Source organism: Ictalurus furcatus, chromosome 19 (assembly GCF_023375685.1).
Source record: "Ictalurus furcatus strain D&B chromosome 19, Billie_1.0, whole genome shotgun sequence".
Lineage (NCBI taxonomy): Eukaryota > Metazoa > Chordata > Actinopteri > Siluriformes > Ictaluridae > Ictalurus > Ictalurus furcatus.
The window spans coordinates 2,349,160-2,420,331 of NC_071273.1; the positions used below are offsets into that span (position 1 = coordinate 2,349,160).

The 71,172-nt window shown below is 45.4% G+C and overlaps 1 protein-coding gene, 4 non-coding genes and 6 pseudogenes across 5 annotated transcripts; 5 read left to right on the top strand and 6 right to left on the bottom strand.

Annotated features, from left to right (window-relative positions):
* Positions 1-17,115: 17,115 nt before the first annotated feature.
* Positions 17,116-17,229, bottom strand: LOC128623751 (U5 spliceosomal RNA). The gene has a single exon (XR_008388650.1). It is a non-coding gene; the product is annotated as a U5 spliceosomal RNA (small nuclear RNA).
* Positions 17,230-17,700: 471 nt separating this feature from the next.
* On the bottom strand, positions 17,701-17,872 carry LOC128623785 (uncharacterized; annotated as a pseudogene).
* Positions 17,873-28,509: 10,637 nt separating this feature from the next.
* Positions 28,510-28,624, bottom strand: LOC128623755 (U5 spliceosomal RNA). The gene has a single exon (XR_008388654.1). It is a non-coding gene; the product is annotated as a U5 spliceosomal RNA (small nuclear RNA).
* A 7,058-nt stretch (positions 28,625-35,682) lies between these two features.
* On the top strand, positions 35,683-38,333 carry LOC128623696 (uncharacterized). Its single transcript, XM_053650847.1, has 2 exons — positions 35,683-35,834; positions 36,209-38,333. The coding sequence occupies exons 1-2, from the start codon at positions 35,683-35,685 to the stop codon at positions 37,899-37,901; spliced, it is 1,845 nt and encodes a 614-aa protein (XP_053506822.1). The 3' UTR covers positions 37,902-38,333.
* Positions 38,334-39,062: 729 nt separating this feature from the next.
* LOC128623746 (U5 spliceosomal RNA) lies at positions 39,063-39,177 on the bottom strand. Its single transcript, XR_008388645.1, has one exon. It is a non-coding gene; the product is annotated as a U5 spliceosomal RNA (small nuclear RNA).
* A 507-nt stretch (positions 39,178-39,684) lies between these two features.
* Positions 39,685-39,860, bottom strand: LOC128623774 (uncharacterized; annotated as a pseudogene).
* A 2,593-nt stretch (positions 39,861-42,453) lies between these two features.
* LOC128623783 (uncharacterized) lies at positions 42,454-42,622 on the bottom strand (annotated as a pseudogene).
* A 4,568-nt stretch (positions 42,623-47,190) lies between these two features.
* On the top strand, positions 47,191-47,371 carry LOC128623787 (uncharacterized; annotated as a pseudogene).
* Positions 47,372-58,170: 10,799 nt separating this feature from the next.
* LOC128623782 (uncharacterized) lies at positions 58,171-58,373 on the top strand (annotated as a pseudogene).
* A 284-nt stretch (positions 58,374-58,657) lies between these two features.
* LOC128623760 (uncharacterized) lies at positions 58,658-58,718 on the top strand (annotated as a pseudogene).
* An 8,434-nt stretch (positions 58,719-67,152) lies between these two features.
* LOC128623748 (U5 spliceosomal RNA) lies at positions 67,153-67,267 on the top strand. Its single transcript, XR_008388647.1, has one exon. It is a non-coding gene; the product is annotated as a U5 spliceosomal RNA (small nuclear RNA).
* Positions 67,268-71,172: the final 3,905 nt, after the last annotated feature.

Below are 71,172 nucleotides of genomic sequence, written 5' to 3' on the forward strand. Positions count from 1 at the left end.
GCACTATAGTATGCAGCCTCACTGGACTGGCCAGCCCTGAAAAGAATATAGTCTCCATCACTTGAACAGTAGTCTTCACCAAAATGATAAGAAGCGATAACCTGGTGTGTTAACACATGTTTGAGGACCTTGTGCAGGGAGTTGTAAAAGGATTTGCTACACAGAGTTGAGCAACCAGACTCTACTCCAAAAAACTCCCACAGCAGAGTCCTCCTTAAGCCTGACATGCAAAAACAAAGACAAGTTTGGTGTTGTGTTCAAAAGTAAAACCCATTCCATTGCTAATGTTAAAGCATAAAACACATGCAGCTTTGCAACAGCAAAGCCCACATAAAAGTTGAACGTAGCAATATAACTCACCACAGAAATCTTTAGTAAAAGGTTAAAAAAAAAAAAAAAAAAAAGTGCATAAATGAAGAGAAACCTGGGCTATACATGAAGTTGGACCAGGCCTCCAAAACTAATAGCTTTGATAGCTAGTGCAAACAGGAAGAGTGTATGGCCAATTACCATGTGACATGGACCTGAAATGAGGAGATGGGAGGCTGGCTTGGGAAAACTTAAAAAAGGGCTTTTTATTTTTCATGGTCTGATGGTTTTTCTCTTAATTCTCTTACAGTGTAATTTCACATTGAGGGTGGGAAAAGTTCTCAAGAGTATTTCTATCACACTATACTGTGTCCTCCAGTTTGAGCTGACATTTTAATTATTTGATGCCTCTCCCCCACAGTTACATAGGCTGAGAAAGAGTACAGAGTAGATACATTTAACAGTATTTCGTCATAACAAGCTGCATGCTTTATTACTGCTTTTAATCTGTCTATGAATGACAACAAACTCACTTCTGAACACAGCTCTGTTCTTGTAACCTAATGCACAGATCCAATATCCAATACACACCTTCGATTTCCCCCCACCCCAACTGTTTACTTTCACTTAATACATAACTGACAGTGTTTGCATGAATACTCAGACAGACCTGCATGATGTGTGCGTATTTATTTGACCGTCCAAGCATAAGAAACTGCTAAAGAGAACTCAGTTCGGTACTCGCATGATGAGGCGGCTTTCTGTGCACGAGTTTCAAGTGTGTGCGAAGAGAAAGCCCCCTGGTCAGGCAGGGAGACATTCCTTAATTTCTTGCCATCTTAATTTTATGCTGTAATTTTTTTTTTTATCTTGTTTTCATGTTACACATGACATAGACTCGACTGTACTCAGAAAAATTTTACAGTCCAAAATGTCCGAGACCGTGTCCAGTTCAAGTACAAATTAACTCGAGTGTATGACAAGTGTGAGTTCGTTCATAACTGGACTTGAGTCTGAGTCCCGGATTGAGTACCCCAACTCTGGTATTTACTATGTTTATTGACTAAGCTTGATTGACTATGTTTGATTGACTAAGCTTAGTGCAGTATCTGCTCTTATCTGTTTACTACATTATACTTTGATTATATGATAATCTCGTTATTAAGTGCTTCTTCTTTCATTCTATTGATCAGTCATTCAATAATGTTAGTTGTTTACTATGCTTATTTGTTTTTGACTAAGATTTAGTTCTTTATCTGCTCTTATCTGTTTACTACATTGTACTTTTTTCATATGATGACAACTGTAAGAGGCTGTGCCATCAGACAGCAGAGGGCAGCTGTCCAGGAGAACTCAGTTGCCCAGAATTCTCCAGGCTGATTAACCTAAATTGCTTGCACCTGCCAGGCAGAATACTTAAGGCCAGCTTTTGGCGCAGCCCTTAGTCACACTTTTCAAAAGGCCAGTATGATATGTGAGGGTGATTGCACATGTGATTATTTGAAGTAACTATTTCCTGGTAGCTTGAACCTATCTGGTAAATTTCCTCAGATTTCTATCATGAACTCTGTGCTTTTTGTCAAGCAAATTAGAGCTTCCCAGAAGATGAGCAGTTTCTGAAATACACAGATCTGCCCATGTAGCACAAATGACCATTCCACAATACCTAGTTACTGATCAGAGAAGTTATTGACTTGTATCTACATGACTTTATGGATTGCACAACTGCTACATAATTGGCTGATCTAGATAATTGTATGAATATGCAGGTGTTTCTAATAAAGTGGACAGTAAGTGTATATAAAATGCGTGTCTAAATATAATTAGTGAAGTTTGCCCCTTGGATAGTTCTGCGTTGCTGATACCCCTTCAAGTTTTGAGGTTTTACTTGTCTCTATTTTGTAAAAGATTCATTTGTTCAAAAACACCATTTTAACCCATACAGGCCCCCCAGTTTTTCAAAATGAACAAACAGACCAAAACCGTTCCTTAAACACGCGTCTTACATCTATGGAAACACCGCTTGTACATTTATTTATAACCAAGCTTTTTATTCTGCAACGGAGTCCACACAGAGCAGTCCTGTGAAAAAAGTACATAGATAAGAGCAGATACTACACGTGTATCTTAAATACCTATGGAATATAAACACCTATAGAAGCCTGTTTCTGACAAGGAGGCAAAAAATAAAGAGGTAATTGCGACTTTATATGTTCGTTTTCACAGAATTACGAGTTAAAGGTTAGCATTTACATGCTTTGTTTGTAGCATTGCTAACGCTCTTGCAGTGTGGGAGCACCGAGTGTAAACGGTAGTTAATAAAATAATAGGTCTCATTCAGTCCATTAGACACCCTGATGTAAACACTTAGCTACATGGTGTCTTTGCAATTTGTGTACAAATGTGCATTTATAAGTTAACTAGTACAGAAACTGTGCTAAGCGCTAGCTAGCTACAACAGCTAAGCCAGCTGACTCCACTGAATGTTGGCTAGCACAAATTAGCCCTTCGCTAATCAGGATCCTGTTATTGGTGCCTATTCCTAAAGACACATGTAGTAGTATAAAATAGTTTTAGTTGTATTTCATTTATTGTGGCTTATTGTTACTACAGGGCCAGTTGTATTATCATAGCTAGTTGTCTACATTCAGAATGGTAGGGTATATGATGTATTTAATAGTTTATTTTATTTTTCTTGCAGAACAACATTCACAAACAAATATATACAGAGGATTTAGAAAATGTACCCATTGTTACAATCGTTATACTGCAAAAAGAAATAAACTGAAATAAAAGAAAAATACAAAAATGAAATTAATACGTTGTATTTAACAGAGTGCTGCTGGCAGGACACATTTTTGTAGGCGAACCCGAAAGTTAGCATCACCCTGGTTCCGGAAAAAAAAAGCCAATAGGATTTTTGCATTGGCTTTTGGTTTAATAAAGAAAATACGCTCTGTGACCAGCAAAAGTTGACTTATTTATTGTTCATCAAGATAATCTTCACAAATTAACACAATTTACATGACGTTTGAAGCCTAAATACAATCAGCAATAGTAAAAGGCTAAATGTAGGCTATAAACAAAACTGCATCATGGTCGCATGACTTCAGTCACCACCACTAAGCCTCTGACAACTCATTCAATCTTTATTTAAATACCACTAAATTGGAAAATAGTATAAATTTATCACTGATGCCTTGTGGTGTTTGTTTTTGACACGAGACTATACTCTGTGTGTATCGGTGGTGAGCGGTGACCTCTATAACCGGTGTTGTGAATAAAATCAACCTTTTTAGCCCAAGTCAAAAACTTCAGACACCGAGAGTTTAGTAGATGTCAAAAAGTAAATAAACTTTATTGAAAACAAAGAAAGTGTGACTGTCTGCAGAGAGTCCGAATTGTACATACACAAGCATGTCTTTATATACCTCCCTGACACAGTAAAATTATCCCTAGGTGTGGCATTCAACTTTTCTTTCTAGAACAGACCAATCACCATTGCCTTAACTAATTATTCACATCCATATGATACCTTATCTTTGTGGCGCATGCGTAGTCACCTCATCTTGGTACTTTTCCCTTGAACTCTTATCTCTTCTTTTGTCACTGATTTGCAAGCTTAGGGGGCTTAGTTCAGGAACCCAGTTCTGGAATGTGTCTAATTTATTGCCACAGAGTGAAGCTGCGTTTAGACAAACACAAGTTCTTAATTTACTACCATAGAGTGAATTTGCTTTAGACAAACACAAAGCACCTAATTTACACACTTGGAATACCGCCTGTTGGAAGTGTGTTATAGTTTTAGATTAGACACAGAATTCTTCTAACTCAATCCACACTCAGAATATAACTTGATCAAACATTGTTCTATGGATTTAGATTATGCTTCTAACTATTGATTATACACAGAGTATGCTTTTTAACCCATACAGATTATTCGAATATGCTTTAAGTAGTAATTCTAAATGTAGGTTACATATTGAGTACACTTCATTAACATATCCAAAAGTTAGTTATACATATTGATTACACTTCATAGATATTTACTATACCGGGTATGCTGTGACGCAACCCACCCCATTTTTCGCATGACATAACTAAACACAGTAGATAAATGGTATGGCACCAGTTTAGGACGCACTCAAAATCAGAAAGGCCAAATAAGAAACACCATGGCAGGCGTCGATTTAAAAGTATTTTCCTACGTTATTTGTACATAAAATTCATTCTCTGATCCTTCTTTGTGAACTCATCTATAACCTTTTTCAAAGAAGCTGTCCGATTTCTTCAGTTGGCGCAGCATCCACTTTTCAATGGACATCAGAGCAAGGCCACTCAAGCGCTGTTGTCCAGTAGCATTGTGTTGGAAAGTCTTGATCCTTTTCAAAGCAGAACATGTTCTCTCTACTGATGCAGTAGTAGATGGCACTGTTCGAAACAGCTCACGTAGTTTGTACAGTTTGGCCGTGCCACTACACAGGCCAGTGGAGCGCATGAACAATGTCAACTTGGAGACCTTTATCTTTGCAAGTTCAGGAGATGCATATAATCCTTTCAGCTCGCGGCGCAAAAGGACATCGTAGAAAAAACATGCATATGTTTCTTTCAAAGAGATGAATGCAGTGTCTGGAAAGGTCTTATCATACTCCACAAATTTAGAAAAGTCCAATTTTTCAAGGGAGGAAAGCCTCTTCTCCATATAAGTCAATGGTGTCTAAAATTTTGAAAAAGATCTTGATATTGTTCCTTTTTGTCAGCACCTTTGTTCCTCTTTGAAGAGTCAAGATGTTCCTCTATCAGTGCATAGACTCGATCAAACTCTCCTCGTTGTCTTTGCAAGTGCTCAGCTGTTTTCTTCATTTCCCTTACACAAAACCCAATGTCAGAAACCTTTGATTGGAGAATGTTGAAAAGCACGTCTGCATGAGAAAAAAACATGAGAAAGCCTCCAAAAGAATAATAAATTTGGGATCTTGAAAATCCCCAGCTGACCGAATGTATTTTTCGTCCCAGTCCAATGGGTCGTTGTTGCACTATGTTGTCAGAGAGCTCTATCAAGGATTCGTGTTTCTCTTGGCAGTGTTGAAAAGACGAGATGTATAGTTCCATCGTGTAGGTGCAGCTTTGGGAAATCGCCTCTTCATGATGTTATCCAAGGCCTGAGTGCACTTTGGAGACTAGGTCGTTCAAATTGGGGGGGGCACCTTGCAGTCTTTCAGAGTGCTGCAAGCTTGTGAAAGCGCTAAATTGAGAACATGACCACAGCAATGCACAAAACTTGCACAGGGGCGTTGTTCCTGAACTTTTGCCTGCAAGCCATTTAGTTCACCGGATGTGACTTCCACGCCATCGTATGTTTGGCAGACAAGCTCGGAACCGCATCCCATCCCTGCTATGGCAGCAAAAATATGTTCTGCTAAGGCAGTGGCTGAATGGTCAGTGCTCACATCAGAAACCCCACAAATCTTTCTTTTGCCACACCCTCCTTGGTAACGTACCTCCAAACTGTTGCCAGCTTTGCAAAGTTTGAAGCGTCTGTTGTCGCATCCACAAGTATTGCCACAAAGGTGGTATCTTTGATTTCAGTTTTTATTTTGTTTACCAAAACATTTCCCACTGCTTCTAATTTTTTTGCTACTTTTTCTGGTGAAAATTTCATGTGAAGAGCCTCATTGGAAATATATTTACTGAAAAAAAGTGTTGATGCATCCATTACTTTTTTCCCCCCACTGTATATTCTAAGTAATCTATTTAATTTTTTCAGTTATCACAGTGTAATAATTTAATTAATTCTTTCTATATTAAAAAGCATTGTTTTTCTTTGTCTCTTCCCTGGAAATATGCAAATGATAATCCACTGATAGTCTATTGCCTTTATTTTGCACCTGGCATATATATGCATATAAGTATTCTTAACCTCTTATTGAAATAGCTAAGTGCCCCATTATTGCATCGTTGTTTTAACATATTGACCAAAGAGACTACTGCTTAAAATAAGAACTTTAAGAATTTAGCTTTAAAGAAGTACTTCTTGCTGTGGCCAATTCACCAAAGACCTTACATTTTGCAAAAATGCATACGTGCTTTAGCCAGTTCGCAAAATGTGTGAACGGCTTTTTGCAAAGACGTAAATACTGGCTCTGTTCTTCTCACTGATAAGCGGGTGTCAGAAAAGGAAAGTTGTGCAGTGCCATATTGTGTACCTGGCTTCAGATGTTCCTTTGTGCCGACAGCCATCAGGAGACTCAGAGACTGGGCCGCAGGGCAGTATTCCAGCATGATAACGACCCCAAACACTCTAAAGAAGCTGAGGGTGAAGGTGATGGACTGGCCAAGCATGTCTCCAGACCTAAACCCTATTGAGCATCTGTGGGGCATCCTCAAACGGAAGGTGGAGGAGCACAAGGTCTCTAACGTCCACCAGCTCCATGATGTCGTCATGGAGGACTGGAAGAGGACTCCACTGGCAACCTGTGAAGCTCTGGTGAACTCCATGCCCAAGAGGGTTAAGGCAGTGCTGGAAAATAATGGTGGCCACACAAAATATTGACGCTTTGGGCCCAATTTGGACATTTTCACTTAGGGGTGTACTGAGTTTTGTTGCCAGGAGTTTAGACATTAATGGCTGTGTGTTGAGTTATTTTGAGGGGACAGCAAATTTACACTGTTACACAAGCTGTACACTCACTACTTTACATTGTAGCAAAGTGTCATTTCTTCAGTGTTGTCACATGAAAAGATATAATCAAATATTTACAAAAATGAGAGGGGGTACTCACTTTTGTGAGATAATGTATATTAGACCACCAAAGAGTTGATCGCTGTCTCAAACAATTGGACTTAGCCAAAAGGCCGAAAAGCGATCTTTTTCCCGAAGTTTTCCCCTCCTTAATCGTTTTCTCCTCTTTGTCCTGGTGAACCTGTCCTTCCACTCCTCCTGCTTGACTTTCTCCTTCTGGTTTTCCACCACTTTCTTGAGGCACCAGCCGCCCTTCAGGAACATCACTCTTCTGTATTCTGTCTGCACCGTCCTTCCGCTTTGCTTTCCCTTGACACCCACTCTGCCCAGGTCTTCTCCCTCAGCAGGCAACTCTTGTATAGATGTCCCTCAGAACCACAGAGGCTGCACTTCTTCGGGGCTCTGCACTCCGCTATCTTGTGCTCCTTTGATCCACAAAAGCGACACATGTCCCCTTTGCAAACTGTCTTCATATGCCCAATTTTTTCCGCATCTCCTACATGTCTCCAGCTGCCCAGGGTAGTACAGAAGCCCCCTATTCGGACCGATAGCAAATGTCGCCGGCAACCGTGGCTCCGCGGCTTGGAGGCGTACCATGTACTTCCTTCTTCCTGTCCAAATCCCGAAAGTGTTGCAGACCTTCTCTCCCTTCCCCACCACGCTACAGTACCTCTGGAGGAACAGTCTAATATCCATCTCGTCCACGAAGGGGTTGTACATGTGAACTGTCACTGCCATCATAGCATTCTGCAGACACAACCCTCTGAAAACAGGATGCTGTTGGTTCTTCCACAAAGCCTGCAGGAATCCTCTGTACTTCTCCCTTGTCTAAAAAGACATCCAGGCATCTCCCATTGTCAAAATCCTGCAGACAGTACACAAAGGAAGTCTGCCCCTTCAGCAGTCCACATAGAATCTCCTTCACGAAAATCTCCTCCAAAACCTTTTCCATCACACTTGCGTTGATCGCCAGCCTCATCCTCACAGTGTTGCTTGGAATTGGTCAATCCACCATTTTCACCTCCTCTCCAGGCATCTTGATCTTAGCCAAAAGGCCAAAAAGTGATGACCCGTTATGGCCTCTGGCCTAACGAGCACCAGCTGGCAAAGCCTCCACTCCTGGATGACATGCGTTTCCACGTGCTTGAGGACCTTGTGCAGAGAGGATTGAGCAACTAGGCTCCACCCCCAACCGACCTTGCATCCCAAAGCCAAACCCCTTCCCTTTGCGAACGAGGATGACATGTGTCCCTGTGATCCCCTAACCAGCCTTGCCATGAAGGCCACCTACAACGCCATGATCTTGAGGGGGCACACACCACTCCCCTTCCCCCCCTCCTGCTCCATGTACATCCTTTCACGGGCCACCTGCTCATTCCTCCCACCCCATATGAACGTAAATATGAGGCGTTCCAAACGCCTCCCTGTTACAAACAGGACGGGGAACACATAAGCCAAATGGTTGAGGCTTGCCAGCAGGTCAGAATTCACTGCTACCACTCTCCATGTAAGGGAGAGATCTCTCTTGCTCCAGCTCTCGGCCCTTATTTGCAGTTTCCTGAGGGCCATGTCCCAATTCTTTTGGGCACTGCCCTCTCTTCAGAAAACGACACCCAAAATCTTCAGTCCCTCTTGGCACAGAGAGAAGCCCCCTGTGATCTCTGTCCTTCCGCCCCATGCCCCTGCATACAAGACCGAAGACTTGCTGCGGTTGACTCGTGCTCCTGTGGCACCTGAGAATGCCTCCAGAACTTGGCTCACTGCGCAGAAGTCCTCATCCCAGCCAAGAAATAGTGTCGCGTCATCGGCATACATGGTGACCGTGGCCCTGCCTTTGCCTGCCCCTGGGATATGAATTCCCTGAAACACCGGGTCTCCCCTTAGCCACTCTACCAGAGGTTCCAAGTACAGCACATAGAGCATTGACGATAGTGGACACCCCTGCCTGACCCCTCCTTGTTGCACAATTGGCTCAGAGAGGTACCCGTTAATGGCGATGTGGCTAATTGCCCCTGTATATAGCTTCTTTATGATAGCGATAAAGTTTGGACCAAAGCCTAGTCGCTCCAAGAGCACAAACAGAAATGCGTGCGAGACAAGATAAAAGGCCTTCTCTTGGTCAAGACTCAATAGCACCACTGGCACCCGGCGTTGGTCAGCCAATGCCAAAACATCTCTGACCAACACCAGGCTCATGCCACACATTCACCCAGGAACCCTGCAGGTCTGATCAGGGTGGACCACTGTGTTAATCACCCTCCTGACCAGCACCTTGGCAAAGATCTTAAAGTCCGTGATTGGCCTCCAATTTGCCAGGTCGGTCCGGTCCCCCTTTTTATGTAACAGGGTGATTCAAGGAAAATGCTGTTCTTTCTGCCTCCTCCAGGGAAATTTGTCCCTCCAACTCGCTCACACTCTCCTCCGGCAGCTGGCCGGTAATAGCGTCTAAAACCCCCTGCTGCAAGGTCCTTACTCGACTCCCTTCTTTGGAAGAGGTCTCCATAGAAGGCCCAGGCCATGCCCAGCTTTCCCTCTATTGATGTCTGGACCTGGACCCCATCCTTCAGGCCCTCAATGTAGGACCCCCTCCTACGGTCTCTGATGCTACTAAAGAAGTAACGTGTTGGGCGCTCGTCTTGTTGGGCCACTTGCCTTCCTGTCTGGACCAAGTAGCTGCGGGCCTCAGCCTCGTAGTGAGCCCATAGTGCTTCGCTAGCGTCCCTGAGCCATTCCTGATCTCCGTCTTGCCAGGCACTTTGCAACTGCCTGGACCACTGCCTGGCCCTTTCCCTCCTCTGTTTTGCCTTCCTCTGTCCCCACCATCAACATAGTATGGCAACCCTCTTCTTTATCGCCTCCCACCATGCCATCTGCATGTCCAACAGCATCCTTAGACACCACCACCCTATGTACAGTTGGAAGACCTCTACAAAGGTTGGGTCTTGCAGGATGGCTCCATTCATCCTCCATGTACCTCTTCCTCTATTCCTCCCTTCTGTTTGGATGTGTCTGTAGGGAAATAGCCTGTGAGGGGCGAAGCACAGACACACACACAGGAGACGCTGGGTACAGTGACCAAGTGATTAATTTTATTTTCTCTTACGCGGGGGCTGCCAGAAGTGAGGAGGTGCGCAGGGGTATGAGTGTGTGAGGATTTGTGTGGGGCGGGCGTTGCGGCGCTCTCCAGGGCGTGTCGGGATTTTCCCAAAGCGCGAGGGCTTCCTCGTGCCGTCGTTAAGCGTCGTGTGCAAGCTCACCAGGCCGCATCCTCATCTGCACCCGAGCCTTCTGGAAAGCCAGAGAGCGAGAGAGAAAGAGAGAGTGATTAGAAAAGAATGCCGCCTTCTGGAAGTCGGAATCATTCAGAAGTGGTGACGCGCACATGTCATGCGAGCAACTCCTCCAAATCGCACGGGCGGAAGAGCGTCCTCTTATACCCCTCCCCATCTGCTGAGTGGTAGAATTCTCCCGACTGACTCCCCAATCGCCGGGGTTGTGTCGGTGGCTCCGCCCCATCGTGACGGGCCTTCCAGCTGTTGTCGGGCTTGACGCGAGGCTGTCTGTTTCGTGCGACTTTCTCACCATGCACGCCGGCTGTCGGACCATTGCGACGGCGTCCAACAATCAGGCAGTGACCGGAGGCCCAAAGGGTTTCCCGCAGGAATGACTGCACCATCGCCCCATCCCCTACAAACAAGAAGTCGAATCGAGAGGCATCGCCCCTGAATTCCTCCAGGTGTCCTCTGACGCTTCGTTCTCTGACTTTTGGGAGCACTGATCAAAAAATGCAGTACACTCGGAAAAAGCTGTGAAGGTAATATCCACAAAGCCAGCTGAGACAAAATCCTGGAAGCAGAAGATCTTGGACGCTGTGATTTCACTGAGACCTCGCAGAATCTGCAGTACCACCCACTCCCAACAGAAGCGTTTCTTTTTTTTTTTCTTTTTTTATTTTAGCTCAAACATACAATCTCTAGTTTCATTTCTCCTGAACATTTCTGCTGAATATTTCTGCTGTACATTTCTTTTTTTTGAGAAGAAAAACAAACTGACTAACGCACAGCAACAATCATTCAGTTTTTTTTCTTTTTATACTCGCAAAGGAAAACGAAATTAAAAAGTACAAACACTGAAAACAAACCCCGCTCCCCTTATGGGAGCTCATCATGGCTAACCAATAACTATCACTGGTTATGTAGATAGTGTAAAACCCAACAACAGGCACAACAATTTAAGTGGGAAGTGTCTGTAACTCCATAAAATATGCAATAAAGGGTTGCCATTTATAATAAAACTTGTCAGTACAACCCCTCATCGTATACCTTATTTTCTCAAGTTTTAAAAAAAAATCATGTCCTTTAGCCACTGGGAGATATATGGATATTTAGCAGACTTCCAATGCAACAGTAGGGAACCTCTTGAATATCGTTTAATAAATATTGTTTGTCTGAACCCTGGCTTTATGGGATGAGTAAAGGAGGCTAATCCAAAAAATAAACTTATCCCCAAATCCGAACTTCCTCAAGACTACAAACAAATACTCCCACTCAACCCTATCAAATGCTTTTTCAGCATCTAAAGAAATCCCAATCTCAGGAAGCTCAGCCGGATGCTTTGAATAAATTATATTAAAGAGTGTACGGGTATTGAAAAACAATTGACGTCCCTTTATAAAACCGTTCTGCTCTTCAGATATAATATAAGGGAGTACATTCTCTAAACAAGATGCCAGTATTTTCGCCAAAACCTTTATATCTGCATTAAGCAGAGACAGCGGTCTGTAAGTATCACAGGAGGTTGGATCCTTACCCTCCTTAAGAAGGAGAGCGATCATGGCTTGTGTCAGAGTTGGAGGCAAAGACCCACATTCCAAGCATTCGTTGAATGTAGCCAAAAGCAATGGAACTAATTTTCTAATAAACGTTTTAAAAAATTAAATTGGAAACCCGTCCGGGCCAGGAGCTTTGTTAGATTGCATAGTTTTAACTGAAATTAAAATTTCTTCGAGAGAGTGAGGAGTCCAGTTGCATGGCAGTATTCGAATCAATAACAGGGTTATAAATGTTTTGAAGAAATGCATTCACTTTACTATTGTCTGTAGGAAATTCCGATTTATAAAGCGAAGAGTAAACGATTTAAAAGTAGCATTAATTTCCATGGGATCTATAGTGACAATATTATAAGTATTTTTAATACTAGGTATGAGACAGGAAGTGGCCTGTCGCTGTAGCTGATGTGCCAGTAAACGACTCAGCTTGTCGCCATGTTCATAGTATGAACCACGAGTACATAACAAGAAGCGTTCCGCCTCTTCAGTCGAAATAAGATTAAATTCTGCCTGTAAGTCGAGACTCTGTTTAAGAAGTTCTGGAGAGGGGTTCAATGCATATCTCTGATCGAGGTTAATGATCGCAGATGTAAGTTCATTAACCCTAGCAGTGCGCTTTTTATTAAAGAGAGTGGAGTAAGAAAGAATCTGCCCTCTGATATAGGATTTAAGTGTCTCCCATAACAATGAATAAGAGGTGGAGTCATTCTGATTGAAGGAAAGAAAGTCATCTATAGAAGTGGAAATGAACTCACAGAATTCACTGTCTGCTAAAAGAAGATAATTAAATCTCCAAGGCGGTGGGCTACGTTTATAAATAGAAAGATGAATATCTATTTGTAGAGGCGCGTGATCAGAAATTACAATATCCAGATAGTCAGAAGAAACTACACAAGAATCAAGAGTGCTGTCTATAAAAAATAATCAATCCTCGAATAGGAATGATGCACCTGGGAGAAGAAAGAAAACTTTTTAAGAGAGGGGTTACGGGATCTCCAGGGATTAACGAGACTGTTCTGACACATAAAATCAGAAATATTTTAGACATACCCGTTCTCTGAATCAATCTGGTATTAGACCGATCTAAATTTGGGTCAAAAACACAGTTTAAATATCCCCCGAAAATCAACAGGTGAGTATTTAAGAAAGGGAGATTGCTCAACAATCTATTAGCAAATTCCACGTCATCAAAGTTTGGAGCATATACATTTACCAACAACACCCGTCTTTGCATTAGAATACGAGAAACTATAATATATCTACTGTTCACATCAGCAATAACGTTAGTGGAGGAAAACTGTGACCTTTTGCCAATTAAAATAGTGACCCCTCTTGCCTTCGAATTGAAGTTCGAGTGGAAGACTTGACTCACCCAAGGGCAGTGTAACCTATGATGATCTTTAATACGTAGGTGAGTCTCCTGTAAAAATACTATATCGGAGTTTAAACGTTTCAAATGTGTAAACCTTAGATCTCTTGACAGGATTACCCATACCTCTGGGGATAACACACTCTGTGCTCTCAGGGTGGACCTCACACTTCTCACATTGAGATTGTGAGGATCATGATCAGTATGGTTAAAAATGTATAAAACAGTGTTAAAAATAAACTTGCAGAGACGAAGTTATAATCATATTAAAGGCATATTATTTCTTGTGTTTCATTTCATTCATCACAGAAATCATTTAACAGAGAAGCAGGCCTAAAGCTAACATCAAATCCTTTGTTCAGGGGCAGAGTCGCCAGACAGTTCAGTTCATCTGGTTTGAAATTAAGAGATTTTTGGATGAGCTTCCTGGAGAAGTCAAGGAGTGACATACCCAGGAGCGTACCATCCACCTCTTTAAATAAGAAACGTACGCTGTGGTGCCTCCTCATGCCGGCATGAGCAGCCAACATTTTGGAGGCACCACTAGCCTATAAATAAACTGTAATAAATAACTAAAACAAATATAAACCTAAACGCAATAAATATTATAAAAAAGGAAAATAAATTAATTAATAAATTTGTACTTACCTGTCCACAGGTCCACTGGCTTGATCTTCCTTTCACCAACAGGCACTGAAAAAAACAAATTTTCTCTTTAAATAGATTCCAAGATGGCAGCGCGCACAGTCGCAGTGGCTCACGGCTCTCCTTTTCAGTGCTCTTTTTTGTTGTTTTTGTACTATTTCTTTATTACTTGTTTGTGTATTATCGGTTCTGCCAACATTCGCTACACAAGCCAGAATCTTATGGATATTGGGGACCAGCACCAGATACCTATTTCGAGAGTCTTTCATCACATGCACAACATCCCAGACGACATAGCGAGATTGCCGGGCTCTCCGTGGATTGTTGTCGTGTCCAGGAGGCGGCGCAGACGGATGAGGGAGAGGAAGCAGAAGCGGGGATGCGGGTCCGGTGTTATGTTAAGGCTAAGAAAACAACCACATAAGCCACCTTTACTGAGCCTGTATCTCTCCAATGCCAGATCCCTAGTGCATAAAATGGACGATTTGGAATTACAACTAGCTGGAAATCGCTACGTTCGTGATTGTTGTGTTTTGATTATCACTGAAACCTGGCTTCATCCGAGGATACCTGATGCTAGCATGCAGCTAGCAGGTTGTACTTTGCTCCGCTGGGACAGCGTAGACACCATAAACGAACAGAAGCGGACTTACACCGACGGTGTTCACATAATTGCAGGAGACTTTAATAAGGCGAAGTTGAAGACTGTACTCCCGAAATTTTATCAACATGTTAAGTGTTTTACTAGAGGGGAGAACACTCTGGATCATGTTTATTCCAACATTAAGCATGCGTATAGAGCCATACCTCTCCCCCACTTCGGCCAATCAGACCATCTCTCCCTCCTGCTCTCCCCTGCCTACACCCCACTCAGACGCATTGTCACGCCCACTATAAAGACTGTTACCATCTGGCCTGACGATGCATTCTCCAAACTACAGGACTGCTTCAGACAGACAGACTGGGATTTATTTGAACACCAGGAGCTAGAAACATTAACAGGAACGCTACTGGACTATATCAAGTTCTGTATCGGAAATGTGACTGTGGACAAAAACATTCGGGTTTTCCAAAACCAGAAACCTTGGATGACCAACCAGGTCCGCACACTCCTCAGAGCCCGCGACGCTGCCTTCAGGTCTGGTAATAAAGCTCTGTATAGAGCCGCTCGTGCCAACCTGAAAGGTGGTATTAAGGAAGCTAAGGCGGACAATAAGAGGAGCATAGCGTCCCACCTGTCCAGTAAAAATAAACGGGAGGTGTGGCAGGGCATACAAGACCTCACAAACTACAGAGGCTGTGATGCGACAACAGGAGACCTGAGTGTGATGCTGGCAGAAGAGCTAAATTGCTTCTTTGCTCACTTTGAAACATCACAACAACAGCACTCATCTGCTCCAACCTTGCCTCCACCCTCATCTGGCTCCTGCATCAGTTCAGCCCTGCCTCCATCCCCTCCTGGTTTCTGCTCCACTCTGTTTACTGTGAGGGAACACGATGTTAGACGGATGTTTCTGGCAGTGAACCCCAGGAAGGCTGCTAGCCCAGACGGAGTACCTGGTAAGGTGCTCAGATCGTGTGCCCACCAGCTTGCCCACATCTTTACCAGAATCTTCAATCTCTCCCTGGCCCAAGCAGTCATCCCGTCCTGCCTAAAATCAGCCACAATCATTCCAGTGCCAAAGAAGTCTCCCACCACTAGCCTAAATGATTATCGTCCTGTGGCCCTCACTCCAGTTATTATGAAGTGCTTTGAGAGATTGGTTCTTCAGCACATCAAGGACTACCTCCCCCCAGACTTCGATCCCTATCAGTTTGCATATCGTGCAAACAGATCCACAGAGGATGCTATCGCCGTAGCTCTCCACTCCGTGTTGAGACATCTAGAGCAGCAACAGAGCTACGTCCGGATGCTTTTTGTGGATTACCGTTCGGCTTTTAATACAATCATTCCGGATATTCTCATCACCAAATTGGTCACTCTTGGCCTCCACCCCTCACATGTGCCTGGATTAAGGACTTTGTTACTAACTGGTTTTTTTCCTCTCGCACATTGAGCACCGGTTCTCCACAGGGCTGTGTGCTGAGCCCCCTCCTGTACTGTCTCTACACCTACGACTGTAGTCCAGTCCACAATAACAACCTTATCGTCAAGTTTGTTGATGACACCACAGTGGTCAGAATCATCTCTAAGGGAGATGAGGTAGCCTACAGAGAGGAGGTCCTGAACTTGGCAGCCTGGTGTTCAGAGAACAATCTGGCTCTAAACACTAAGAAGACCAAGGAGATCATTGTAGACTTCAGGAAGCACAACACTGAGCTAGCCCCCCTTTTCATCAATAGTGAGTGTGTGGAGAGGGTCCATACTTTCCGGTTTCTTGGTGTCCTTATCTCCGCTGACATCTCCTGGACAGACATCATCACAGCGGTTATTAAGAAGGCTCGAAAGCGGCTACACTTCCTGAGCGTTCTCAGGCAGTACAATCTGGACCCCAATCTGCTGCTGACCTTCTACCGCTCATCCGTCGAGAGCCTGCTGACATACTGTATTACGGTATAGTATGGCAGCTGCACCGTGGCAGACAGGGAGAGGCTTCAAAGAGTAATAAGAGCAGCACAGAAGATCATTGGCTGCCCTCTCCCCTCCCTGATGGATATTTACACCTCCCGTTGCCTCAGCAGAGGAAAAACTAAAATCATTAAGGTGATAGTCTCCCTCAGGAAGATGTTACAGGTGCATCAGAACAAGGACTAATAGATTCAAGAATAGTTTTTTCCTAAAAGCTATAACTATTTTAAACACACACATGTACTGATTTTACAGTATAGGTATATAGTGTCTATAGTATTTATTTTATGTACATGTTGGCACGGGGGAAAAAAAAAGGAGTGGCTCTTAATTTCATTGTACATGTGTATAGTGACAATAAAGACATTCATTCATTGTCCTCAACCACGAAAAGGCTGAAGACAATGGCCACCAAAGAGTTGATCGCTGTCTCCACCAATTGAACTTAGCCAAAAGGCCGAGAAACGGTAACCCGTTATGGCCTGTGGCCTAAGGAGCACCAGCTGGCAAAGCCTCCACTCCTGGACGACATGCGTGACCATGTGCTTGAAGACCTTGTGCAGAGATGATTGAGCAACTAGGCACCACGCCCACTGACCTTGCATCCCAAAGCCAACCTTCTTCCCTCTCATGTTAAACTGTAAAACAAATACAGCTTTGCCACAACAAAGCCCACAAAAATAAACTGAACTGGTCAACCTTCCTCTCCACGGAAATCTTTAGTAAAAGGCGAAAGATTTACGCGTGAACGAAGAGAAACCCGAGCTATACAGGAAGTCAGTCCAGGCCTCCGAAACTCCATTGGAGGCTTAGAAATCCGGTCTAGGGTAGGTTGGCTTGCGCCGGCCCCTTACACCTGCATAGCCTTGATAGCTACAGATGTAGGATTGGTCTAGAGCTGGATGTGGGCTGTGGTTTGTATTAAAACCTAATAGGTCCCCTCCCTTTTCCCATTAAGTACACCTGAAACCGTTACGATTGACCCCTGTTCCATTTTGTACAATTAAATAATATATTATAATTTTTTTTTTTAAATCACTTTGGTTTTTTTTCCTACTTTTTTTCCCCCCTCCTTCTTCTAACCCTACTTTGTATTAAAAACCTATTAGGCCTCCTCCCTTTGCCCATTAAGTACATCTGAAACCGTTACGATTGACCCCTGTTCCATTTTGTACAATCGTTTAACGTGAATATTTATTTATTTATTTATTTCCTCCTTCTTTTATCTGACCCCTTTGAAAAGGTGCACCATTCCTGGAGGTACTGCAATACGAGGTCGATGAGTAGAGCGGATGGAGCAAGCCCCTCTTCCAGCTCCTCGCTCTAAAAATCCGTTTAATATAAAGTCCTCAAATGGAGGACGAATCAGGTATTAAACTGATAAGAACAGATTTTTTCTTTCGAAAAAATTTGGCACTTTTTTCTTCACATTCACAAAGTGCACAGGTTTTGTCTTCAGTTCATTTACAACATTTGTGATTTATAAATAAACTTGGATAAAACACAAATTTCTTATTTGAAAATTGTTTAAAAAAGATAAAGTTGGGTGTGTCTATAAAATCCTTTCGGTTGTTAAAAATAAATAAATATATAAAAAGCAAATACGTGTGTGTGTGTGTGTGTATATAAAACACGCAAATAAAAAAAACACTAAACTGTCCTCTCTTTTTCAAGACCGGGTGTGAGTCCCTACCAAAGGAGCCCATCACACTGCTCTCGAGCCATGGCCAAGGCCCGTCACTTCCAGTAACCAGCGGAGATCCTCTACCCTCCGGCTCGCTGCTCCCATAGCCTTTGTAGGTGAGGGTGCATCTACGAACGGCCAGGGTCAGTGCCCCCCCCCCGAATGACGATGCACGGTACCCCTGCAGCGTGGACTTCACCATTTGGTCGCTCGCGGGTAGGGGCACTGTCACGCGTTTCCCCACCAGCAGGTTTCTGGTGTTCCAGATAGCATCCTTTATAGCGTTGAGGGTGAGCCAGAGGGTGGTGAATCCCTGCGCTGTTAAGCCCTTCGAGCCCCGGCCCACCCCGAGGATGGCGAGCTTGTAGTCCATCTGGATCCCACCTGCTGACAGGCACGGGAAATACTGGGGGCCGGTCATATGTCCACTGGTCCCGCGCGGTGCCGCACTCCCATAACAGGTGAACACACAAGTAATATTAAAGGTAAAATCACTGCTTTAAAAATTAAAACTTTACCTTCAAAAGTCAACTGTCTTATTCCCCAAAAGCCCAGTCTTTGCCTAACTTTCCCGATCATGTCAGTCCAGTTTCCCCATCCTTTACCCTCTTTGTCAAATTTGACACCTAAAATTGGTAAATCAGTTTTAAAAACCAATTCCAGTCCGCCTGTGTCCACGTTACCCCACGGCCCGAAGAGCTGGGCCTCAGACTTGCTCCTGTTGAGCTTAGCGCCGGATGCCTGACCGTACCAGTCAGTCAAGTCCATTGCTCTTCGTATGGACAAAACGTCGGTGGCTAAAAGGGTTACGTCGTCCATATATAAAACACACATTGCGGTCAGTCCTCCAGTCCCAGGCACTTCCAGTCCATTGATCCATTTATCCCTTCTCAAGATCTGTGCCAGTGGCTCAATGCAAGCACATACAGGAGGGGAGATTAAGGACACCCGTGACGGATGCCACTGTGGATATTTACTGCTTTGAACACATGCCCATTAACCAAAATTTTGCTGACCAGGCCATTATACAGCAGTCCCACCCCGGCTATAAACCTACCAGGGAACCCCATTTTGTCCAATACCTGAAACAGGAACTGGTGCGAGACTCGGCCAAATGCTTTTTCGAAATCTAGATTTAGGACTACTAGTTGGATATTTCTGTCTCTCGCTTAATAGATGACGTCTCTAATCAGCACTAGGCTGTCTGTGATCTTCCTTACAGGCACAGCACATGCTTGATCTGGGTGGATTACATCCTCTAAAACAGTCGACATATGTGCAGCTAAAATCTTACTAGAAAGTTTACAATCAAAGTTTAAAAGCGTGATGGGTCTCCAATTTTTGAGGTTAGTTCTGTCACCTTTTTTGTGTAGAAGTGACACTATCCCTGTTCTGAAGCTGTCTGGAAGTCTGTCCAAGGTCTCTAATTCTTTAAAAACAGTGAGTAAGTCATGTGCTAAAATGTCCCAGAACGTCAGATAAAATTCTAGGGGGAGTCCATCCATTCCTGGGGACTTCCCCCTTTTAAAACCTTTTAAAGAATTTTGCATTTCTAAAACTGTAAAATCCTGGGATAAAAGCACTGCTTCACTGTTGACCTTGTTGTCTAAAATAGCTAAAACTTCCTCCAAGGTATCTTTGTGTACGTATTTTTCACTGTACCGATTGCTATAAAATTCTTCCATCCCACCTAAAATCTCATTTGTTGTTTTTTGCTCCCTCCCTCCATCTTTTATTGTGGTAATTACACTACCCCTTGATACAATCTTTTTAAAAAAATACCTCGTACACTTTTCGCCTTCCTCAGTCTCTCTCTCTCTCTCTGCTTCTTAAAATGACCCCCCTACTTTGTATGTCTGATAAAACATGCATTTCAGCTTTTACTTCTTTGATTTCATCTGTAAAATCCATCCCACAGTTAAAAAGGTTAAAATATCTCTGCAGTCTTTTTTGCAGTCCCATCATGCATCTTTTTTCCCTGTTTTTCTTATCTTTCCCTACCTTCTTAAAAAATTGGCTTGTCCTTTCTTCTACCATCTCCCACCACTGTGCTCGTGACTCATTAAAGTCCTGGAGGGTCTGCCATTGGCTGAACTGCTCCCTATACTCTCTAACTACTACTTCGTCTTCTAAAACAGAGCAGTTCAGCCTCCACAGCCCTCCTCCTACAGTCACACCAGTGGACAGTGAAAGGGTGCATGACAGCATCATGTGGTCAGAAAAGGAAAGGGGGACAGTGTAGCATCGGTTGGCGGGCAGTCCCGTGTAAAATCATAGTCGATCCGAGAGGCTCTGGTGCCATCACCACTGAGCCAGGTGAAGCCCTTCTCTCTTTGATACAATGCTTTAAAACAGTCAACTAGTTTAAAATCCTTAACTAAACCCTACCGCACACTCCCCCACTACCCTTTTCCGATCTTTCACTGTTAAAATACAATTAAAATCCCCTGCTACAATTAGGGGAACCCTCCCTAGCATGTGGGACTGCAGGTCTTCTAAAACTTCATACCTTTCATTTTTTTTCCGGAAAACCATACACATTAAGAATAGTAAAATCCCTATCTAAAAAGGTCAGATTGACTAAAAGTGCCCGCCCATCCCTCACCACTGTGCTGTCCTTTACCAAGATATTTGGATTATATATTAAAATAGCAACACCATCAGATTTATTAAAATTGGAGCCACTCCACACAGAGGGTCCTGGGGTCCACAGGTCTTCCCACTTCCAGTAACTACATAAAGAGGGTAAAGCACACTCTTGCAATAAAAACACATCTGACTTAAAAGATTTTAAAAGGGATAAAATACTCTGCGCTCTCAGGGTGGACCTCACACTTCTCACATAGATTGTTGAGATTGTGAGGGTCATGAGCAGTATGGTTAAAAAGGTATGCAACAGTATTAAAACACTTGCAGAGACAAATTTAAAAACCTATTGAAGACAGATTATCTCTTGTGACACTTGCTCTTCCTTTATCTCAGTGGGCCTGGGTTCAGGAGGGCAAGTGTCTGCTGCCTCACGGGCCACAGAGGCATCCTCTTGCGGCTCCTTTGGCGACGATGTTCTTAGCTGGACGTGCAAGAAGGAAACCTCATTTGGGGGCTCTGAGGGCCACAAACGGTTCAGATCTTCCGAGGAAGAACTGTCTCGCCGCTGCTCTGCCCTCAGTTTTTTCTCCTCTGTTACCAACAGAGGAGATCCTGCAGGTCTTTTCTGCAACTGAGCATTTGGGAATGGACTGTCTGTCTCACTCTCCCCAGATAATAAACTTTTCTCTGATACTGTCTGCATGGAGGAAGCCGTCCCTTCCTCCCCTTCCTCCATTTCCTGGCCTTTCTTTTCTGGGGAGGGGTAGATTCCTCCCTCTGGTTGGCTGACTCCACTCCTAGTTCCGCCCCACTTCCTCGTTTCTGCTCAAGCCCTGAGGATGATGGGAAAATGGACTTTTCCACAGGGCCCCCCTCCTTCTCCATTGTTTGCTCAGTTTGTGGGGTAGCCATCTTGTTACCCTTCAGTTTGTTGGCAAAATTTTAGGGCAATCTCTGTCCCCTCCTACATTATTTATAGTACCCAAAACCTATAAAACCTTTTATCATTGCCCACATCTGCTCCAGAAATATAGGAGCTTCCCCAAATGGGAACGAAAGTGAGCACCTTTAAACCCAAAAGAGGGATCCCCTCCCAATCGTCATGCTCACCTCCCTTCCTTAACCCCTCTGCCCATGAGGCCACCTTTCAGCTGCTGCCCCTCCCTCCTACCCTTGCAAACCCTCTGTCCTTTTATCATCTCTCTTCACCTTCCTAATCTTGGCCCTGAACCTTTCGAAAAGGCTACCCTGGCAGCCACGCGCAGACAGGCTCCTGATACGTTCATTCCTTGCGCCCCACAAGATGCACTTTGCCACTTAGATTGCTTGCCAACAAGGCCTCACAACCTCTGGTCCCATGCGCTGTAAACCCCTACCATACAGATCGTGGTGTATACCTGCTGTGCCCCCCCCCCCGCTGACCACCACACTGCAACCCGTCTCCAGAAACCGGCTGCAACAGGACATGACCACAATGCGTGCTCAACTGTCTCCTCACCTCCGCATCCCATCAGGCACAGAGGTGTGCAGCTTGAGCCATGCTGGTATAGCCATTCTCTCAGGGGGAGATGTCCCAGAGCCCCCAGCCAATGCAGATCTTTGCTGACCTCATCTAGCCATGTGGGCTGATTAGCTGCCCACTCGACCCCTGGTCCCCTGGGAAGGGTCTCACCGGTTCCTGCTGCGCAGCGGTCTCTCCAACTTCTATACAGCCTTCTATGGTCTAACAAGAGGCTATCTACCACGATCCAGGGCTGGCCACAAGCAAAATCTGCCACCATCTGGTAATGCCACGGGCGGTCCTCTGACCATGGCGATGTCCTTCTCCAGGGCACCACAGTTCACAGGGCAAAACCCAGCCAGAACCTTGCAAACCAGGACGCCATGTAGCCCTCCATCCCCCGACCAACCTTCCATGAAATGCCACATACATCACCATGGTCTTGAGGGGGGCACAAATCACTCCTCGTCCCCCTTTCTTGTGCTCCATATGCATTCTTGTTCTGGCCACCTGTTCACATTTCCCCCCCCCCCCAGATAAACATAAATAAGATAAGCATTCAGCCTTGCCTTGTATCTTCCTCAAGGCGATGCCCCAATTCTTTTGGGCGCTGCTCTCTCTCCAGAAGACCACCCCCAAAATCTTGAGCCCATCCTGGCACAGCGGGTAACCCCCCAGGACTTTGGTCCTCCCTGCCCACGCTCCCGCACACAGCGGCGCCAATTTCCGCGGTTTATGCGCACTCCGGTGGCATCTGAAAATTCTTTCAGCGCACACTCCACGGCACTGAAGTCCCTATCTCGGCCAAGGAACACGGTCACGTCATCGGCATATGCCGACACTTTGGCCCTTATCCCTCCTGCACCAGGTATGTGAAATCCCTGGAAAGCAAGCTCTCTCCTCAACCTCTCTACAAACGGCTCTAGGTACAGCACATAGAGCAAGGGTGACAGAAGACAACCCTGCCTGACTCCTCCTTGCTGTGTAACCAGCTCGGAGAAGTACTCATTTATTATTATGCAGCTCACCGCCCCGACATACAGCAGTCGCACTATAGCCGTAAAACCTGGACCAAAGCCCATCCTCTCCAGCAGTGTGAAGAGGAACTCGTGCGAGACACGATCAAACCTTCTCTTGGTCTAAACTCAATAAAGCCAAGGGCGCACCGTGCTGCTCAGCCCATGTCAACGCATTTCTGATCAGTGCCAGGTTCATACCGCACCTCCTTCTGGGCACCCCACAGGTCTGGTCAGGATGGACCACCTTCGCTATCACCTTCCTCAGATGCAAGACCAGTAGCTTGGCCAAGATCTTGTAGTCTGCCATCAATAACGTGATCAGTCTCCAATTTGCCAGGTCCGCTCAGTCACCCTTTTTGAGCAGGAGGGTGATGTGCCCCACTCTGTCGGATGGAGATAGAGCTCCACACTCCACCATTTTGCGATAGACGGCCAGCAGATCCAGCCCCACCAGTGACCAGAAAGTCCGGTAAAATTCCACCGGCAAGCCGTCCCCGCCTGAGGCCACGCCTGTCCTTAGAGACAGCATGGCATTCTCTACCTCTTCTAAAGCAAACCGCCCCTCCAGTGCTGCTATGCTTTCCTCTGGCAACCTGCCGGCCACAACATCCAGGAAACCTGCTGCCAGGTCTTTCCCCATTTCTCCCCCTCTGAAAAGATCTCCATAGAAGCTTTTGGCCACTTCTAGCATCTCCTCCTTCGAGGTTACGACCTGAGCCCCCTGTGTCAGGCCCTCCATGTAGGAGCCCCACTGGCGGCTTTTGACACTACTAAAGAATTATTTTGTTGGGTGCTCATCCTGCTTTAAAACCTGTTTGCCAGCCTGGACAAAGTAGCTGTGAGCCTCAGCCTCGTAGTGGGCCCGCAGGGCCTCCCTAGCCTCCCTAAGCTGCCTGTGATCTCCCTTTTGCCATGTCTCCTGTAACACCCCCAACCATTCCCTCACCCTCTCTCTCTCATTCTCCTCGCCCTCTTTTTTACCCCCTTCCACCATTCTGCGTGTGTTGTGTACAACACTCTCATACGCCGCCAGCCGACATAGAGGTGGCAGAAGGCTTTGCAACATGGTCACATTTAACCGCCATGGATGTCGCCCTCTTTGCCCCGCCTCTAGTTGTATGCCTCCAATGACCATGCAGTGATCAGAGGCCCAAAATGGCCTCCAGAGTAACGATTGTACCCTGACTCCGTCTGTAACAAATAAGAGGTCAAGCCCTGCGGTATTCAATTCAATTTTATTTCTATAGCGCTTTTTACAATAGACATTGTCTCAAAGCAGCTTTACAGAAATATCAACACGGTATATAGATATTAAAGGTGCAAATTTATCCCATCTGAGCAAGCCACTGAGTGGCAATGGTGGCAAGGAAAAACTCCCTAAGATTTTAAGAGGAAGAAACCAGACTCAGTCTTTAGGTAGGCTTGAGTAAACAAATACGTTTTAAGCCTAGAACAGAGCCTTAAACACTGAGACTGTGTCTGAGTCCCGAACACAAATTGGAAGACTGTTCCATAACTGTGGGTCTCTATAAGAGAAAGCTCTACCCCCTGCTGTAGCCTTCGCTATTCGAGGTACCGTCAAATAGCCTGCATCTTTTGATTTAAGTAGGCATGGCGGATCATAGAAAACCAAAAGGTCACTTAGATACTGTGGTGCGAGACCATTTAGTGCTTTATAGGTTAATAATAGTATTTGTTAATCAATGCGAGATTTCACTGGGAGCCAATGCAGTGTTGAAAAGATCGGGTGATATGGTCGTATCTTCTGGTTCTAGTTAGGATTCTAGCAGCTGCATTCTGGACTAACTGGAGTTTGATTATGCACCTACTGGAACATCCAGACAGTAAGGCATTACAGTAATCTAGTCTAGAGGTGACGAATGCATGAACTAATATTTCTGGATCATGTAGTGACAATATATTTCTTATCTTCGACATATTTCTGAGATGAAAGAAGGCTATCCTAGTAATATTATCTACATGAGCATCAAATGATAGGCTGGAGTCAATAATCACTCCAAGGTCTTTTACTGCTGCACATGATGAAACAAAGACCATCCAGAGTAACTATGTGATCAGAAAGCTTACTTCTAGCTACATGTGGTCCTAATACAAGTACTTCTGTCTTATCAGAATTAAGTAAAAGGAAGTTAGTTAGCATCCAACGTCTAATGTCCTTTACACAATCCTCAACTTTACTAAGCTGCTGTCTGTCCTCTGGCTTTGCTGAAACATACAACTGTGTATCATCAGCATAACAGTGGAAGCTAATTCCATGTTTACGAATAATTTGACCTAGAGGTAGCATATATAAAGTAAAAAGCAGTGGGCCTAAAAACGAACCTTGTGGAACACCAAATTTAACCTCGGTATGCGTGGAGAAGTCTCCATTTACATCTACGAACTGATAACAATCGGTCAAAAAAGACCTGAGCCAGGAGAGGACCGTTCCCTTAATGCCAACAACATTTTCTAATCTGTCAAGGAGAATAGTATGATCTATAGTATTAAAAGCTGCACTAAGGTCAAGTAACACAAGGAACGAGACACAACCCTGATCAGAGGCCAGTTGTAGGTAATTTACTACTTTAACTAACAGTGTCTCTGTGCTATGATGAGGTCTAAATCCTGACTGATACATTTCATGAATGTTGTTCCTATGCAAGTATGAGCATAGCTGCTGTGCTACAACCTTCTAAGATCTTGGAAATGAAGGGGAGATTTGATATAGGTCTATATCTGGACATTTGAGAGGGGTAAGGTCAGGTTTTTTAATCAGGGGTTTAATAACTGCTAATTTAAGTGATTTAGTTACATAGCCAGTGCTAAGGGAAGAATTGATTATATTTAAAAGTGGTTCAATTACTCCAGGACAAATCTGTTTAAAGAAACATGTAGGTACAGGATCTAGTATGCAAGTTGATGAATTTGCTGAAGAGATTAATAAAGCTAGTTCGGTCTCTCTAAGAAGAGTAAAACAATCTAAACTTTGATCTGATATTGCTATATTATAATCTACAGGGTTAGTTATAATACTGTCTGGTTTTAGTTTAATGGCACAAATTTCACTTCTAATATTTTCAATCTTACCAATGAAAAATTTCATAAAATCTTCAATGCTATGTAATGATTGAGTGCTTCTTTGTGTAGTGGTTTTATTCCTAGTTAATTTTGCTACTGTGTTGAATAGAAATCTAGAATTGTTTTTGTTATCTCCTATTAAGGTGGAGAGAGAGACTTTTCTAGCATCGCTAAGAGATTTTCTATAGTTCAGTAGGCTCTCCTTCCATGCTGTTTGGATTACTACCAATTTGGTTTGATGCCATTTACATTCTAATTGTCGAGTGGTATCACCTCTAGAGTTCCCTCGGGTATGACCCGGGGCCTGTGGCTCGATGACCCTGAACATGTCCACCAGACCTGTTCCTGCCATTACCTGGGCCAGCTCTCTTCCCCCTCTGCTTCTATATTTACATTAAAATCCCCCCCACACCAGCAAGAGCCTGTTGGTGAAGAACAATGGCTCCAACTGCTGGAAAAACCCCTTCTTTGTTCTCCCCTGCATGGGGCATATACCCTAATTGCTCTGAATTTTTTCCACCTCCCATCCACACATTACCCTCCCCAGCACCACCGAAACTGCTGCCTCTACTTTGAAATCAAAAGATCTAAATAACACCCCCACCCCTTCAAAAAATTCTTCCCCACAGCCTCTGAACTTACATCACTTTCCTGCAAAAACATAACATCAAAAGGGACAGAACATAGTCATAAACACTGCCCCCTTTAGGGGCTGCTTAATTCCCAGAACATTCAGGGATGCCACATTTAACTTTACCATTGTGCCCCCAACTCAAGAAAAAAAAATAATAAACTCCCCCTTCCACATGAAACCCTTTCCTCTCCCTCCCCAGTTTTTCCATGAGTCCCCATATCCACATCTCCCATGTTGCAGTTTGCCTCTCTTCTCCCCTTCTCATTTCCCTTCATATTGTTTGCAATCTAATCTTTCCCTGCTGACATTTTTCCTTTTTTGTGCCCTCCTCTGGGGCCAATCCTTTCCTTCCTCCTGCAAGTCTGTCACCAAGGGGGGTCCTGCCCATCCCCTCTGGGCCTCCTCACCTTCTGTTTTTCCTGCTCTCCTCATGCCTTCTGCCGCATGAAGTTTTAACTCCTGCCCCTTCTTCACACAAAACCTTTTTGCCTTTCTCTCCTCTTCTCCTGCCTCCTCCTTTCTAGTTTGCCTGCCCCTGGAAGCTCCTGGCTCCTTCTTCTCCTCCACCTTGTCTGGAAGACCCCCGTCTGTCCACTCTGGTTGGGACAGACTCGAAGTTAAGTCTAGGTCAGCATCACCCCAGCTCATGGGGCTACCAGTGCCCAAGTAACCGCAGGACTCCATTTCCTGCCTGTCCAGAATATCTATGTCTTGCCAGATCCTCATCTCACCGCAGACAGTAGGGTGGCTGGCTAGGGTAGAAGAGAAACCCCCGGTGAGGTCCAATGGCAAAACTGCCCGGGGGTGAAGCAGGCCCCCTGGCACTGCTGGGTCCACCCTCAGCCTCACCAGGAGTCTCCTCTTTCCGTTCCAAACACCAAACCAGCCACGTATCTTCTCTCCTGCCGACACTGAAGAACAGTATCTCCCCATGAAGGCTTTGATGTCCTCGTCTGCCACGACGGGGTTGTATAGGTGCACGGTCAAAGGCACCTCATCCATGGCGAACAAAGGAACCAAGCGAAGACCCCACAGCACATCCTCAGCTGGGTGTCTGGAACTCTGGGCAAAACAAGCCAAGCAGTCCGAGAAAGTGTGGGAGGTCACATCCCGGAAGCCAGAGGCTGTGAAACCCTGCAGGCACAAGATCTTGGAGACAGTCATTTTGCAGAAGTCCCTCAGAATCCACAGCACCACCCAGTCCCATCCGAATCGCCTTTTGGTCTCTACATCTGCATGAAGCTCCATTCCGACCGTATGTCGAAGCCGCACCACTCGGGCTGGCCGTGTCTCGCCTTCTCTGGGCATCATGAAAGATCCACTTGATCTTAGCCAAAAGACCAAGAAGCGATAACCCGTTATGGCCTCTGGCCTAATGAGCACCAGCTGGCAAAGCCTCCACTCCTGGACGACATGCATTACCACGTGCTTGAGGACCTTGTGCAGCGAGAATTGAGCAGCTAGACTCCACCCCCAACTGACCTTGCATCTGAAAGCCAGACCCCTTCCCTCTCTTACATTAAACTGTAAAACAAATACAGCTTTGCCACAGCAAAGCCCACAAAAATAAGCTGAACTTGTCAACATTCCTCTCCACGGAAATCTTTAGTAAAAAGTGAAAAATTTACGCGTGAATGAAGAGAAACCAGAGCTATACATAGTCAGCCCAGGCGTCCAAAACTCCATTGGGGGCCTACAAAGCCGGTCTAGGGTAGGTTGGCTTGCGCCAGCCCATTACACCTGCATAGACTTGATAGCTACAGATGTAGGATTGGTCTAGAGCTGGATGTGGGCTGTAGTTTGTATTAAAACCTGTTAAGTCCCCTCCCTTTTTCATTAAGTACATCTGAAAACTTTACGACTGTCCCCTGTTCCATTTTGTACAATTAAATTATTATTATTATTATTTTTTTTTTTAAGTACCACAGGGTACAGTGCTTGCTCCCTTTCTCTTCACCTTATACACAGCGGCATAACACTAGCAGTTCCCACATGCAGACGTTCTATGATAGTCACTGTTGAACAAGTATAAGAGGAGAATGATCAGGAATTCCGGGAGGTCATCGTTGAATTTGTCAACTGGTGTGAATTAAACCACCTCTGCCTCAATGCCAGCAAGACAAAGGAGATAGTAGTCGACCTCTGCAGGAGGCCACCCCAGTCTATGCCAGTGAGAATTCAGGGTGTAGAGGTATACATTCCTGGGTGTTCACCTAAACAGTAAATTGGACTGGTCCATAAACACAGATGTCCTGTATAAAAAGGGGCAAAGTTGTCTCCACCTGCTGCGGAGACTGAGGTCTTTTGGTGTGTGCAGGACCCTGCTAAAATCTTTCTATGACACTGTGGTAACATCTGCTATCTTCTATGCAGTAGTTTCCTGGGGAGTTGGGAGCACAGAGAGGGACAGGAAACGTCTTAACAAACTGGTTAAGAGGGCTAGCTCTGTCCTGGTCTACTGCAGGTCTTTCATCCTAACAGCGGTCAGACTCTTTAATACAAAAAACAACATAATGTAGCACTATTAGCTGTTTTGCATCATCAACCTATACATTCACAATAATTCTGCAATATGAACATTTATTCATTTATTATTATTTGTTGCTCACCCTCTAATGTTAACTGTGCAATAATGCATTGATCCATTTATGTATATAAAGAAAGTGTTACTCATCTGTATATATTCATATTTGTATTCATCTGTACATACATTGGTGTTCAGTGTCCATATTACCATTATTATTATTATTATTTTACTACTTTTATTCTTATTTTTCTATTCCTGTTGTGTATATATATTTTAGACATTTTTTTCCCCCCAATTCTAATCCTATTTAATGCATATTCTTTCATATCTGTGTTTTTGTGTAACTGAGCTGCTGTAATGAGGGAATTTCCCCAGTGGGGGATCAATAAAGTTTATCGTATCTTATCTTATCTTATGAACATTAGCCAATGTGAGAGAGGCCTTTAGTTGCTTAAATATTTCCCTGGGTTCCTTTGTGACCTTGCAGACTATTACAATTCTTTCTCTTGGAGTGATCTTTGTTGGCCCCCACTCCTAGAGAGGGTAACAATGGCCTTGATTTTCCTCTATTTGTACATAATCTGTCTGACTGTGGACTGGTGTAGTCCAAAATCTTTAGAGATGGTTTTGTAACTTTTCTAGCCTGATGAGCATCAACAACCTTTTTCTGAGGTCCTCAGAAATATCCTTTGTTCATGCACTTCCACAAACATCGCTCCCACACATTAGATCCCCATTCACACCTGAGACCTTGTAACGCTAACAAGTCACATGACACCGGGAGGGAAAATGGCTAATTGGCCCCAATTGGGGTGTACTCACTTTCGTTGCCAGCGGTTTAGACATTAATGGCTGTGTGTTGAGTTATTTTGAGGAGACAGTAAATTTACACTGTTATACAAGCTGTACACTCACTACTTTACATTGTAGCAAAGTGTCATTTCTTCAGTGTTGTCACATGAAAAGATATAATCAAATATTTACAAAAATGTGAGGGGTGTACTCACTTTTCTGAGATACTGTATAAGAGAGGTATAAATAAGACTCCATAAATAAGGTTCCATCTGCATTCCCTAAGCAGGTTCTAATCACTGGCACCCAATCTTGAACACCTGATTTCAATTTTATGTATTTGAAAGTGTGATAAATGTATGGATGTACTTACTTTTTCCATATGACTGATCTGGGTTTTTTTATTATTTAAATTGTGAAAATTACTACAAAATGTCAGTTTTGTGTGTCATTTGATAGAGTGCATCAACTTCATTGATATGTACTGTTTCAAAGAGCTGTGTGTGCCTGGTGTTATTTGAATGTCCATTCTCTGGGGAGGATAGTGATCAGTGAATGTCCACTGGGCATTTTTGAGCTACTGCTGCCTACTCTGTAGTTTCCACCTCTCCTGGAAAAGGACTGTCTGACCTGTCTACAGGAGATTGCATATCTGCTGTCATTAACAGTGAAACAGTCTCCATTCCCATTGACGTACCCCCTGACTCCCAAACAGGATTGTGTAAGGTAATTCAGGTTGAAGGAATTTATTTTCCTCTGCCAAGACCATCTGCCTGACATCCTTAGCATTTGCTGCACTGGCAGGCTCTTGAACTGCAGGCATGCAGACTTCTGAGGCTATCGCTCTGAGGTTATTATGGGACTGTGTAAGCATGGCAGTCTGGGTTACATCCTTGTCCTGTGAAGCAGCCTCATTTAAGTTCTCATGCTCGGCACAATCTTCCAAGTGGAGGCCTACCTTGGAGATCCTGAACTGTGAAGCAGGCTTACCTGTAGGCCCTTCTTCTGTTTCTGATATTGTTGCTGTGTGAGTAGAAGGTTTATCTGCTGCCTGTGGTGTCTGAGATACCCGACACCTGTACTTCATCAGTTGGAGGTCTGTTCTCCTTTGCTGATATAACTGAAGGATGGTGTTTTGATGTAGGAGCCCCCCAATGTCTTCTCCATCCTTGAATAAATTGGCAAATGATTTTGTCTCAAAGAGCAGTCTCTAAAGAGGTGTCCTCTGCTTCCTCACAAACTGGAGGCCTTGGGGACAGGGCACACTCCTGTCTGTTGGTTTGATGAACCACAGAGTCATCACTGAGGGGCTTTGCAATCTCTTAATGTGCCAATTTGCACCACACCTTCCTCAATATGCCCAGGAAATTACAAAAGGACTCGGTTGGGTCCTTTTGGCAAAACTCCTTGATAGGTAGATCAAGTCATCAGCGGGGCATTTTTTAATTTAATAACAAATCTTCTTTTACCATTCCACATACCAAAAGAATTGAGACATTTCTTGCACCGATTTTTAATTTCCAAACAGTAACGTGCCAAAACAGTACAAGGCCTCCAAAACTATAATAGCTTTGATAGCTAGTGCAAACAGGAAGAGTGTATGGCCAATTACCATGTGACATGGACCTGAAATGAGGAGATGGGAGGCTGGCTTGGGAAAACTCAAAAAGGGGCTTTTTATTTTTCATGGTCTGATGGTTTTTCTCTTAATTCTCATACAGTGTAATTTCACATGGAGGGTGGGAAAAGTTGTCAAGAGTATTTCTATCACACTATACTGCGTCGTCCAGTTCGAGTTGACACTTCAATTATTTGATGCCTCTCCCCTGCAGTTACATAGGCTGAGAAAGAGTACAGAGTAGATACATTTAACAGTATGTCGTAACAACAAGCTGCATGTCACCAACCTTGAGACGGTACGGAAGCAGGAGCGGGAGGCGGGTGAACAGAGTAGGATCGGGAAGTTCCGGAAGCGTAGTCGTAGAATCAGCAAGGGTCAAGCGATCAGGCGAACAATACAAATGGGGATATCCAGGAAGCGTAGTCGAGACAAGAAGCGAGGGTCGAGGATTATAAGCAACAACGAACTAGATAAGCTTGGTAACGCAGCAAACTAAGCTACTGAGCGTATACTTCACGTAGATTCTGGGTGGATGTCTTCCCTAAGTACTAGTGTGTGTGTGTGTGTGTGTGTGTGTGTGTGTGTGTGTGTGATTGGTGCCAGGTGTGTCTGATCAGAACTCCAGGGATGGTGAGCGCATGCTTGCCTGAGAACTGAGTATTGCATCTTGGGAATTTGAGTTCTGATCGGACCGAGCTGTGACAGAACCCCCCCCCCAAAGGGCTCACTCCGGGAGCAGAGTTCTTTCTTGGCCTCCCCCCGGGGTTGTGGGCCTGGGAGATGAGGATGAGTGACATGAAAGTCCTTGGTGAGCTGTGGATCCAGTATATCCTGCTTGGGAACCCAGCACTGTTCCTCAGGTCCGTAACCTTCCCACTCGACCAAATACTCCAGCTTGCCCCTCCTGCGTCTAGATTTGAGGATGTTCCTGACGCGGTAAGCCGGTTGTCCATCAATCTCCAGAGGGTTTGGAGGAGTTCCAGCTGGTACTTCGGTGGCTAGAGGACCGTTAACAACAGGTTTGAGACGTGATACGTGGAATGAAGGGGAGATGCGGCTGTGTCGTGGCAGTTCCAGACGGTAGGTGACTTCATTGACCCGCTTGAGGATCTTGAATGGTCCAGTATATCGTGGCGCTAGTTTTTTACAGCCGTGAGCTTGTCTCAAGTCTTTTGTGAACAACCATACCTGATCACCTGGTTGGTAGTTAGGGTGTTCTTTGCGGCGGCGATCTGCTTTGTGTTTGTACGTGTCTGTCGTCTCCTTCAGGCGTCGATGGGTGTCAGCCCAGACACGCTCGCTACGTTTGAACCAGTGGTCAACGGCCGGAGCTGCGGTGGGGGTTGCGTTCCACGGGAACAGAGGGGGTTGGTAACCGAGCACGCACTGGAAGGGGGTGAGATTGGTAGCCGAATGGCGTAGTGAGTTCTGGGCGTACTCGGCCCATGGCAAGAACTTGCTCCAATCCTCTGGGTTGTTGGCACAAAAGGTGCGGAGGAATCGTCCCAGTTCCTGATTGATTCGTTCGGCTTGCCCATTGGCTTGGGGGTGATAACCGGAGGTGAGATTCACTGTCACTCCCATCTTCGTCATGAAGCTGGACCACACTCTGGAGGTAAACTGCGGGCCCCTGTCACTGACAATCTCCTCCGGAATGCCGTAATACCTGAACACATGCTGGAATAGAAGTTCAGCTGTCCTGAATGCAGTGGGGAGAGCGGGTAAGGGAATGAAGCGTACGGACTTGGAGAACCGGTCCACTGCGACTATAATTGTGGTATCTCCTTGGGATCTAGGCAGGTCTGTTACGAAATCTACAGATACGTGTGACCAGGGGCGTTCGGGGATAGGTAAGGGCTTGAGCCTCCCGGCGGGGAGGGTCCGAGGTACTTTACTCTGTGCGCACGATGAACAGGATTTCACCACCTTGTGTATGTCTATCATATTGGGCCACCAGTACTTCTCTTCCAGGAGATGGTGTGTGCGTTGTGTTCCAGGATGTCCCGTACCGAGTACCGTGTGTGCCCAGATGATGAGTTCTTGGCGGTACTCTTCAGGTACGAAGAGTTTGTCAGGAGGACACTTTACAGGTACTTGGGACTGGGGAATCTGCTCTAGTTCCGCGTCCAGCTCCCACTCTAGTGCACTGATAACACAAGAAGGACGAATGATGTACTCCTCCTGCTCGTTGACCCGTTCTGTCTGATCAAGACGAGACAGAGCATCTGCCTTTGTGTTCTTGGACCCGGGTCTGTAGGATAACGTGAATTGAAATCTAGTGAAGAATAGGGCCCATCGGGCCTGGCGGGGTGTGAGTCGCTTTGCAGTGCGAAGGTACTCCAGGTTCTTATGGTCCGTGAAGATGACAAATGGATGTGTAGCCCCCTCTAACCAGTGTCTCCACTCTTCCAGCGCTAACTTAACTGCCAAGAGTTCCCGATTCCCCACATCGTAGTTTCTCTCGGCCGGGGAAAGCTTTCGCGAGAAGAAGGCCACCGGGTGAAGTTTTGGCCTTTCTCCAAATCGTTGGGACAGAATGGCTCCTACCCCGGTTTCTGATGCGTCCACCTCCACTATAAACGGTCTGGATGGGTCTGGATGTTTGATGAGGGGTGCAGTGGTGAAGGCCTTCTTGAGCTTGTCGAAGGCGGATTGGGCAGTGGAATTCCATGCCAGACGTTTGGGTCTCCCCTTTAGCAGGGATGTGAGGGGGTTGGCGACGGCACTGAAATTCCTGATAAATCTCCTGTAGAAGTTTGCAAACCCCAGAAACCTCTGTAGATCCTTGATGGTCGTGGGTGTGGGCCAGCTTACTACCGCCTGGACCTTTTCTTGGTCCATGGAGATTCCCTCGGGGCTGATGACGTAGCCCAGAAACGTGATGGTGGTTTTATGGAATTCACACTTCTCTGCTTTCACATATAGCTGGTGACGGAGCAGTCGCTGTAGCACTTGGCGAACGTGGTGAACATGTTCTTCCCGGGAGTCAGAGTATATCAGTATGTCGTCGATGTAGGCGATCACATGGCGTCCCAGCATGTCACGTAACACATCATTAATTAAACACTGGAAGACCGAGGGGGCGTTAGAAAGCCCATACGGCATGACCTGATACTCGTAGTGGCCTGAAGTTGTGCTGAACCCAGTCTTCCATTCATCTCCCTCTCGGATCCGGACCAGGTTGTATGCACTGCGCAAGTCCAGTTTCGTGAAAATGGTGGCCGTGCGTAATTGTTCCAGAGCGGCTGGTACTAGAGGGAGTGGGTAGCGGTACTTGACGCAACATTGGTTTAGTCCTCGGTAGTCAATGCACGGTCGTAAGCCTCCTCCCTTCTTCTCCACGAAGAAAAATCCCGCGGATGCTGGAGAAGTGGATGGTCGTATATACCCTTGGTGCAACGCCTCCTGAATGTACTCTTCCATGGCCTTTTGCTCAGTGATCGTTAACGGGTAGACCCTCCCTCGTGGTGGTGTAGTGCCTGGGTGCAAATCAATAGCGCAGTCGTAATCACGGTGGGGAGGTAGTCCGCTCGCCTTCTTCCTACTGAATACCTCTATGAGGTCGTGGTAAACACTGGGGATCTGAACGTTATCTGCCTTATCTGGGCTTTCAATGGAGGTGGATGCTACGGAGATCACCGGGACTTGAAGACAGTGAGAAATGCAGTGAGGTGACCAGCGTGATTTCCCTTTGGTTCCATGAAATTTGGGGATTGTCATGTTCGAGCCAAGGGAGACCGAGAACCACTGGGTGTCGAGCCGTCACTATGACATGGAACGTGATCTTCTCCTGATGAAGGGCGCTGGTTCGGAGGTTAACAGGTTCGGTGCAGTGGGTGATTATGCCCTTTCCTATGGGGGCCCCATCAATGGCTTGGACTCGGCGGGGGGTGCAGAGAGGACGAACGGGGATATTATATTGGTGTACGGTCTCTTGGCTAATGAAATTCCCCGCCGCTCCCGAGTCGATCAGTGCTTCTAAAACACAAGAAACCCGTGAGTAACCCACTATAACGGGCAATACGAAGGCAGACTGAACAGAGTGCTGGGTAATGGGTTCGGAACTCACCCCTGCCTGAAGTGGTCTGGCAGTTTTGGCTTCCCCTCGGGTAGAGCCCTGTTTGAGAGGGCATTGTGGCACGAAGTGGCCCCTCTCACCACAGTAGAAACAACGGTGTTCACGGCGCCGTAGACGTAGTCTAGAATCAGCAAGGGTCAAGCGATCGGGCGAACAATACAAATGGGGATATCCAGGAAGCGTAGTCGAGACAAGAAGCGAGGGTCGAGGATTATAACAGAAACATCCGACTAGCAGTCCTGAACCTAGATTTCGAAAAAGCATTTGACCGAGTCTCGCACCAGTTCCTTTTTCAGGTATTGGACAAAATGGGGTTCCCTGATAGGTTCTTAGCCTGGGTGGGATTACTTTACAAGGGCATAATCAGTAGAATGTTGGTTAACGGGCACGTGTCCAAAGCGGTGAATATCCGCAGTGGCGTCCGTCAGGGGTGTCCTTTATCTCCCCTCCTGTACGTGGCTTGCATTGAGCCACTGGCACAGATCTTGAGAAGGGATAAAGGGATCAAAGGACTCGAAGTGCCTGGGACGGGTGGACTGACCGCGACGTGCGTTTTATATATGGACGACGTAACCCTTTTAGCCACCGACGTTTTATCCATGAGAAGAGCAATGGACTTGACTGACTGGTACGGTCGAGCCTCGGGCGCCAAGCTCAACAGGAGCAAGTCCGAGGCCCAGCTCTTCGGGCCGTGGGGTAACGTGGACACAGGCGGACTGGAATTGGTTTTTAAAACCGACTTACGGATTTTAGGTGTCAAATTTGACAAAGAGGGTGGAGGACGGGCAAACTGGGCCGACTTGCTAGGGAAAGTCAGGCAAAAACTGGGCTTTTGGGGACTAAGACAGATGACTTTTGAAGGTAAAGTTTTAATTTTTAAAGCAGTGATTTTACCTTTGATGTTACTCGTGTGTTCTGTTTTTAGTCCCCCAAGGAACTTTCTTTTAGAACTAGAGAGGGCGGTTTTTTACTTCATCTGGGGATCCAGGTGGGAGAGAGTGAAGAGGGAGGTCGTGAAGAAGAGACCGGAGAACGGCGGGAAAGGCCTCCCGGACCCCCACCTGTTTTTAGGCAGCCGTTTCACCGCCCTCCACATCGGGTACGCCGTGGCCCCGTCCAGAGACAGCAAGACAGCAGCCATGACCCGTTTCTGGATGGGGTCCTACCTGCGAAGCCTAAAGATTTTACCAGTTGACCTTAAAACGCCTGTGTCTTTTAATCTAAGCAAAGAACACGATTTTATTAAGAAGTTTTTAAAGAAAAATCTTTTAGAACGAGAAGATGTCACCGTTTTAACTAACCACAAGTCTCTTCTCTCTCTTGTGCAGGATCGGGAACCTGTGAGTCCAGTCCCCGGCCTCACTCTAAGTGAGGCCAAACAAGTTTGGAGGAACGCCGCCCACCCTGCTCTTCAGAACAGGCACAAGGACTTGTCATGGATGGTGGCCCATGAGATTCTCCCGGTCAGGGCGGTCATGCACTCCCGGGGCATGGGCTCCAACCCCATCTGCCCACGACCCGGATGCAACGCGCCGGAGACCGTGCGACACCTCTTATGGGAGTGCGGCGCTGCGCGGGACCAGTGGACCACGACCGGCCCCCTGTATTTCCCGTGCCTGTCAGCTGGTGGGGTCCAGATGGACTACAAGCTCGCCATCCTCGGGGTAGGCCCAGGCTCGAAGGGCCTAACAGTACAGAGGTTCACCACGCTCTGGCTCACCCTCAACGCCGTGAAGGATGCCATCTGGACCACCAGAAACCTGCTGGTGGGGAAACGCGTGACGGTGCCCCTCCACGCGAGCGAGCAAATGGCGAAGTCCATGCTGCAGGGGTACCGCGCGTCGACATTCGGAGGAGGGGGCCGGGGTCGCACGAGAAAGGCCCCGGCCGCCACCGACCCTGGCCGCTCGTAGATGCGCCCTCACCTGCAAAGGCTACGGGAGCAGCGAGCCGGAGGGTAGAGGATCTCCGCTGGGCACTGGAAGTGACGGGCCTTGGCCGTGGCTGGAGAGCAGTGGGATGGGCTCCCTTGGTAAGGACTCACACCCGATCCTGAACAAGAGAGGACATTTGAGTGGTTTTTTTAATTGTTTGTTTAGACATGTATTTGCTTTTTTATTAAACAATTGATTTATTTAACTATATTTAAAAACGAAACGATTTTATGGACACTTTTATTCATAGTTTTTTACACACACAATTTATGTATTTATTTATTTTTCCTTTAAACAGTTTTTAAAATAAGAAATTGTTTTATCTAAGTTTATTTATTTATTTGTTAATGAAAAAATGTCTGTAAACTGAAAAGGAAAAAAAAATGTGTACACTGTGAACATGAAAAAAGAAAAAAATCTAAATCTAGAAAGCTAACGTCGAAACCTTTGTTCAGGGGCAGAGTCACCAGACAGTTCAATTCTTCAGGTTTAAAATTTAGAGATTTTTGGATTAGCTTCCTGGAGAAATCAAGGCGTGACATCCCCAGGAGCCTTCCATCCACCTCTTTAAATAAAAAGCGCACGCTGTGGTGCCTCCTCATGCCGGCACGAGCAGCCGACATTTTGGAGGCACCACTAGCCTATAAATAAATAAATAAATAAATAAATAAATAAATGAACTACAATAAATAAGTAAAACAAATACAAAGTAAACGAAATAAATATTTTGAAAACGAAAAAAAGAAGAAGAATTAAATAAATAAATTTGTACTTACCTATTTACCGATCTAGTGGCACGATGTTTCATTCACCAACTGAAGATCACAGGATCCGCACAAATTTCCTCTCTGAACGGTTTTGCCCAAAACCACGAAAAGGTTGAGAGCAATGGCCGCCAAAGAGTCGATCGCAGTCCCTTCCGATTGAACTTAGCCAAAAGGCCGAGAAGCGATAACCCGTTATGGCCTCTGGCCTAACGAGCACCAGCTGGCAGAGCCTCCACTCCTGGACGACATGCGTGACCATGTGCTTGAAGACCTTGCGCAGAGAGGATCGAGCAACTAGGCACCACGCCCAACCGACCTTGCATCCCAAAGCCAAACTCCTTCCCTCTCTTACGTTAAACTGTAAAACAAATACAGCTTTGCCACAGCAAAGCTCACAAAAATAAGCTGAACTCGTCAACGTTCCCCTCCACGGAAATCTTTAGTAAAAGGCGAAAGATTTATGCGCGAATGAAGAGAAACCCGAGCTATACAGGAAGTCGGTCCAGGCCTCCGAAACTCCATCGCAGGCCTAGAAATCCGGTCTAGGGTAGGTTGGCTTGCGCCGGCCCCTTACACCTGCACAGCCTTGATAGCTGCAGATGTAGGATTGGTCTAGAGCTGGATGTGGGCTGTGGTTTGTATTAAAACCTAATAGGTCCCCTCCCTTTTCCCATTAAGTACATCTGAAACCTTTACGACTGACACCTGTTCCATTTTGTACAATTAAATATACAATTTTTTTTTTTTTTTTTAAGTACCATATGTCACTTTGTTTTTTTTCCTACTTTTTTTCCCCCCTCCTTCTTCTAACCCTACTTTGTATTAAAAACCTATTAGGTCCCCTCCCTTCGCCCATTAAGTACATCTGAAACAGTCACGATTGACCCCTGTTCCATTTTGTCCAATCGTTTAACATGATTATTTATTTATTTATTTATTTATTTATTTATTTATTTCCTTCCTTCCTTCCTTCCTTCTTTCATTTGACCCCTTTGAAAAGGTGCACCGTTCCTGGAGGTACTGCAATACCAGGTCGATGCGTGGAGCGGACGGAGCAAGCCCCTCTTCCGGCTCCTCGCTCTAAAAATCCGTTTAATATAAAGTCCTCGGATGGAGGACGTATCAGGTATTAAACTGATAAGAACAGATTTTTCTTTCGAAAAAATTTTATTGTCACTTTTTTCTTTTTTCTTTTCATATTCATAGTGTACACAGTTTTTTTTCCTTTTCAGTTTACAGACATTTTTTTCATTAATAAATAAATAAACTAAACCGATGAAACAATTTCTTATTTTAAAAACTGTTTAAAGGAAAAATAAATAAATACATAAATTGTGTGTGTAAAAACATCACCCCACCTGCAAGAGGAGATTTTAGGTGGGGTGGAAGAATTTTATACCAACCTATATAAGGAAAAATCTGTACACAAAGATACCCTGGAGGAAGTTTTAGCCTTTTTAGACAACAAGGTAAACAGTGAACATACAGGGTCTGAATTTGCATGCTTGTTTAGCAAGAAGAAAGTAAACGTGATTCCTGCTGTGTCTCCAATACATACCATTACTTGCTTGTGAAATTGTACAACCATCTGTCCTTCTCAGTCAGGGCATTTTTAAAAGTCATTGTTTATCAGGTGCTTTACACCTTATCCCACAAGTTACTGTAATAAAGACAGACTCTGACACAAACAATGTTCAAAAATGATGGAAGTGTTTTTTGATGAAAGCATATTAAATGTTGCCTGCTAACACTCCTTTGCCTATAGTTTCCATAGGTGACTTCATAGACCTGCTGAAACCATTTGTGCTTTCAAACGGGTGTGGAGTGACTTTTTTTTTTTAAACTGGCCATGTAGTGGCAGATGAAGACATGAATGTTAATAACTCTGAAATCACTAAGATTCAAGTCCAAAATGACAATTGCTAAGTCTTCGAAGTTATCTTGCAAATTTGGTTTGTGAAATAACTCCTCTGGTCTTTTATCCCTGGACAGCTTGAAAAAGAAAAGCATCTGCACACATAGCAAAATTTTATTTATTTTTTTTTGCACAAAAAAAAAACATGGAAGAAGAACAAAGTGAGAACCATCACTCCTAAATATAACAAATTTATCCCTTTTAACATTTATAACATTTACAAACATAGAAAAACACAAATATAAATATGCTGTGCATCAGAGATTCCCCAGGCAGCCAGGCATCAAACCGCCTACAACAGACAAACAGGACATGGATATGAACACACACATGCAAATACAGATGTACGGACTGTCACAGCCCTGCCTAGCTCCTCCTCTTCTCTGTGTGCTACCTGTGTCTCCCGCAGGTGGAGTTTGTCCTGGTGTCCTGAGTAATAGATAAGCACTTCCTGGTTGGGAGTTTTGAAGAGGCTCTCCATACATGGCATGGCATCTACTGTCACTGCTGATTGCTTTACACTTTTACCTTACAAATCCAATACTTATACTGAATTCACTTAACTTCAGTTGTTATACTACTCACTTCCCTGACATCCTCGTCTAGATCATTGATGTGCCTACTAGACCCCATTCCTACTAAACTACTTATGCACGCACTGCCCTTATAAAAATGAAACAAATTAAAGAGCCCATTGTATGCTCATTTTCAATGTTTATAATTTTATTTGGGGCATCTACTAGAATAGATTTACATGCTTCGGTGTTCCCAAAACACAGTATGTTTCCTCATACTGCATATCTCTATCCACCCTATGTCTGAAACACTGTTAGTGCTCCTTTTGCTCCTGTGTCTTTAAAACCCCACCTCTGATGAGCCCAGTGTGCTCTGATTGGTCAGCTCACCCTAATAGTGTTATGAGATTGCATCATCATGTCACGGAAGAAGTGGAAGGAAAGACGTTTCAGGCAACTGAGAAAAATAGTTTCTGCGGGCGAGAGCTACGCCCTCTGGAGTGTCCTTTGGCTTTGTAACTGTGCAGACCGTTTACATGCAACTAAAGGTAAGGAAAAAAGATGGAAAAGCATACGATGAGTCCTTTAAAGTATTTAAAAATCCCAGATATGTACCACAATTGTCAAATATCAGTGATCAAACCATCTCTCAAAAAACCCAACCTCGATCCTTATAACCTGGCAAATTACAGGCCTATATCCAACCTCCCTTTTGTAAGTATCATACCATCTTTTATGTTTTATGGACTCATGCATGTCATCTATATATGCCACACGTATGACAATGTTTTATCCTGATATCCCCTCTATCTCTCTACCAAGCTGGCCACAAGCAGATGGGTTTCCCAATCCAATTTACAAAATGTAATTTTGATTTAAACTCACACCAGTCACTTACCACTAAATAATGTCCATGATCCACATGTTTGAATCAAGAACATTAATGAACTCTTCAACCAACTCTGGGTATGACGCATAGTTGTTTGGGACTTCCAACACACAGCCACATGTGTGGGCCTGGGGTGTTCTAGTTAACATACTCTCCGGCTCCATGAATCGGACCTGGATATTCTGGCCAACTAGGAGGTCTGCACCTGTTAAAGACATGACAAAAATACTGTGGCTATTTAAATGGTAGGGACCATGGTATGTGAAGCCATATGATCAAATATTTGTAACCAATTAAAACGATTACCAGTGCAAAACCTGAGAAATTTCATCAGCCTTTTCCTTATAAACTTCTTGAGGATCTCATGTTGTACTGACCCCTGTTCCATTTTGTACAATTTCATTATTATTTATTTATTTCCTCCTTCTTTTATTTGACCCTTTTGAAAAGGTGCACTGTTCCTGGAGGTACTGCAAAACCAGGTCGATGCGTGGAGCGGACAGAGCAAGCCCCTCTTCCAGCTCCTTGCTCTAAAAATCTGTTTAATATAAAGTCCTGGAATGGAGGATGTATCAGGTATTAAACTGATAAGAACAGAGTTTTTAAAAATTTATTTTCTATTAAATGAAACTCATTCACAAAACCATCAACCAAAACACAAATTCATCATCACACTCCCTCAGTAACCCTGTCCATTGCCCTGGAGACCAAGTCCATGGTACCCGGGGGCTGAACACCTTCCCCTGCTCCTATGGGAGGCAGTTTCCCTCTCCCCTTAGCTCTTTTCCCCATTCCCACTGCCATTCTGAATCCTTCCTCATCCCATCCAGGGAAAGGATGAACCTGCACTGCCCCTGGTGGGGACTTGCCTGCCTTTTCCTCTACCTCTGCTGAAGGTCAAGGCCCCCTCAGCTCCTGCTCCTCTCGGGGGAAGGGCCGCTTCCCCAACACTCTTGCCCACATTGGCATTTTCACTGCTTCACCAGCCGCACTCCTCCGCCTCTTCTTCCTCTTCCCCATTATCCTCTTGCATCTGCTCCTCCCTTCCGCTTGATCCCTCCTCCATCGGGCAATTCTGTTTCTTTCGCTCCTTTTGGGGAACTCTCGCCGTTCCTTCACCATTGCTTTTCCTCTCCTTCTTCTTCACTTCTCTGCTCTTTCTGCTCCGCTATACTCTCCTACACGTCACCGACTGCCCAGGATAGTACAGAAATCTCCTATTCATACCGATAGCAAACGACACCGGCAACTGCACTACATCCCGTCGGAGTCGTACCGCATACTTCCTCCTTCCTGTCCAAATCCCGAACGCATTGTAGACCTTCTCTCCTTTCTCCACCCTACCGCAGTACCTCGGGAGAAACAGTCTGATGTCCAACTCGTCCACAAAGGGGTTGTACATATGGACCGTCACCACCTTATCCTCACCATGAAGACAGCACACCCTTTCCAAGGTAGGGTGCCACTGGTTCTTACACAAATCCTCCCAGAATTCTATGTATTTCTGCCTCGTCTCTAATGTTATATCCAAGAAGCCCGCGTCGCTGAAATCCAGCAGGCAGAACACCAAAGAAGTCTGCCTCTTCAGCACCCCACACAGCACTTCCATCACGAAAAAACTCCACTCCAAATTGCGCCTTTTCCATCTCACTTGCATCCTCCTCCAGCACCATCCTCACGGTATTACTGGGAATCGGTCCATCTGCCATTTTTCCATTCACTCCCGGCATCTTGATCTTAGCCAAAAGGCCGAGAAGCGATAACCCATTATGGCCTCTGAGCCCCCTAATGAGGTTTCCTTCTTGCACCTCCAGCTAAGAACATCGTCGCCAAAGGAGCCACAAGAGGATGCCTCTGCGGCCTGTGAGGCAGCAGACACTTGCCCTCCTGAACCCAGGCCCACTGGGATAAAGGAAGAGCAAGTGTCACAAGAAATAATGTGCCTTTTAATATGATTTTAAGTTTGTCTCTGCTAGTTTTTTAACATTGTCTTATACCTTATTCATGACCCTCACAATCTCAACAATCAATGTGAGAAGTGTGAGGTCCACCCTGAGAGCACAGAGTGTGCTATCCCTTTTAAAATCTTTTAAGTCAGATGTGTTTTTATTGCAAGAGTGTGCTTTGCCCTTCTTATGCAATTACAGGAAATGGGAAGACCTGTGGACCCCAGGACCCTCTGTGTGGAGTGGTTCCAATTTTAATAAATGTGAAGGTGTCGCTATTTTAATAAATAATCCCAATATCTTGGCGAAAAGCAGCAGAGTGGTGAGGAATGGGCGGGCACTTTTAGCCAGTCTGACCTTTTCAGATAGGGATTTTACTATTCTTAATGTGTATGGTTTTACGGACAAAAATGAAAAGGTATGAACTTTTAGAAGACCTGCAGTCCCACATGCTAGGGAGGGTTCCCCTAATTATAGCAGGGGACCTTAATTGTATTTTAACAGTGAAAGACAGGAAAAGGGTAGCGGGGGAGTGTACGGTAGATAAAACATCGGTTTTACTTAAGGATTTTAAACTAGTCGACTGTTTTAAAGCATTGCATCAAAGGGAGGAGGGCTTCACCTGGTTCAGAGGTGATGGCACCAGAGCCTTTCGGATCGATTATGTTTTTATACGGGACTGCCCGCCAACCAATGCTACACTGTCCCCCCTCTTCTTTTCTGACCACATGATGCTGTCTTGCACCCTTTCACTGACCAATGGTGTGACGGTATGAGGAGGGCTGTGGAGGCTGAACTGCTCTGTTTTAAAAGACAGAGAAGTAGCGAGAGAGTATAGGGAGCAGTTCAGCCAATGGCAGACCCTCCAGGATTTTTATGATTCACGAGTACAGTGGTGGGAGATGGTGAAAGAATGGACGAGACAATTTTTTAAGAAGGTAGGAAAAAGAAAATAAGAGCAGGGGAAAAAGACGCATGATGGGACTGCAAAAAAGACTGCAGAGATATTTTAACCTTATTAACTGTGGGATGGATTTTACAGATGAAATCAAAGAAGTAAAAGCAGAAATGCGTGTTTTATCAGACCTACAAAGCACGGGGTCATTCTAAGGAGCAGAGAGGGAGAGATTGAGGAAGAGGAAAAATGTACGAGGTGTTATTTTTAAAAAGATTGCATCAAGGGGAAGTGCAATTACCACAATAAAAGATGGAGGGAGGGATCTCAAAACAACAAATGAGATTTTAGGTGGGGTGGAAGAATTTTATGGTAATTTATACACTGAAAAATACATACACAAAGTTTTAGCCTTTTTAGACAACAAGGTCAACAGTGAAGCCGTGCGTTTATCCCAGGATTTTATGGTTTTAGAAATGCAAAATTCTTTAAAAATGTTTTAAAAAGGGGAAGTCCCCAGGTATGGATGGACTCCACCTAGAATTTTATCTAACTTTCTGGGACATTTTAGCACATGACTTACTCACTGTTTTTAAAGAATTCGAGACCTTGGACAGACTTCCAGACAGCTTCAGAACAGGGATCATGTCACTTCTGCACAAAAAAGGTGACAGGACAGACCTCAAAAACTGGAGACCCATCACACTTTTAAACTTTGATTTTAAGATTTTTAGCAAGATTTTAGCTGCATGTATTTTGACCGTTTTAGAGGACGTGATCCACCCGGATCAAGCATGTGCTGCTGAGTCTCGCACCAGTTCCTGTTTCAGGTATTGGGAAAATGGGGTTTCCTAATAGGTTTATAGCCTGGGTGGGACTGCTGTATAATGGCTTAGTCCGCAAAATTTGGGTTAATGGGCATGTGTCCAAAGCGGTAAATATCCGCAGTGGCGTCCGTCAGGGGGTCCTTTATCTCCCCTTCTGTATGTGGCCTGTATTGAGCCACTGGCACAGATCTTGAGAAGGGATAAATGGATCAAAGGACTGGAAGTGCCTGGGACCGGTGGACTGACAGCAACGTGTGTTTTATATATGGACGACGTAACCCTTTTAGCCACCGCCGTTTTATCTAAACGAAGAGCAATGGACTTGGCTGACTGGTACGGTCAGGCCTCTGGCGCTAAGCTCAACAGGAACAAGTCCGAGGCCCAGCTCTTTGGGCCGTGGGGTAACGTGGACACAGGTGGACTGGAATTGGTTTTTAAAACTGACCTACGGATTTTAGGTGTTAAATTTGACAAAGAGGGTGGAGGATGGGGAAACTGGACTGACTTGATAGGGAACATCAGACAAAGACTGGGCTTTTGGGGACTAAGACAGCTGACTCTCGAAGGTAAAATTTCAATTTTTAAAGCAGTGATTTTATCTTTTATATTACTTGTGTGTTCTGTTGTTATTCCCCCCAGGAACTTTCTGGAGAGGGCGGTTTTTTATTTTGTCTGGGGGTCCAAGTGGGAGATGGTGAAGAGGGAGGTCGTGAAGAAGAGACCAGAGAATGGCAGGAAAGGCCTCCCAGACCCCCACCTGTTTTTAGGCAGCTGTTTTACCGCCCTCCACATCGGATATGCCGTGACTCCACCCAGAGAAAGCAAGACAGCGGCCATGACCCGGTTCTGGCTGGGGTCCTACCTATGAAGCCTAAAGATTTTACCAGTAGACCTAAAAACACCAGTGTCTTTTCATCTGAGCAAAGAACATGATTTTATAAAGAAGTTTTTTAAGTAAAACCTTTTAGAAGGAGCAGATGTCTCCATTTTAACTAACCATAAGGCTCTTCTTTCTCTTGTTCAGCATCGGGAACCTGTGAGTCCAGTCCCAGGCCTCACTCTACGTGAGACCAAACAAGTTTGGAGGAAAGCCACCCCCCCTGATCTTCAGAACAGGCACAAGGACTTGTCATGGATGGTGGCCCATGAGATTCTCCCACCGACCATGGCCGTTCATAGATGCACCCTCACCGACAAAGGCTACGGGAGCAGCGAGCCAGAGGGTAGAGGATCTCCGCTGGGCACAGGAAGTGATGGGCCTTGGCCATGGCTGGAGAGCAGTGTGATGGGCACCTTTGGTAGGGACTCACGCCCGGTCTTGAAAAAGAGAGGACACTTAGTAATTTAGTAGTTTGATTTGTTTGTTTTATTTATTTTTAACAACCGAAATGATTTTATGACAAAATGCACACATTTTGTTCTTTTAACAATTTTTAAAAAAGAAATTTGTGTTTTATCTAAGTTTATTTATAAGTCACAAATGTTGTCTATGGACTGAAGGAAAAAAAAATTAAAAATCTGTGGATGTGAAGAAAAAAGTGACAAAATCTGTTCTTATCAGTTTAATACCTGATACGTCCTCCATTCGAGGACTTTATATTAAATGGACTTTTAGAGCCAGGAGCTGGAAGAGGGGCTTGCTCCGTCCACTCCACTCATCGACCTGGTATTGCAGTATCTAAAGGTGCCCCTTTTCAAAAAGGTCAAATAAAAGGAGGAAATAAATAAATATTCACATTAAACGATTGTACAACATGGAACAGGGATCAATAGTAAAGGTTTCAGATGTACTTAATATGCAAAGACAGGGGACCTAATAGATTTAATACAAAGTAGGTTTAGAAGAAGGAGAAAAAAAAGGATTTTGTCGCAGCTGGCTTTGTGGATTTTACCTTCACGGCTTTTTCTGACTGTGCTGCATTTTTTGATCAGTGCACCCAAAAGTCAGAGGACGAAGCATTGCGGGGACTGTGTATGGTGCCGCTTTTTGCCGTGGAGGAGGTTCCCATCGTAGTGCATCTGTACAACCCTTTCGTAGCTGATGAGGACATCAGAGTATTCCTGGCGTGGTACTGCATTACAGTTTCAAAAGGAGAGAAGATTAGAGGATGGTTTGGGATCTGGAAAGGTAAGCGTGGGTTTCTGGCAAAGATCTGGGTGGATCCGGCGGTACCAGGGGGACTGTTACACCTTCCGGGAAGCTTTTTCATTGGCCCTCACCGCAGTTATCTCCATTACCCGGCCAGCCCCTCTACTGCCGAAGATGTGGAGCACTAGGCCATACAAAGGAGGTCTGTGGGGCAGAGGATCATAATGTAACAGAGTGTGGAGTCCCAAAAGTCTGCAGTCTGTGTGGAACTGGAGAACACTTTTACCGCCACTGCCCGGAAAGAAATAGCACTTTTGCCAGCCTCTTTACAGAAGATTCCCAGGCGGGGAAGGTAATGCTAAGAGGGGAGCAGGAGGAGAGGGAGGTTGGACACAGAGAGGCGGAGCCAGTCAGCTAAGGTGGAACAGAGGGCGAGCGAGCAGAAGAGGTGTCAGCAAAGCTTGTTAAGGATGCACAGATGGAGGTGGATGGCGACAGTAAGGTTTTGGGGGAGGGTGTGGCACTCCCACTTGGAGAAGAGGTGCTGACAACCAAGGGGTCGGCAGGAGGACAGGAGGAGAGGGGGTAGGAGAGTTTGAGACCAAGGGATAGGAGGACATGAGAACGGGGCAGAAGAAGGAGGAAGCCTGGAAGGTTGGCAGAAGGAGCAGGAGTTTTCAGGGAAGGAGTGGCATAACAATAAGGGAGATGAAAAGGAGGTGAAGGAGAAGAGCTCAAGAGCTCAACGGGTGAAGCAACAGATGTGTCGGAGTGGGCGAAAGGGGCGGGAAAATGACCCTACCCCGAAGAGGAGAAGTCGTCAGAGGAGGGGAAGGAACCCCGATGCTCAGTAGAGACAGATGCAAAGGGAGAGAAACTCCAGACGGGGTCAGGGGAGGCACAACCGTACCCAGGGTGGGATGAGGAGAAGTTTAGCAAGACAGCTGGGATGGAGAAGCGAATTAAGGGGAGGGGGCGAAGCTTCCCAAAGAAACGGGGACGACTGTGGAGCCTTTGGATTTTAAGGATTCGGCTTCTAGGGTAAGGGACATGAAAGGGTTACGGTAAAATTAGTGATCGAGATGATAGATCTGGGAATGAGTTTGGGATGTCAAAATGGGGATTTTAACTGTAGACTCTCTAAATGTGAGGGGTAAGCTTAAAGGCTGTACATTTTGATTTGATCTTTTTACAGGAGTGCCACCTGTGTTCAGAGGGGGAGGAGAAGGAGTTTTCAAAGGGGTGGGAAATGGGGTAGGAATTCTATTTAAAACTTTCGGCTGGGTGGTAGATTAGATTATTTCAGTGGTCCCGAGAAGGGTGTTGTTCGTGGAGGGGGAGAAATTCAGGGCTATAGGGGTATATGCTCCCTGCAGAAGAGGGATATAAAGGGGTTTTACCATATGTTGGAGCCTCTACTCTGCACTAATAGGTTGCTATTAGTGGGGGGAGACTTTAATGTGGATTTAGAGGCAGAGGGGGGGAGGGAGTTGGCCCAGACGATGATGGGAGCAGGCTTGGTTGACATGTACAGGGTGGTTGAGCCACAGGCTCCGGGTCACACCAGGAGGACTTCGAGGGGCGACGACTCTTGGCTCGACTTCCTGTTCGTAGGGGATGGGGCGATGGTGCAGCCATTCCTGCAGGAGTCCTTGTGGGCCTCCGATCACTGCCTGATTGTTGGATGCATCCAAACAGAAGGGAGGAATAGAGGAAGAGGTACATGGAGAATGAATGGAAGCATCCTGCAAGACCCAACCTTTGTAGAGGTCTTCTGCCAACTGTATGTAGGATGGTGGTGCTTAATGATGCTGTTCGATGCAGATGGAGTGGTGGGAGGCGATAAAGAAGCTGAAGAAGTTGTCATACTATTTCCATGGTGTGGACAGAGGAAGGCAAAACTGAAGAGGGAAAGGGCCAGGCAGTGGTCCAGGCAGTTGCAAAGGGCCTGGCAAGATGGAGATCAGGGACGTCTCAGGGACGCTAGTGAAGCCCTATGGGCTCACTACAAGGCTGAGGCCCATAGCTACTTGGTCCAGGCAGGAAGGCAAGCGACCGAACAAGACGAGCGCCCAAGGCGCTATTTCTTCAGTAGCATCAGAGACTGCAGGAGGGGGTCCTACATTAAGGGCCTGAAGGATGGGGTCCAGGTCCAGACATCAATAGAGGGAAAGCTGGGCGTGGCCAGGGCCTTCTGTGGAGATGTCGTCAAAAGAAGGGAGTCGAGTGAGGACCGTGCAGCGGGTTTTTAGACGCTATTACCGGCCGGCTGCCGGAGGAGAGCGCAGCCGAGTTGGAGGGACAAGTTTCCCTGGAGGAGGTAGAAAGCGGCTACAAAAACTACAGCCCACATCCAGCTCTAGACCAATCCTACATTTTGGACTGTGAATTTTTTCTGAGTACAATTGAGTCCATGTCATGTGTAACATGAAAAGAAAGATAAAAAAATAAATTACAGCATAAAATTAAGATGCCAAGAAATTAAAGAACGTCTCCCTGCCTGACCAGGGGGCTTTCTGTTCGCACACACTTGAAACACGTACACAAAAAGCCACCTCATCATGCGGGTACCGAATTGAGTTCTCTTTAGCGGTTTCTTATGCTTGGACAGTCAAATAAATACAAACACATCATGCAGGTCTGGCAGAGTATTCATGCAAACACTGTCAGTTATGTCTTAAGTAAATGTAAACAGTTGGGGGGGAAATCGGAGGTGTGTCAATACAGTATATTGGATCTGTGCTTTAGGTTACAAGAACAGAGCTGTGTTCAGAAATGAGTTTGTAAAACTCATAAAAAATAAAAAGCACCTTTTTGAGTTTTCCCAAGCCAGCCTCCCATCTCCTCATTTCAGGTCCATGTCACATGGTAATTGGCCATACACTCTTCCTGTTTGCACTAGCTATCAAAGCTATTATAGTTTTGGAGGCCTGGTCCAACTTCATGTATAGCCCAGGTTTCTCTTCATTTGTGCACATTTTTTTTTGTCTTTTAATTTATATATTCATTTTCATGTGATTCATTTACTGATTTGCTTCTCTTTAAATCCAGTTTTAGACTGTGATATTACAAAGGTCTTTCCAGATTATTACTTGCCACACTGTATGAGAACCTCAGTAAAATTGCCTGAATTCTATAATATAATATGTTCACCACATTAGGTTTAAATCCTCTAAAAACTGATTCGCAATTGAATAACATTACTCTGTTCCAATTCACATCCTTCAAAGCACTGGCATGTTTTGTTTACTCTCACAATCCCCCAAAGTCTCCATAAAACAAATGAGACAGCAGTGTATCCTACAATAACCAAAAGTTGTCCACAATGTGAAAACAACTCGGAGAGTAAGCTGAACTACCCAACAAAATTACATTAATACAGAAGTAGATTTAAGAGGAGTAAGTCGACAAAATCTAGGTGAAGTAATTCAACGAAAATATCTTCAATAAAAATCTGAATACAGAAGCGCTGGAAGGCCGGGTGCAAAAAATAAAAATAAAAGAAGAGTGAAAAAGATGCCGCTGTGTAGGTGATGCAGTTCACCCCGATATCAAGAGTTTAACATAGTCTCCTGCTTCCTCGGCTGACAAAGTCCTTCTGAACACCGTTATATGTAATGCGAAGCCGAGCTGGGTGAAGTATTCCATAGCGAGCACCCTCAATACCACGAAGTTGACGCCGAACCTCATTAAACACGGCCTGGGCTGTCTTGGCTATGTAGTCAGGGAAAACGGAGATGATCAAATCCCTCACTTCAATCTGATGGATTTCTCTTGCATGGCGTAAAATGTCAACACAGTCACTGTGATAGTGGAATCTGCACACAATAGCTCGTGGTCGTTCACCAGGCTTGGGCTTCGGCTGAAGGGTCCGGTGGGACCGGTCCAAAACCGCCTCCTTCTCCGGACCAAACGCCTCCTTTAACAAGGCCGCTACAGCAGCAATTGTATATGTGTCAGTGCCCTCTACAACTCCCACTATCCTAACGTTATTGCGCCGTGACCTCGACTCCAAATCCTCACATTTATTCTGTAATTGAGTCACGGTCGCAGTGAGAGACTCGATAGTAGTCTTCATATGAACTATGTCATCAGTGCAACCGGAGAGAGCGTGCTCCATTTCCCCAACAGTACCTTTCAGTGTTGATATGGTAGCCTCGGTAGCAACTTTTTCACTAGCCAGCTGTGTTTTCACAGCCTGCAGGTCAAGCTGGATAGTAGACAGCACACCCCCGAGATTCTCCTGGAGCTCCTTTTTTAAAATATCAGCAATGTCCTTCCTCAGTAAAGCCAGGGTCACCGCTCGGCAACGCGGATTCAGGGGAAGAAGGGGACTCGCTCGGGGCGCGCACACTAGACCTCAGTCGTGTCTGAATGCTACCACGGGTTTTCGTGTTCATTCCAGACATTTTAACATGCCACAAAGTTAAAAGTAAGCGGAAACAAGGAAACAGATTAGAATAAGTCAAAATCTATTGTATGACCGAAAAGCGCAAATTAATTACAATTTTAATCGAAATCAGCAGGAGCCTCCAACTTCACGTCCTACTCCATCAAACTCCGAATTCGAATCCACTGGTTTTTTGTTTTGTTTTTTTTAACCATTTACTAAAGATTTCTGTGGTGAGTTATATTGCTAAGTTCAACTTTTTTTGTGGGCTTTGCTGTTGCAAAGCTGTATGTGTTTTATGCTTTAACATTAGCAGTGGAATGGGTTTTGCTTTTGAACACAACACCAAACAAGTCTTTGTTTTTGCATGTCAGGCTTCAGGAGAACTCTGCTGTGGGAGTTTTTTTGAGTAGAGTCTGGTTGCTCAACTCTCTGTAGCTAATCCTTTTACAACTCCCTGCACAAGGTCCTCAAACATGTGTGAACACCTACCATCCTGTAGTCAAAGCTGTGCCATGAGGTGTTCTTCAGACTAGAGGACACACTAGATTATTGCTTCTTATCATTTTGGCTAAGACTATTGTTCAAGTAATGGAGACTATATTCTTTTCAGGATCGGCCAGTCCAGTGAGGCTGCATAATACAGTGCATTTTGTTTTGCAAAATGTTGATTCCATCAGGAGTTGTGTTACATTGGATTATTTGGGGAAGGATGTGCTGCTGGGTATGGTTTGAACACCCATTTCAACCATACAATGCTTACAGGATATTTTTTTCCCTCTGGGTTCCTTGATTTAACCTTCTTCCAGCTTAAAGATTGCTCCACCATTTTTTTCAAGGTATGGTAATTCATATTAACCATTATGTTGAAGAAAGAGACATTGTACTGTTTTGGCAAGTTACTATTTGGAAATTAAAAATCTGTGCAAGAAATGTCTTAATTCTTTTGGTATGTGGAATGGTAAAAGAAGATTTGTTATTAAATAAAAAAAAATGCCCCACTGATGACTTGGTCTACCTATCAAGGAGTTTTGCCAAAAGGACCCAACCGAATCCTTTTATAATTTCCTGGGCATATTGAAGAAGGTGTGGTGCAAATTGGCACATTAAGGCAGATTGCAAAGCCCCATAGTGCCGACTCTGTGGTTCATCAAACCAACAGACAGGAGTGTGCCCTGTCCCCAAGGCCTGCAGTTTGTGAGGAAGCAGAGGGCACCTCTTTAGAGACTGCTCTTTGAGACAGAATCATTTGCCAATTTATTCAAGGATGGAGAGACACTGGGGAGCTCCTACATCAAAACACCATCCTTCAGTTCTCTCAGCAAAGGAGAACAGACCTCCCACTGATGAAGTACAGGTGCCGGGTATCTCAGACACACCACAGGCAGCAGATAAACCTACTATTCACACAACAACAATATCAGAAACAGAAGAAGGGCCTACAGGTAAGCCTACTTCACAGTTCAGGATCTCCAAGGTGGGCCTCCACTTGGAAGGTTGGGCCGAGCATGAGAACTTAAATGAGGCTGCTTCACAGGACAAGGATGTATCCCAGACTGCCATGCTTGCACAGTCCCATAATAACCTCAGCACGATGGCCTCAGAAATCTGCATGCCTGCAGTTCAAGAGCCTGACAGTGCGGCAAATGCTAAGGATATCAGGCAGATTGTCTTGGCAGAGAAAAATTTATTCCTTCAACCTGAATTACCTTCCACAATACTGTTTGGGAGTCAGGGGGTATGTCAATGGGAATGGAGACTGTTTCACTGTTAATAACAGCAGATATGCAATCTCCTGTAGACAGGTCAGACAGTCCTTTTCCAGGAGAGGTGGAAACTGCAGAGTAGGCAGCAGTAGCTCAAAAATGCCCACTGGACATTCACCGGACTATGGAGTGAAAAAGCCAATAAGACAAGTCCAAATAACACCAGGCACACACAGCATTGCCTTCCACGGTCATCGATACAGTAATGTGGAACAAAATAAGTACACCCAATAGAAATTGTTGTTCTTGGTTTTTTTTTGTTTGTTTGTTTTGTTTTTTACATATTTGACAAGCAAACATTTGATCCTCTTTGAAACAGTACCTATTAATGAAGTTGATGCACTCTACTACAAAATGTCAGTTTTGTGTGTCATTTGATAATATTCACAATTTAAGTTAAAAAAAAAAAAAAAAAAAAAGATCAGTCATATGGAAAAAGTAAGTACATCCATACATTTATCACACATTCAAATACATAAAATTTAAATCAGGTGTTGAAGATTGGGTGCCAGTGATTAGAAGCTGCTTAGGGAGTGCACATGGAACCTTATTTGTGGAGTCTTATTTATACCCATCTTATATATAGTGTCTGGTGTTCCCTTTATTATTGAGGTATTTGGTGTCTTCATGGCAAGATCTAAAGTGTTCTGTAAGGTGTTCAGGGTGAGGGATTTAAAAAGATCCCCATTTTTTTTTTAAAAAAATGTTATATCCCTGTAAGGAAAATCATTTACAAATGGGGCAGATTTCAAACAACTGCCAATTCGTGCAGAATTGGCCATCCCAGCAAAGTCAGCCCAAGAGCAGATCATCTGATGCAAAAAGAATTCTCCAGAAACCCCCAAAATTTCATCACAGGCTCTGCTAGTAAGTCTCACAACTGTTAATGTCAAAATGCATATTTCTACAATTAGAAAGAGATTGCACAACTTTGACCTGCATGGGAGGCACACCAGGAAAAAGCCTTTGCTGTCTAAAAAAAGAACAAAGCAAGATTACAGTTTGCCTATGAGCATATGGGCAAAGACCAGGTCTTTTGGAATAAGGTGCTCTGGCCAGATGAATCCAAGATGTTTGGTGTGTTTGGTGGTGACCAAAGGCAGCTTTTCAGGAGAAGCACTTCATACCAACTGTGAAGCACAGTGGTGGAAATGTTATGGTTTGGGGTTGCTATGCTGCATGCAAGAAAACCTTCAAACATCTTTCAACTGAAATAATATTGCATGGAAGAGTGGCAAAAAAAATCCCATCAAGCTGACGTCAGAGACTGTTGGCCAATTATACGAAATTCCTGCAAGAAGTAATTTCTGCTAAAGGGGGCAATATTAATTTCTGAGGCCAAGGGTGTACTTACTTTTTCCACAGAAGAATATCATAGCTATTGATATTTCTGTTGAATAAATGATTTTAAAAGCTATTTTTCATTGTGGTTTTGTTCAAGTATATCAACTTCATTAATAGGCACTGTTTCAAGGATGATCAAATGTTTGCTGGCAATGTTTTGACATATTTGGACAAGCAATTTCCATAGGGTGTACTTATTTTTTCACATGACTGTAAATGCTGATGGTCTGGAGAACATTCAGGGGTAAAAGACTCATCTCTCTATACCTGTTGGTAGGGTGGGATAAGGAATTTAGGAAAGCAACATTGGGAACAATAGAGCAAAATGAGTCAGAAATGGAGTCAAAAGACATGACTTGTGTTGAACCTGTGTAACAAATAAATATCAGTGTATGAATATTTATGTACATATGTGTGCATACACATCCATAACTACAGTGGTGCTTGAAATAATTTTCTATATATCTGCATAAATATGAGCTAAAGCATCATCAGATTTTCACACAAGTCCTAAAAGTAGACAAAGAGAACAAATGAGACAAAAAATATTAACTTGGTCATTTATTTAGAGGAAAATGATCCAATATTACATATGTGACTGGAAAAACTATGCGAACCTCTTGGGTAAGCAGTTAATTTGAAGGGGAAATTAGAGATTAGAGTCAGGTGTTTTCAAGCAATGGAATAACAATCAGGTGTGAGTGAGCACCCTGTTTTATGTAAAGAAAAGGGATCTATTGGAATCTAATGTGTGGGAGGGATGTTTGTGGAAGTGCATGAACAAAGGGTATTTCTGAGGACCTCAGAAAAAGGTTGTTGATGCTCATCAGGCTGGATAAGTTACAAAACCATGTCTCAAGATTTTGGACTACACCAATCCACAGTCAGACAGATTATGTACAAATAGAAGAAAGTCAAGGCCATTGTTACCCTCTCCAGGAGTGGGGGCCAACAAAGATCACTCCAAGAGAAAGAATTGTAATAGTCTGCAAGGTCACAAAGGAACCCAGGAAAACGTCTAAGCAACTAAAGGCCTCTCTGACACTGGCTAATGTTACTGTTCATAAGATAAGAAACTTTATTAATCGCACACTGGGGAAATTCCCTCATTACAGCAGCTCAGTTACACAAAACAGTGATAGGAATGAATACGCATTAAATAGGAATAGAATTGAAAAATATGTCATATATACAGACACAATATGAATAGAACAATAAGAATAAAAGTAGTAAAAAAAACAATAATAATGTTAATATGGACACTGAACACCTCAATGTATGTACAGATTAATACAAATATTAATGCACAGTTAACATTAGAGGGTGAGCAACAAATAATAATAAATGAATAAATGTTCATATTGCAGAATTATTGTGAATGTATGGGTTGATGATGCAAAACAGCTAATAGTGCTACATTGTTGTTTTTTGAAGTAAACAGTCTGACCGCTGTAGGGATGAAGGACCTGCGGTAGACCAGGACAGAGCTAGCCCTCTTAACCAGTTTGTTAAGACATTTCCTGTCCCTCTCTGTGCTACCAACTCCCCAGGAAACTACTGCATAGAAGATAGCAGATGTTACCACAGTGTTATAGAAAGATTTTAGCAGGGTCCTGCACACACCAAAAGACCTCAGTTTCTTCAGCAGATGGAGACAACTTTGGCCCTTTTTATACAGGACATCTGTGTTTATGGATCAGTCATATTTATTGTTGGTGTGAACACCCAGGAATGTATACATCTCCACCCTGTCAACACCCTGGATTATCACCGGCATAGACTGGGGTGGCCTCCTGCGGAGGTCGACTACCATCTCCTTTGTCTTGCTGGCATTGAGGCAGAGGTGGTTTAATTCACACCAGTTGACAAAGTCAGCAATGACCTCCCGGGATTACTGACCGTTCTCCTCTGATACTTGTCCAACAATGACTATCATAGAACATCTGCATGTGCCAGCTGCTAGTGTTATGCCTGAAGTCCGCTCTGTATAGGATGAAGAGAAAGGGAGCAAGTACTGTACCCTGTGGTGTTCCTGTGCTGCTAACCACCACATCAGACATACAGTCCTGGAGCCTTACATACTGTGGTTTGTCAGTGAGATAGTTGATGATCAATGCAGCCAGATGGCAGTTAACTCCAGCTCCCAAAAGCTTCCCCCTAAGTAGTGATTGCTGAATTGTATTGAAAGCACTGGGGGGGGAAAAAAAAACCCTGATTCTCACAATGCTCCCAGTTTTCTCCAGGTGTAGAAGTGATCTGTGCATCAGATAAATAATGGCACCTTTAACCCCAATGCCTGGTCGGTAAGGGAACTGTAGAGTTCCGGAAGGGCAGCTGGTGCCCCAAGAAAGTGGTGGAAAAATGGTGAAGGAGGGGAAAATGCTGGGACAGAGGATAGCAGAGCAGAAAGAGCGGAGAATGGGAGAAGGAACAGTGGGAGGTCTCCAGAAGGAGCAAAATGAACAGGAGTCTCTGATGGAGGAGGGATCGAGGGGGAAGGAGGAGCAGATGCAGGAGGACAATGGGGAAGGGGAAGAAAAGTTGGAGGTGTGGGGGATGAGAACGGCCGTTGAAGCAGTAAAAGTGCTGGAGTAGGCAACAGTGTCGGGGAAACGGCCCTTCCCCGGAGAGGAGTTGGAGCTGAGGAGAACCCGACTCTCAGCGGAGGCAGATGCAAAGGCAGGAGAGTTTCCACCAGTAGCAGTGCTGGTGTATACCTTACGACGATGGGATGAGGAAGGTTTCAGAATGACAGTGGGGATGGGGAAGAGAGCCAAGGGGAGAGGGAAGCTGCCTCCCCCAGGAGCAGGGGTGATTGTTCAGCCTCCGGATGCCATGGATTAGTATTTCCAGGGCAATGGGCATGGCAATTTAGTGAGTGTGATGATGAATTGATGATTGGTTAATGTTTTTTTTTTTTTAAATTAGTTTCATAATAAAATTAAAAAAAAAAAAAATGTTCTCATCAGTTTAATACCTGATACGTCCTCCATTCGAGGACTTTATATTAAATGGATTTTTAGAGCAAGGAGCTGGGAGAGGGGCTTGCTCCATCCGCTCCACACATCAATCTGGTATTGCAGTACCTCCAGGAATGGTGCACCTTTTCAAAAGGGTCAAATAAAAGGAGGAAATAAATAAATATTCAAGTTGTGCAATTGTACAAAATGGAACAGGGGTCAATTGTAAAAGTTTCAGATGAACTTAATGAAAAAAAAAGGGATTGGACTTAACAGGTTTTAATACAAACTACAGCCCACAACCAGTCCTTCATCTGTAGCTATCAAGGCTATGCAGGTCTAAGGGGCCGGGGCAAGCCAACGTACCCTAGCCAGAGTTCTAGGCCTCTGATGGAGTTTTGGAGGCCTGGGCTGTCTTCATGGATAGCTCAGGTTTCTCTTTGTTCACGCATAAATCTTTTGCCTTTTACTAAAGATTTCTATAGAGAGGAACGTGCAGGGTAGAGGTGGGAAAAGCCCTGGCATGAAGTCAAGGAAGCCCCATCCAGATCCAGGGGAACATCCAGAGTTATTGGGGCAGAGAAAGAGGGTGGAAAAATTCTCCCAAGCTCCCAAGTAGGCTCCACAGAACCATGTAGAGAAGGCCAGGAGGAAAAGGTAGAAAGCCAGCTGGGACAGAACTCGGACCAGGAGACGGGTCGGGGGAAAGAAGGCAAAAGTTGGGAGCAACAGAGAGTGACGACAGGAAAGGAGAAAAAGGTAATGAAACAGAGGGGGAGGGGGGGTGGGGAGCTCCCCCTGTGGCAGTTGGAGGGTGGGCCCAGCATATCTGGCCTGGAGTGGTCCCCAATGAGGGGTCGTGGGAAAAGATTGGGGGTCAGGGGGACCCTGCTGAGCAGAAGGTTTGGGCAAATAGCACTGTAGACGGACCAACAGACACCTCAGAGTGGGCAAAAGTTCTAGGGAAGCGGCCTTTCCCTAGCAAGGTCAGGGATGCAGAGCCGGGGAGAAGGATCCGCTTCCAAGGGACAAGACATTACAACAACCGAGAGGGTACGGGGGATCCCGAGTCTTCAACGGAAATGGAGGAGCAGGAGTATTCCCCAGTAGCAGGAGGCCCTCTGTCACCTCCTGCCCCCTTCCCTGGATGGGACGAGGTGGGCCTCAGAACGACTACGGGGATGAAGTTGGCAGGCAGAGGGAGTGGGACCCCCCCCCCTGCAAAGGACAGAATGTAAATCTGTTTTCAGCTCCTGTTACTTAAAATTGGAAAGTACTGTTCTTTATAAGTATGAAGAAGGGTGTGTTTTAAAAATAAAAAATAAAAATAAAGAACATGAAGATCTGCACTTTAAATGTGAGGGGGCTGAAGAACCCCACAAAGAGGAGAGGGTTGTTTTTGTCCCTAAGGTATGTGGCCTTCAACATTCTGTTTTTGCAGGAATGTCACCTGAAAGATAGAGAAGATGTGGTTACTTTCAAAAAAGACTGGGAAAAAGGCTTTTCAGATTGGGGCGCAAGTTATGTGAAAGAAGATGGGGTAGCAATTTTGTTTAAAGGGTGGGATGCTATAATAATAAGAGATCCAGGCTGCCTCAGAGGAGTTGCACAACCTAGGCTCAAAGCTGGCATCAGGGAAGTCCACAGAGTGGAATCAGTTTGTGGAGACAAAAGCCCAGATTCGTGGGTTTTTTGAGAGGCAGGCCAAAGCCTTGATGGCAGGGGTGCGTGAGATGGTAGAGGGGGAGCGCTCGTGCAGATATTTCTTTCAGGCTGTACGGGCAAGTCAGAAGAAGTCTCGTATTGAAGGATTGCTGCATAGAGGCAGGGTAGTGAAAGCCACCACTGCAATGTTGGAAGCAGCTGCAGATTTTTGACACACTTTTTTGCAAGGGGGCCAGGAAGGGGAAGAGCAAGACAGCGTGCTACAAAACCTCACTACTAAGCTCCCTGATAGAGAGCGCAAGAGTCTGGATGCAGACTTGTCACTCCAAGATATTAAGGAGGCCATGCTTTCATTGAAACGTGGTTCAGTGCCAGGGCTAGATGGGCTGCCAGTGTAGTTTTACTCTACCTTCTGGGAAATAATAGGGCCAGACTTGCTGGTGATATTTCGGGAGCAGGTAGAGGAGGGACTTTTCACCCCTCAATGAGGATGGGGTGCATTTCCCTGCTGTATAAGAAAGGGTGTCAGGAAGATATAGCAAATTGGCACCCTATTACACTCCTAACGGCGGATTATAAAATTCTGGCAAAGGCCATGACATTGAGGGTGGGAAAAGTGATGAGTCTCATCATCCACCCGGACCAAAGGGTGGAATCCCACCTGGGGTCCTACTGCCGGGCCTCTGGAGCTTTAGTGAATTCCGAGAATTCCAGGGTTATGGCATGTGGATCCTGGTGGGACAGGTCGAGTGCTTGGGGTGGCTACCCAGTATGTCCGGATGGAATAAAGATTTAGGTATTAATTTCTTCCATTCAGCAAGCGGTGCCAGGTGTGCTGAAGAAGACACAGCAGCGCTTTCCCTATGGGAAACAAGAAGGCTGTCAATCAGTGGCTGAGCTCATGTCATAAAAATGGACATCTTGTCCAGGCTGATCCATACAGCCAATGTTTTTCCATGCCCACCTGCAGGGAGGGTCCAGGTTAGAAAGATCAGTCTTTAATTTTATCTGGGAGGGAGGGCAGAGCTGGTGCAGAGAGCTCTTATGTACCAACCGATAGCAAAAGTGGGAAGGGGGGTTCCTAACCTCCTCTGGAAAATGGTGGCTATGCTGATAGCGTTCCATGCATAGTGACTCTGCCCCTGAACAAAGGTTATGACGTTAGTTTTAGGAGTGCTTCTCTGCTAAATGATTTCTGGCAAAGGTTTGATGGTTGTAAGGCCCAGTTCTTCATGTTAACTGTGGAGAAACTTTCTGACAATTCACTAAAAACAGTGATTGTCAGGATGTTTAATGAAACACTGAGTGGGATTGACATTTGTATTTGGCTCAGTAGATATTGCACTGATTGTGGACAACCAGTCAAAGTGTTGGAAAGGACGGTATCTGAAATTGCTCCTGGCGGATTCCCATTAAACAATGGGAAGATGCTGGGGGCTACCAGGGCCTTAGACATCTGACTTCCATGATTGTGTTGGGAGAGAACAGAGGATACATTCATTATCAAGGAATGCCCAAACTCTGCCACAAGTGTGGGAGAATGGGACATCTAGCCAAAGCATGTCAGGAAGTAATATATATGAAGTATAGAGAAATTGGTCATGTTTTTGAGGAGTGCACCACAGGCAGATGGTGTAATCTGTGTAAGGAGACAAACCACCTCTACAGAGATTGCCCTAAAAGTTTTGCCAACAAACTGAAAGGTAACAAGTTGGCCGCCCCACCAACTGAGCAACCAAAGCAAGCAATGGAGAAAGAGGCAGGACCTGTGGTTTTGGCAGAAAAGTCAAATTTCCCAACAGCCTCAGGGTTTCAGCAGGAAAGTGGAAGTGGGGCGGCCCCAGAGGTGGAGTCAGACAACCAGAGGGAGGAAGCTACCCCCTCCCCAGAAAAGAAAGGCCAGGAAATGGAGAAAAACTAAGAGGGGACGCCTTCCACCATGCAGGTAGTATCCGAAAAAAGTTTAGAATCTGGAGAGATTGGGACAGACTGTCCACTCCCAAATGCTCAGGTGCAGAATAGACCTGCGGGATCTCCTTTCGTAACAAAGGAGAAAAAGCTGAGGGCAGAGCAACGGCGAGACAGTTCTTCCTTGGAAGATCTGTACCGTTTGTGGTCCTCAGAGCCCCCAAATGAGATTTCATCTTGCACTTCCAGCTAAGAACATTGTCACCAAAGCTGCTGCGAGAGAATGGCTCTGCGGCCCGTGAGGCAGCAGGCACTTGCCCTTCCGAACTTAGGCCCAATGGGATAAAGGAAGAGCACCTGTCACAAGAAATAATCTGTCTTTAATAGGTTTTCAAATTTGTCTGCAAGTTTTTTAATACTGTTGCATACCGTTTTAACCATACTGCCCATGACCCTCACAATCTCAACACTCAATGTGAGAAGTGTGAGGTCCACCCTGAGAGCACAGAGTGTTTTATCCCTTTTAAAATCTTTTAAGTTTGATGTGTTTTTATTGCAAGAGCGTGCTCTGCCCTTTTTATGTAGTTACAGGAATTGGGAAGGCCTGTGGACCCCAGGACCCTCTGTGTGGAGTGGCTCCAATTTTAATAAATCTGATGGTGTTTCTATTTTAATAAATAATCCAAATATCTTGGTAAAGGGCAGCACAGTGGTGAGGGATGGATGGGCACTTTTAGCCAATCTGACCTTTTTAGATAGAGATTTTATTATCCTTTTTGTGTATGGTTTTACGGAAAAAAATGAAAGGTATGAACTTTTAGAAGACCTGCAGTTCCACATGCTAAGTCGGGTTGCCCTAATTGTAGCAGGGGATTTTAATTGTATTTTAACAGTGAAAGATCGGAAAAGGGTAGCAGGGGAGTGTACAGTAGATAAAACATCGGTTTTACTTCAGGGTTTAGTTAAGGATTTTAAACTAGTCAACTGTTTTAAAGCGAGGAGGGCTTCACCTGGTTCAGTGGTGATGGCACCAGAGCCTCTCAGATCGAGTATGTTTTTACACGGGACTGCCCGCCGACCGATGCTACACTGTCCCTCCTCTTCTTTTCTTACCACATGATTCTGTCTTGCACCCTTTCACTGTCCACTGGTGTGACTGTAGGAGGAGGGCTGTGGAGGCTGAACTGCTCTGTTTTAGAATACAAAGAAGTAGGTAGAAAGTATAGGGAGCAGTTCAGTCAATGGCAGACCCTCCAGGACTTTTATGATTCATGAACACAGTGGTGGGAGATGGTGAAAGAACAAACGCGACAATTTTTTAAGAAGGTAGGGAAAGAAAATAAGAACAGGGAAAAAAGACGCATGATGGGACTGCAAAAAAGACTGCAGAGATATTTTAACCTTGTTAAATGTGGGATGGATTTTACAGATGAAATCAAAGAAGTAAAAGCAGAAATGCATGTTTTATCTGACATACAAAGCAGGGGGGTCATTTTAAGAGAGAGATTGAGGAAGGGGAAAAGTGTATGTACATTTAAAAAAAAAAAGAGACTATCAAGGGGAAGGGCAATTACCACAATAAAAGATGGAGGGAGGGATCTCAAAACAACAAATGAGATTTTAGGTGGGGTAGAAGAATTTTATGGTAATTTATACAGTGAAAAATACGTACACAAAGATACCTTGTAGGAAGTTTTAGCCTTTTTAGACAACAACGTCAACAGCGAAGCCGTGCTTTTATCCCATTTTATGGTTTTATGGTTTTAGAAATGAAAAATTCTCTAAAAGGTTTTAAAAGGGGGAAATCCCCAGGAATGGATGGACTCCCCCTAGAATTTTATCTGACTTTCTGGGACATTTTAGCACATGACGTACTAACTGTTTTTAAAGAATTTGAGACCTTGGACAGACTTCCAGACAGCTTCAGAACAGGGATAGTGTCACTTCTGCACAAAAATGGTGACAGGACTGACCTCAAAAACTGGAGACCCCTCACGCTTTTAAACTTTGATTGTAAGCTTTTTAGCAAGATTTTAGCTGTACATGTGTCGACCGTTTTAGAGGAAGTGATCCATCCGGATCAAGCATGTGCTGTGCCTGGGAGGAAGATCACAGACAGCCTAGTGCTGATTAGAGATGTCATCTGTTACGCGAGAGACAGAAATAATCTACTAGTAGTCCTAAATCTAGATTTCGAAAAAGCATTTGACTGAGTCTCGCACCAGTTCCTGTTTCAGGTATTGGAAAAAAATTGGGCTTCCTAATAGGTTTATAGCCTGGGTGGGACTGCTGTATAATGGCTTAGTCAGCAAAATTTTGGTTAATGGGCATGTGTCCCAAGCGGTAAATATCCGCAGTTGCGTTTGTGGGGTAACTTGGACACAGGTGGATTGGAATTGGTTTTTAAAACTGACCGACGGATTTTAGGTGTTATATTTGACAAAGAGGGTTTAGGACAGGGAAACTGGGCTGACTTGATAGGGAAAGTCAGTCAAAGACTGGACTTTTGGGGACTAAGACAGCTGACTATCAAAGGTAAAATTTTAATATGTAAAGAAGGGATTTTTCCTTTAATATTACTTGTGTGTTCTGTTTTTAGTTCCCCTAGGAACTTTCTTTTAGACCTGGAGAGGGCAGTTTTGGAGCTGGAAGAGGGGCTTGCTCCGTCTGCTCCACGTATCGACCTGGTATTGCAGTACCTTGAGGAACGGTGCACTTTTTCAAAAGGGTCAAATAAAAGACGAAGGAAATAAGTAAATAAATAGATAAATAAATATTCACGTTAAACGATTATACAAAATGAAACAGGGTTCAATCGTAACGGTTTCAGATGTACTTAATGGGAAAAGGGAGGGGACCTAATAGGTTTTTAATACAAAGTAGGGTTAGAAGAAGGAGGGGAAAAGTAGGAAAAAGTAATAATAATTTAATTATACAAAATGGAACAGGTGTCAGTCGTAAAGGTTTCAGATGTATTTAATGAAAAAGGGAGGGGACCTATTAGGTTTTAATACGCCCTCATTGAGGATGGGGTGCATTTCCCTGCTGTAATAAAAGGGGGATCGGACAGATTTGGTAACTTGGCATCCTGTGCAGGGCCGTATGTGTGCCCTGAATTTATACCCAATACGAGATGTCTTAACTAAGGTAAAGGGGCAAAGCCGACCCTTGGCCTTGCTGAGCCTAGAACAGGAAAAGGCATTTGACCGGGTTAGCCATGCTTTCCATTTTGCTGTGATCAAGAGGTTGAGTTTTGGGCCAAGGTTTATAAGGGTGGTGAAGCTGTTGTATGTGGAGGTGGCAAGAAGGGTTTGCATCAATGGCTTTCTGTTGAGGCCGGTGATTCAGGCAGGTGGAGTGAGACAAGGGTGTCCGCTCTCCCTGCTGCTATACATGTTGGCAATTGAGCCGCTAGTGGCTAGCCTGCGAGCAGACCAAAGTCTGGCAGGATTCCATGTCCCTGTGGGGGAGGATGCAGAGCCCTAGTCTCGGTTTATGCAGATGACCTGACTATCCTTATAACAGATGAGAAGGACTTCCACAGGGTGGAATCCCACCTGGGGTCCTACTGCCAGGCCTCCAGAGCTTTGGTGAACTCCGAGAAGTCCAGGGTTATGGCGTGCGGATCCAGTCGGGGTAGATCAAGTGCTTGGGGTGGCTACCCAGTATGCCCGGATGGAATAAAGATTTTAGGCATTTCTTCCTTCCATTCAGCCAGTGGCACAAGGAATCGGGCCAGTGTGCTGAAGGTACAGCAGTGCCTTGCCCTATGGGAAACAAGAAGGCTGTCAATCAACGGCCGAGCTCTTGTCATAAAAATGGACACCTTGTCCAGGCTGATCCATACAGCCAATGTTTTTCCATGCCCACTTGCGGGGGGGGAATCCAGGTTAGAAAGGTCAGTCTTTCATTTTATCTGGTGAGGGAGGACAGAGCTGGTGCAGAGAGCTCTTATGTACCAGCAAAGGGGGGGAAGAGGGGTTCCTAACTTCCTCTGGAAAACGGTAGCTATGATGATAGCTTTCCATGCAGAGCTAGTTATCCGTCCTCTAAATCACCTTGCTTCATGCTTTGCCAGGTACTGGCTGGGCTTCCCTTTGAGGAGCCTAGCTCCTCTAGAGTGGTCAAGCCCATGGACCTTCGAAAGACCATGGCACTATGACCGCATGGCACAGGTCTTGGGGCTGAACCCAGGGTGCCTTGAAGGTGGCCTGGTATGTAATCGCAGGCACCTCTATGACCTCTTCATGCACAACCAGAGGGTCCCCTCCACTTGGTCCGTTGTAGGCCGGGAAGTCAGGAGGCCCTCCAGCCAATTTTCTTGGAGGGGGAGGCAAAGGATTTGAATTGGTTAGTGGCCTTGGGCCACCTCCCTGTAAGGGAATGCCTGTATCGCTTTGGGAGTGTTAGGATGCCCCTATGTCCGGTAGGGTGTGGACAGGAAGAGACGGTGGAGCATGAGTTTTGGATGTGTCCCTGAATACAAGTGTTCTGGGGACTAGTGAAGGAATGGTCGAGAAACAGCCCTAACGTCCCCTTGAATGATAACCTGGTAAGGTTTGGGGAGGAACTGGAAGCCTTGGACCCAGGGCAATGCAAGATTGTGTAGTTAGTTGTCTCAGAGGGGAAAAGGGCAGTTTGCAGGTGGAGGGGAAAGTGTTTGCGAGCACAGAAGCCAAGGCTGGAGCCGGGCTCCATTTTCCGCAGCTTCCTAGGCAGAATGAGATGGTTAGGGGAGAGACAGGAAGCTTGGCAAAGGTACGCGGAGGCATGGAGGAGCCAGTCCGGGGTTTTCAGGATGGGGAAGGTCGTGCTTATGGGCCCTGTTGGCCACCCTGGTTTCAGGCTTTGGTGCAGAGAAGGGAGGACCCTCACGCCAAATGCAGTCTAGGCAGGGGTTTTGGAGGGAATGGAGGGGAAGGGACGTGGGGATGAGTAGGGAAAGGTTGGGCAAGCATTTGCATATGACAAAAGAAAGGGATTTCTGCCTCATGAGACAAGGTAGGCTTCACTATAAGAGGGGTTCGAAAGTGTATATTTCAGGTGACAGTATTGCCCTTGTTAAATAACGGTATTTGGGTTTATTGCAGAAAACGGGGTTTTCTTTCACGCTTTTTCAACTAATAATGGAACAGGGGTCAATCATAACAGTTTCAGATGTACTTAATGGGAGAAAAGGGAGGGGACCTATTAGGTTTTAATACAAACCACAGCCCACATCCAGCTCTAGACCAATCCTACATCTGTAGCTATCAAGGCTATGCAGGTGTAAGGGGCCGGCGCAAGCCAACCTACCCTAGACCGGATTTCTAGGCCTGCGATGGAGTTTCGGAGGCCTGGACCGACTTCCTGTATAGCTCGGGTTTCTCTTCATTCACGCATAAATCTTTCACCTTTTACTAAAGATTTCCGTGGAGAGGAACGTTAACGAGTTCAGCTTATTTTTGTTGGCTTTGCTGTGGCAAAGCTATATTTGTTTTACAGTTTAACGTAAGAGAGGGAAGAAGTTTGGCTTTGAGATGCAAGGTCGGTTGGGCGTGGTGCCTAGTTGCTCAATTCTCTCTGCACAAGGTCTTCATGCATGTGGTAATGCATGTCGTCCAGGAGTGGAGGCTTTGCCAGCTGGTGCTTGTTAGGCCAGAGGCTATAACGGGTTATCGCTTTTCAGCCTTTTGGCTTAGATCAAGTGTGATGCCGAGAGACAACCATCATCAGCCACCCCAAGTGGTGCAGCTTTGCAACACAGTACGGGTGGAATTAGTGGACAATGCAATGGTTGAAGTGGCGCAACGTTTTGGAAGAGAGTGGGTCATTCTAAAGATTCTCACGGACCTGTGTGGTGTGGATCTGTCTTCAGTGTTTTGCCTCCAGGATTTCTCTGCATTGGGCTTCGTGGATATTACCTTGGCATCTTTGAGGCAGTGCACGGACCTATTCGAGAAGTGTAGCAGCAATCCTGGGAGCCCTGTGCTTAACGGACTCTGGCTGAACTCTCTCTTCACCCTGGAAGAGGCACCTATAGTCATTCATATGTATAATCCGTTTATCGTTGAGGAGGACGTCAGGGCTTTTCTCGGGCGATATTGCTCTAGTGTGTCAGCAGCTGAAAAGTTGAGAGCCCGTTTTGGTATTTGGACTGGGAGGCGAAGATTTATGGTACGGCTAAAGGTGGATCCGGCAGCTCCTGGGGGCCTTCGTCATCCTCCAGGCAGTTTTGCCTTAGGGTCACATAAGGGGTTCTTGCACTATCCTGGACAGCCCATCTATTGTCGGCGATGTCAGGCCACGGGCCACATGAAAGAAGTGTGTACAGGTTTGAGGTGCCGATTCTGCAGTGGCGAAGGGCATGTGGCTACTGAGTGCAAAGCCCTGAAAACCTGCAGCTTGTGCAGGTGTGAGGCCCACCTGTACCACAACTGTCCAAACCAGAAAGGGGCTTTTGCCAACCTTTTCACAGAAGAACTGGAACAGATGGGTCAAGAGGAAGGTCCCACAGAGGAGGAGGAGCTACTGAGGCAGGCTAGGGACAGTGAAGAGGAGGACAGCAGCATCAGTTACAGAGCAGGAGGAGGCTGACGGCAGCAGTATACAAGAGTCTGCTGAAATGAATCTGGATGTAACGGAGGAGGATTTGGAGAAACAGATCTGCCCCCAAATAGAAGACGGCACCTGGGCGGAGAAAGTAGAGAAAAATCAGCCCTGGGAAACGCAGCTAGGTGGCCAAGACGGAGTATGGGAGGAAAAGATGGAGGATGGGGAACAGCAGCCCAAAAAGGGAAGATGCAGGACCCCAAGCGGTGGAATGGACACAGAAAGGAAGCAAGAGAGAAAGAGGAGCAGAAAAGAGACTGGTAAGGACACAGCAGAGGAGCAGGAAGAGCCAGGGAGATGGAATCCTCGCGAGCAGAAAGCAAAAAACCTCTATGCATCACGGGCGGAATGGGAAGTGGCCCCATTAGTGGAGTTTTAGGATAGCTACATTGAACGTGAGGGGTTGTAGGCAGGCAGAAAAGCGGACAGCAGTCTTCAGGTCGCTGGAGGCGGTGCCCTTTGAAGTCTTGTTCATGCAGGAGTGCCATCTGCACTCAGCGGCTGATGTGGCTTTGTTTTCTGGAGGGTGGAGGGCAGGACCTTCAGTATGGGGCGTTGGAAAAGGTTTGGCAGATGGGGTGGGTATCTTGTTCAAGTCATGGGAGTTTGAATTGGGATCTGAAGAGGCAGTGGTGCCTGGAAGGGTGTTAAGTGTAGATGGGACCTGGAGGGGCATAGTGTTTAGGGTTATCTGTGTATATGCTTTAACTAGGGTGGGGGAGAGGGCAGGTTTCTTCAAGATACTGGAGCCCCTCTTGTATACTAATAAGACCTGTTACATGTGGGTGACTGACATTAACCTTGAGAGGGACCTGAACAGAATCCTAACTAGTGCAAACATGGTTGATGTTGGAAAAGATTTCGGGGTGGGGCTATGTGGAGGAATAGTAGGGGGAATGCCTCTCAGCTGGACTACATCCTGGCACCCAGAAGGGCGAAGGTGACCCGCTACCAGGTACAGACTTTTTGGGCATCTTACCACTGTTTGGTGAGGGCAGAAATAGAAGTGAGGGCGGGGGCAAGAGGCCCAGGGTTTTGGAAGTTGAATGTAACGTATTTGTAGGATCCGTCCTTCTTAAGCACTATACAAATATTCTATTTGGGGTGGCAGTCTCTAAAAGTGCTCTGTAGCACCAAAGTAGAGTGGTGGGAGGACACAAAGGGTAAAGTGGCCAAGTTCTGCCAGTGGTGGAGCCGCAAGGCGGCAAAGGAGAAAAGACAGAAGATAGCTCAGTGGTCAAGGACCTTGCCAGCCTCCTGGGCTAAGCAGGCTAGTGGAGTGCTGCAAGGCCATTTTTACACTGAAGCCAGAAGTTACAGTGTGCAGGCAGGGCGGCAGCGTTTGCTGCAGGATGAGAGGCCAACACGGTTCTTTTTTGATAGAGTTAGGGTCCGGCAACATAGGTCCCATATAGAAGGCCTGAGGGAGGGAGAACTTTTGATCACCTCCAGGGGAGGGATGTTAGAGAGGGTGGCGGCCTACTACAAAGACCTGTTCCAGCTAAGGAGAATGGGTGAGGTGGAGGCAGAGGACTTTTTGAAGGCCGTTGACTGAAGGGTGTCTCAGGAGGACCTGAAGGACCTCGAAGCCGAGCTGACTCAGGAGGAGGTGGAGGAGGCCATGCGCTCGCTCAAGGGTGGGGTAGCACCAGGGGGGGATGGTCTCCCCATTGAGTGGTACAAAGCAGTTTGGCCACGGGCCAGTAAAGACATCATGGCTGTGTATGAAGAGGTAACCAAGAAGGAGTTACTGCCTCAATCTGCCAGGACAGGGTACATCACGCTCTTACTTAAGAAGGGAGAGAGAGCAGAACTAGCAAACTGGCGACCAATCACTCTTCTCTGTAGTGATTATAAAATCTTGGCTAAGGTGCTGACTCGGAGCCTAAAGAAGGTGATTGGCACAGTAGTGCACCCGGACCAGATGTGTGGTGTGCCTGGACGCTCAAGTAGCATGAATCTTGTGCTGATTCGGGATGCAATAGCGTGGGCACAGAAACATAGGCTGCCCGTAGCCCTACTGGGGTTAGATCAGGAAAAGGCGTTTGACAGGGTAAACCATGGTTTTTTGTTTGCCACCTTACAGCGGATGGGATTTGGGGAAAAGTTCCTATCTCTCATCCGGCTGCTCTACATGGGGGCTGTGAGTCGCGTGGGAATCAATGGCCATTTTTCAAGAGCTGTTGCACAGGCAGGAGGAATGTGACAGAGGTGCCCTATGTCCCCCCTCCTGTATGTGCTCTATCTGGAGCCTTTGTTTACCAGGTTCAAAGAAGGAACAAAGTTTCCTTGGGCTGCATATCCCAGGGGGAGAAGGGATATGTGCAAAAGAACAGCATATGCTGATGATACTACCCTTTTCCTGGCCTCGGATGGGGAAGTTGAACGGATCCTGGCGGCCTTTACAGAGGTTACCGGTGCACGCGTCAACTGCAGAAAATCTGCGGTGCTCTTTGTGGGACCCTGGGCACATCGGACGGATGTCCCGGGGGAGTTTCTCCCTGTGCCCAGATGGTCTCCGCATACTTGGGGTGAGGTTTTGGAGGGAGTGCAGTGATGTCAGAAATTGGGAAGCTGTTTTAGAGTGGCTGCAGGCCAAGGCAGCAAGGTGGACAGTAAGAGATTTGTCCCTGACCGGGAGGGCTGTAGCAGTGCACTGTTACCTGTTAGCAAGCTTAATCCATCTGGCATACGTTTACCCTGTCCCCTTCTGGACAGGGTGGAGAATAGAGCAGGTGCTCTTCACACTCATTGGGGGGGGGGGGGGGGTAAAAGTGAATGGG

What these genes read in the sequence shown, in the direction of transcription:
- LOC128623696 (XM_053650847.1), top strand. Translation starts at nt 35,683, where the DNA reads ATGGAACGTGATCTTCTCCTGATGAAGGGCGCTGGTTCGGAGGTTAAC. An exon ending in AACGGGGATATTATATTGGT is followed by an intron (nt 35,835 to 36,208) that starts GTACGGTCTCTT and finishes GGATTATAACAG; the next exon opens with AAACATCCGACTAGCAGTCC.